General features: G+C 33.2%; 1 protein-coding gene and 2 long non-coding RNA genes across 3 annotated transcripts; 1 reads left to right on the top strand and 2 right to left on the bottom strand.

Moving 5' to 3' along the window:
* Window positions 1-11,016: 11,016 nt before the first annotated feature.
* LOC117680732 (prostaglandin E2 receptor EP4 subtype) lies at window positions 11,017-55,111 on the bottom strand. The gene is made up of 2 exons (XM_034443130.2): window positions 53,978-55,111; window positions 11,017-11,937 (listed from the first exon to the last, which is right to left on the bottom strand). Exons 1-2 carry the CDS (start codon window positions 54,734-54,736, stop codon window positions 11,665-11,667), a joined length of 1,032 nt encoding a protein of 343 aa, XP_034299021.2. The 5' UTR covers window positions 54,737-55,111; the 3' UTR covers window positions 11,017-11,664.
* Window positions 15,302-20,947, bottom strand: LOC117686139 (uncharacterized). Its single transcript, XR_010712277.1, has 3 exons — window positions 19,922-20,947; window positions 16,616-18,209; window positions 15,302-16,552 (listed from the first exon to the last, which is right to left on the bottom strand). It is a non-coding gene; the product is annotated as an uncharacterized lncRNA (long non-coding RNA).
* Window positions 29,461-33,927, top strand: LOC117686140 (uncharacterized). Its single transcript, XR_004599418.2, has 3 exons — window positions 29,461-29,884; window positions 29,981-30,153; window positions 33,686-33,927. It is a non-coding gene; the product is annotated as an uncharacterized lncRNA (long non-coding RNA).
* Window positions 55,112-67,969: the final 12,858 nt, after the last annotated feature.

Genomic DNA, 67,969 nt, shown 5'->3' with positions numbered 1-67,969 from the left:
ATTTTCGTCCAAGTTAACGTGTTCGGAAGTATGAAATACTTGAATGCAGGAAAGCATGAATTGTGCTATCGGCCTTATATAGGGGATGTCGGCCTTATATAGGGGATGTGTAGCGATGAGCAGAACAATAGAAATCGACAACTAATGTGGCGGTAGTCGGAGATAAAAGGGAAATAATGCATACATATGAATTCATGTCGGCTTCAATTTTAAGAAATATACGCTTATACCTTTACAAAACCTAGATCGATTCATTCAAATCGAAATGGTTTCTCAGATGGTTGTTTACTATTCAATTATTGCATCATTTGACAATTTAAGTCAATTCTTCGTTGTTTTAAAGTGCCTGTAAGAAATAAACATGATTTTTAAAATCTCTTTTAACTAAATATAAATACTGTTGTCGACCAAATTTTTTCTTATATAAGCATATCTGCAAACACACACTTTTCAATAATTGTGCCTCACTTTGAGCATGACTGTTACTACAAGTAAAAAGTACTCCAATCAGTTCATTGTAATGAAAAAGAACAGTGGTCATTTGCGTTAAAGGCCATTTATCCAACTAACCAAACTTATATTGTTTATGCAATTTAAACAATAAAGTTAATACGAAAAAACTATTGAATAAAGGACAAATTAATTAGTAACCGATTTAAGCTTAAGAAACAATTTTCTTCATTGGTTACTATCCCGTCCCCCTACCAAAAACTTATACTGATATATCAAAATTACGGAACAAATGTTTTGTGCAGAAAGTGTGTGTGTGGGGGGGGGGGGGGGGGGGCAGGGGTGGTGGTAAAGACGGAGGAGGGGCACTCTCTTCCATTATCTTCGAATTTGAAAGTCTTTTGAAGAGAACGGTGGTAGATTTTTTAAAAAGAATTTCTCCTTTTTCTCATTCTGTCTATCTACATCTATCAACCTGTGCGAGCTCAGGTTGAATCAAGTGTAAAGAAAATTATTCATAATTAGTTATTAGATTAAACTATACATCAGTAAAAGTTTTAATTATACCCCCGCTCCGAAGGAGAAGGGGGTATACTGTTTTACCCTTGTGTGTCTGTCTGTCTGTCCTTCTGTCTGTCTGTCCGTAACAAAAAGGACTGCGAACGATAGTATTGTCTAGCCGCCTAACTCAGTCATTTTTTGAAAATTGTCCAATTAAAGTTATTTTTTTATAATAATGTAAACATTTATGTATATTTTCATTAGATATAGATGAGTTGGTCAATCAAAGAGAGATAACTTTGTGTTTTGGGTCAAAATAGCTCAATTCATAATAGAAAAAAAACGAGAAAAGGACCCCCCAGCCTGTGAAACAAACATTCCTTTTGAGGGATTTTATACATTGTTATTTAGCAAATTTATACCAAAGGTTTTGTTGTTTCACGAGGGGGAACATATGTCTACAGACCGAAATATATTCCAAAAAAGAATTTTGCATTGTTAAATTTTGCAAAATAATTAACAGATATGAATTAAAACGAAATTTTACTGTAATATCTAACGTAAACATGTGATTATTAAGTTTTTATGCACATAACGGCCGCTAAATAATATTTTCCTCACGCGTAGAGACCGATTTCAATGAAATTTTTTTTAGACCCCCGGTAACCAAAACTTTTGTTTAAAAATTAATAATTTGACTACAAATTTTATTTTGACATGAATCAGGTAGGATTTGATCATACTTTTTAGTAGGTAAATTTGTTTTTGAATATCTGACAGAAATTCCGAAATATTCGGGTGTAAAATGTGGGCGAGAAACGGGCGTTAGCGTTCAAAGTTCTCTGTGGCATTTATCTCGACAACTATTTATTGCAGATGCTTTAAATTTTAACACACCATTTGTTTAAGCATGCCCTATCGTGAGATACTAGTATATTTTTGTATTAATCAGACGTCAACATCCTGTTGTCCAAATGACTTTGTTTTTTTTAGCCAAAATTTTCAAAAAAGTTTTCGTCAAAGATTTCTCAGCAACTATTTATCGCATATGCTTGAAATTTTAACACACTACTTGTTTAGGCATGCCATATCGTGGGATATATTTTTGTACCAATTGACCATCAACTTCCTGTTAAATAGGACTTTGTTTATTTTTAGCCAAAATTTTCAAAAAAAATTTCGTCAAAGATTTCTCAGCAACTATTTATCGCAGATGCTTGAAATTTAACACATTATTTGTTTAGACATGCCAGATTGTGGGATATATTTTTGTACTAATAGGTCGCAAACTTTCTGTTAAATGTCGACTTTGCTTATTTTGCATATTCACATCAAAGCAGGGGTATCACTAGTGAGCATTGGCTCACAGATATCTTGTTCAACGTACTTGATTGTTATGATCATACTTGTTGAACCGCATGTACATACGGTGTTTGTAACTAACTTCCCGTTGGCATTTATACTACAGTGAAGTCGCCAATTCCGAGTTACGTCAGACTGTTTCTTTGATATTTTACAAATCTGTTCTATTTAAACTTTATACTATATGTATATTGAAATTACATTTTGTGAGTTATTAAGCAATTATTTTTTTTCAAAATAAATTCACGGAAACAATATTTACAGAGACATTTCCCCACTTTCGAATCATTTTTTTCCATTTTCGGGTCATGTTACTTCAAAGTGTCAGTAATGTCGGGTAATCGTCTCAAAACACAAGTTTTATTAATTTGCAGCATTGAAAAAATAATGCCAATCAGAAAATATATTTACAACTACTGATACTCAAGTAATAGGGACCAATTTCTAAATATAAATGATAGTCGTGATTAAAAATGAAATGATCGTCATTATGTCATCATTGTGACAAAAAGAAAAATAAACTCAAGGAAAAATTACAAACAAGATAAATAAAATGACACCTTATGGATCATTTTATTCAATTGAATCTCTTCGCGGCACCGTTAAGGCTTACTATGAAAATATCAGCGGATTTAAACGTTCATAAAACGATGCATCTGTTATTATATAAATAGTGCCTGTTTGGGAGGGTAACAGTTGAAATTGACACCCCGAGAAAACCATTGTCAACCGACGCGAAGCGGAGGTTGACAATGGTTTTCGAGGGGTGTCAATTTCAACTGTTATCCTCCCAAACAGGCACTATTTATTTTGTTATACTGAATGTCTTTTTTACAATTTTTAAGAAAATTTTACTGCTTTTATATAGGAATAACGTGAATTCTACAGCGAACCGTACGCGCATAATTTTCGCGCATGTAATATTTTTTAATGTTACCCGTTGCCAAGTGCGTTGCTAACGCTGAGGGTAATAGTAAATATTATTAACTGCGTCTTAACCAATCAAATTTCAGTATTTAACATGAAAGTATAACAATACAAAATATTTATGTAAAGTTATTTTCTCATGATATAAAAGTGATATTCAATGAAACAGTACAGTAAGTGCTACTTTGTATGACACTTAGTGTGGTCCCCAGAATTTATAATCACTTGATATGTGTTGAACAAATTTCATTATTACAAGGGCATGCCCTTATTTGAATTAAGATTTTAAATGATAATTAAGTTCTACTTTTCTGGTAGATTCTGTAAAGTGCTGCTGCTTTGAATAGAGTTCATCTTTTATTATAATAAATATCAAAGAAATGAGATCCGGTTGGAATTCATATGACCTTCGCTTAATATTTTACGTATTTATTAATTCATTCTGTAGATTTCATTGAAGCAGCAGCACTTTTTAATAAATTTTACATCGCCTTAATTCATATCCAAAAGATCGAAATGATCTGTTAAGTGTATGCCCTTGTATTTAGGATTTAGATAGGCTTCCCGATGTCAAACACACGCATCGAACTTGTATATGAAACACTCTAGAAAAGAAACAATACACGCTCTAAATAATAATTACATGCTGAATCAAAACAAGCATAGTAGATAAAATTTAATGGTATAATTGTTTTATGATTATGCTCCGATCATTTATAAGATGCATTTTCTCATGTTAAAAAATTGATTGATCCACCTCTCTTTACACATACATGTAATAGAATGGTTGAGATTTAAAACGTGTACGAGTACGCTTACGTGTGTTAAATCTACACGTACACGTACACGTTTTTGTAATTTATCAGTTGAGAAATCTTAACATGTAGGATGTAAACGTGTACGTAAATCGACACAGTTTTGTGACATGAATTTTATTTAGTTAATTCCAAATAACTGGTAAATTTCTTATCAAATTTCATGCAAATAAAGTTTAAAAATCTATATAATGTATCACAAGAATACATTCACTTATCACCAAGATTTTATTTGTTGTAAAAAGCTACACGTTTGTACTTACGTGTAGACGACACTCTACAAGTTTAGAGAACGTGTAGAAACCATGTCGTCACAAAAGCTGATGACAAAATACGCGAAGAATTTAGGTGATTCCCCTACTTCACGTACACGTACCCGTACACGTTTGAAATCTCAACCTGTCTAATATGCGTCAAAATTTACAATATGACGTCATATCAACACTTGCACCGCGATCAGTCTGTTGTTTATATTTATCGTTTTTGGACTTATTTGACTACAAAGTTGCACGTACAGGTAATTTTTAATATAGTTTAATTTTTTCATACCTATAACAATCGGAAATAACTTTATTTATTAGCATTTTTGACGACTTGTCGTTTTGTCTGATTTCATAGTTAATAAACATGTCCCGTACTTTCTTGTCGGCGCGACCACAAAGTACACCTCAACAGTGCTGCGTTTTTTCTCTCTTTCACGTTATAATCGTGAATCCGCAGAAAAATGTTTCGGGTATAGTGACCTGCAATTGGGGAAATTCCTTCAGATTGATGAATTAATTGGTGTAAATTTGTTTGAGTAGTTATAGTTATCATTCTGAATAATTGTTGACATATAACTAAAAGCATGTGCAATATTTTTCATCCATTAAAGCCCCAACAACTTTCACATCAACCCCGCTGCAGCGTAGATAATGAAAATAGCATGTCAAAGATGTGAGAAAATCTCCATCTCGAAAGCCCTTGATCTCGGAGAGTCTGTAAATTTTAATTTTCGAATATCGCTTAATGATCAAAGACAGAACGGCCTTTAGTCCTGATCAATGTAACAAGGTGACATGAAATACACACGAGTGACCCGGAATTGGAGACGACCCGGAATTGGCGACTTCACTGTAATTTTAAATTTAAATTTCGAAGAAATTAGAACTCATCGTACAAAACTTAATGAAATTAACACGCGGTTGGAAATTAATATTTTTAAAACTCAAATCAAAACTAGATGCTGTCATTAGAAAGTAATACCCGCACCAAGTGTTTGCCCCTAAATAACACTGTTTTGTACCAGTTTATGTAAAAATGAAGGATACAAACAAGTTCTGGTAATATATTTAAAAATTATAATTTTCAGAAAGAATGTGATCCCTTACCATATGAAAATACACATGAGCGGCACTTAATGTACAATTTGGGGTTGAACTGTTTGCATGTGAATTTTAAGTTAATCAATAATCTTAACATTTCATGTCATAGAAGGTATAATGATTATTACAAATTATGCCCCCTCCCCTCGGCGGTTGTCAGCTTTAGATTTGCTTCTGTGTGCCTACATGTACATCATCGTGCACACGGATTTAGAGTTGGAGTAAGGGGTTCAGACCCCCCTCTCTCCCTTCCCCCCCCCCCCCCCATCAAAATTCATTTATATCAATAGTAAAATTACCAAAAATACACCTCGTATCCCAATGCCCTAACATACATGTACACGTTTCAACCCATTGCGCTTCACTGCTAGATAACATTATTTTGGGTGAAAATATTGTATTTATACTTTGTTTATTTCAAAGGGAGTATACATCACAAAATGCAGGTGTCCTGTACAACCTTAAAGCTGTAATTTGTGCTTTACATAGTTATTTACCTAATAAAATAGTGCAGGGGGTTTTGAAAAGTAAGTAAAAAAATACATGCATGTTACAAATTATCGGGTACTATAGTTTTTCCCAGCTCTTTGATTAGATGCGTTTCACGTGGTGTACATACCGGTATGTGTTTTCTATATGCAGAAAATAAGGAATAGTTAACATGCATAAACGTTTCATTTGTGATGATCAGCTTAAGGGATTCATATTGTGCTATCATTATGATGTTGACCATTTATATAGGTAAGCATAATACATGTTAATGTATTATGTAATGTAAATGTTGAATATTATTTTTTGCTCATTTTTATATATACTTTGTCCAATTTTTCCTTATGTTATTATTTCAAACCAGTGAATGAGTATTTTGTGTATCTCTCGCTAAATTTGGTTCTCTGGGCCAATTTTCAATATAATTTCTATTAATGTTCCAAATAAGAATTTTAGATAAAAACAATCTGGAGGGGGAAGAGGGGCATCATAATTAAACGTACCCGTTTTATGCATACATCTGTCTTGTTGTAAATTTTGAATTTACTGGGTGGATGTAAATACAAAATTTACAACATGACAATACACCCACCCAGTAAATTCAAAATTTACAACATGACAGATCATTAGATATCCATATAGACGTAAAATACAATAATCTGTTCATTGTTTACAAATAAATGTGTGAGGTTTACAACCAATCTGTCGTGGTATGAAAATGAAATTAAAACACGCTAGGTTATGCATTATTACATGTATCCATTTGCATACATATAATCATTTTAAACCAAAGTTGTCAGATTCAAAGTATCTGCCCGGTGGTTCACTCGCCCTACACTTTCCGCCATGATGTCAATTAATCAACCCGTTTTTTTGCACCCCGCTCTAGAATGTTCCCTCCATTAAAACTAAAGTCGCAATAATTGTTCCATTTTATTAACTTTTTGTATTCATCGATCCAAGGTATCTGCCCGCGATGCATGGTGAACTTGTCCTACACTTTTCGTTAATTAGTCAATCCGCGTTCTTGGTTACACCGTTCTGGAAGGTTCTATCCCATTCTCTCACCAGAGATCATGCTTCGCAAGCGAATGAGTTTCAAAACTAAAATCACCCACTAAAGAAACGAATTGACTCATTTTATTGACTCATTTTATTTATTCAACATTCGTCAAATGTTAACTTCTATGTATTCTCTAAATTTATAGGCTCACAGTAAATATATTCACTCTTTACGTAATCATCCAATATTACTTCATTGTAAGTATTTAGTTTGATCGAGACTTTGATCCGCCAAAGCGTGTCAACCTCCTTACTCATTTTTGCTATTTCTGGTTTGTTTATCAAAAATGAAAGTAGGTTTTTGATTTTGATTAATTTCACAATAATAACTTATCAGATAAAATTCAGTTATACCTTACGGACATCATCACAAATGTGTTGAAATACCAAACGTGTAATCAAGTACTCTGGTACAGGTATTTTGTAGTTTATTTGCAAAATACCTTAATTAATAAGTATAGATATAATAGGTAGAAAGGGGTCTTCCTGTCTTAATTTATTATAATGCATCAAATCCCATAGGCCATGCCCCTATGGGATTGTTCTGGCCCCATGAAACAGGAAAATGCAAAATATCTTCTAATGTCATTATGATGCATCAAATGGTGTAAAGTACATGACCCCCAGCCCCCAGGTGTTGTCTTTAAACCACCTCCCTTTTGAAATAGGAAATGATGATACACTATATTTTTTGATAACTTTTGAGATCCCCATCCCTAAATCCTATTTATTCTTGCTCTTTGAATTGTGTCATTGGGCATCAAATGGTATTATATAAATAGTGCCTGTTTGGGAGGGTAACAGTTGAAATTGACACCCCGAGAAAACCATTGTCAACCTCCGCAATTTCAACTGTTATCCTCCCAAACAGGCACTATTTATTTTGTTATACTGAATGTCTTAATTTTTAAGAACATTTTACTGCTTTTATATAGGAATAACGTGAATTCTACAGCGAACCGTACGCGCATAATTTTCGCGCATGTAACATTTTTTAATGTTACCCGTTGCTAAGTGCGTTGCTAACGCTGAGGGTAATAGAAAATATTATTAACTGCGTCTTAACCAATCAGATTTCAGTATTTAACATGAAAGTATAACAATATAATATACTGTAAAACGAGAAAAACGCAAGTGCCAGTAAATTAGCGCAATTATATTTTAGCGCATGCATCTAGAATACAAAAAATGTTGTTGTTTGATAAACGATCACGCCCAAAATTTAGTTGTGTGTTCACTCAAGCACATGAACACAACGACTTTGATTTCTATCTCGCATGCACGGTAAACTGTCGTTGAGAACAATACACTTATTTTTGTGTAAATCGTCAGTAGAAAACTTCATTTATTGGCGATGATGTTTAACTTTTGTTGGTAAACAAGTTTGAGTTATCGGACTTTGAATTTAACGTGTCGACTTGGATAACACTAGAAGAGTCCCGAAACTAAAAGTGAAATCGAATGCTACATTTGCCATGAGTTTCGATCACCATGAGAGAATCTTTTTCACAGTAATTTTACATTAAAAAAACACAAAAAATAGGTATCGTCTTGTTATCTTTATATCCACTAATCAGAGATCAAAGAAATTATGATCAATCATGTATTGTCAGCGTTAACGATCGCCACGCTTAATCACAGTTTCACCTCAAGGCGCTAAATGGAAGTGGCATGGGGAGAAGCCCAATTTTCAAGGTGCTAATGAGAGATATTAAAAAGCAATTAAAACTGAATTAATTAATCCATGTTTAGGCACTTATACCCGATAACCCATACCGTTTACCTGTGTAATTGTTTAAACAAACAGAACCGACAGCATCTGATATTTAAATGAACACTTCTATATAGCCTTTAAAACGGACTGACGTTATTGTTTTGCAACTTGAAGAAATTTAATACATATGGAAAATTGTTGGCGCACTATTAATTTTAGCGCTCAGAGGCAGTTGCACCAAAGGCGCTAAAATTTGTAGTGCGCCATATTTTATCGCTTTACAGTAGGTTAGGCCCCCTTGGAGACATCCTGAAATTCTAGAACTGGAAATAATAAAGTATTCTATCTAATTCAGAAATGGGGGAATTTTGCGAACAGAAGATGTGTGGTTTTATAAGTGTGAACAAATTGAAGTAGTGAACAGTTTTTGTTATCTAGGACTTTTGTTGAATTACAATGGCAAATTTCATGTTACGCAAAAAACAATTGTCATTACAATGTATGAATGCGCTTTTTGCACTTAAAAGGAAATGTTGTAATATGAGTCTTAATTTTACTACGCTTTTGTCCCTTTTTGACACTTATGTAGGAAGCATTGCTTACTACGGTTGTGAAGTCTGGGGCTTTCATTCTGCCCCAGATATAGAAAAAATTCATCTTAATTATTGTAAAAACATACTTAATGTTAAAAGGGGCACATCTTATGCAGTTATTTATTGTGAATTGGGCAGAATGCCTCTGCAATGTATCAGAAAAATACGTATTTTAAGATACTGGATGAAACTTTTATCATCAAAAAATTTCATTTTGAATTCATGCTATGTTAATATGTATAATGAAACTTTAGGTAAAAACAAATGTAAAAACTGGGCTACAGAGATCAAGAACATGTTAACAAGTATTGGGCTAATGAACTTATGGGAAAACCAATTTTTTGAAAAGCCAGAAATTATTTTAACGATCGCCAAGCAACGTATTTTTGATAATTTTAAACAGTCTCTACTAGCTGACATAAATGCCTCTTCCAAATGTACAATCTATAGATATTTAGTTGATCATTGTACCTTGCAGTCATATCTAACAAAAAGAATTCCTTTACAATATAAGAAACTTATATGTAAATTAAGATTATCATCACATTGTCTTACCATCGAAACTGGCAGATATAACAATGTTCCATTACAAAGACGTTTATGTCCTCTATGTACTTTAGATATAGAAGATGAATATCATTTTATATTGAAATGTCCCTATTACTGTAACTTACGAGAAAAATTCCTTAAGAAGTTTTATTATATTAAATCCTCTGTCTTTAAATTAATTCTATTATTGTCAACACAAAATGTAAAGGATTTGTGCAATTTAGGTAAGTATATTAAAAATGCTTTTGTAATCAGAAAACTTCATGTATAAACTTGCCTTTTTCAAGTGACCAGTATATGTATTATAACATGTGTATATTAATTGTATATGTCTATGAGCTGTACAGCTGTTGACTAATAAACAATACAATACAATTCATATGTGCGACCAGTTCTCGCCAAGTACCATTTCTCGCCAGTGCATTGTTACGTCATTTTATCACCACATAATTATATGCGAAAAAACGCCGTAACAATGCATTGGCCAGAAATGGTACTTGGCGAGAACTGGTCGCACGCCAGTAGTGTTTGACCCAAGTGGGTAATTCCTAGCCTAATTAATGATGACCTTGCTTTGTTTAGGAGACTTCACAATTGCTCCAAAATAGGCGAATACACATGCATATAACATTTTGTTTATCTTAAAAATTAAATTTAGCAATTTCCAAAATGTTAATGTGCATTGGAAGAAAAAGAGCAATCAAGAAATGATTTAAATTTTTCTACTGTACACATATAAGAATGTAAGAAGACTGAATCTTTAGAACCACGTTTGATTCAGGGGGGGGGGGGGTTGATGTGGAGTATAAACGTTTAATTTGAATCAATTATAGTTATTAATTTTAACTTCAATATTAGTTATTGATCCCCAGGTAGAAACATGTTCAGCCTATGCGAAGAAAATGAACGGAAACAGTTGGTGGACCGACCGACCGAAAGGGGGGGGAGGAGGGCATAAAAACTTAGTAAGCCATTAGGTATCGAAAAGCTTTACAAAGCTTTGAAAAATGTTGTCTTTGCAATATTCGTTTTATCTTACTTTCTAACAGTTATAGGATTGCCATATAAAAGGACAAATTAATCATCCTTATTATTTAGACAGTAATCATTAAAAAAATTTGTGACTCATTGTTGTATAAAAATAAATAACAAACTCACGTTTATATGAATTTTATTATTAATTCATGGACATAAAAAAGAATATCGGATGTATGGACGAATAAAAAACATTAAAACGATGTATAATTACTTTTTCATATTTGTAATAAGAAATACAATATCAAACGTGAACATAGCGAATGTGGCTTAATGAACTTAGAATCTAAGTCTGGTTTTAGATATTTTTTCATGATTGAATGAAAATCAATTGAACCCACGAGTTTTCTATTAAAAACGATACAACTTTTCGTTATGCAACCCTTAGTGAGCTCCGTTATGAAAGATTTCCAGCTTAACAATGTCTTTTAGATTGATATATCAAAGATTCTATTTTAAAAGTTCATTTAACAAAACTAATTTTGTCTCACTTTATGGGAAATATTTTGAGATAACCGCAAAGATTTGGTTGGGATTTCTATTCATGTACAAAAGCGGACTAGAGAGTTTGTGCATCAGAATGGCAATGCTAAATTCTTAAAATAATATACACGGTTTTCTAAGTCTTACAACGTTGTTACATGATGCAATATAATAAATACGATGCAGATATGAATCTAAAAAAAGGTTTCTTTTCCACGAAAAAGAGGTCCACATGAACATGATGCGTCATTAATCAATTTCACCGTAAAAACATCATCATGCTAAACAAGATGTAGGTAATTTCTACATATTTAGTAATGTTATAACTGTGTAGAACATGTCGGGGGTGTGGATGGATTCGAAACTCCGCATGCTCTTGTAGCTTTTGATTCTCTGGTGATAAATATAGTTGGTAGGTGGTCACTGTTTCTAACTCTTTGAACCAACTTGGACATTTTCACTAGATTTTCTTTTCTGAGAATGATATATATCCAAGGGTCTACAATAGCGTTGCTTATGGTCATGCGCACTGCTAGGAGTTCATCTGGTCCATTTTTGGGATCACTTGCGCTGGCGTTAATTAGCATACGGACCTTCAAAAGACAAAGCAATTATAAGGAAGTAAAAGAAAGCCTATCTAATATGAAAATGGTCATTTTCTATACCTATTTTACGCTTTTTAAGTGATACCCTTTCATTATGAATTCATTAAAAACAATCTATAATAAAACCATGATTGGTGTCTGATTATTCTGTGGTAAACTTAATAGTACTAGTAAGAGTTTTAAAATATCGCATATTAGCTTGGCTCTGCTCTGGAAAAGTATTTCCAGTTCTTATGTTATCATATTTAAATGGGGAGTGAAATTGTTACAACATTTGAGAGGAGATCCACCATCGATACGAATTTTCAAGCGTGATACTCATAACAGAACGTGCGACAGTGGAAATACAGCATTAGCTCTTGCAGATGTCATGCAATCTGTCACAAACACTACGATTGACAAATCAAAACTTATCGAAAAACTTTCTTAAGAATAGATAAGATTTTCCAGATGGAACACCGTTTGGATCTCGATTGGATCGATCATCACGACACGAGTCTTTGATTCGAGACGCCTGTGTACGTGAAATAAAACACCGATAACAACAAAAGTAGAAAAAAAAATTTAAGTGTCATATTAAGGTTTTACATAACAGGCAAAATCAAAGTACTGAAGTACTGTCGGGAGTTGATTTTATTGATTATTATCAATTTTAAAATCAACGATATCTTATTTTGCCTGGCAAGTAGTTTCTAATCTGTATTTGAATTAAGCACATATTTATAATATAAATTCTCGAACTTTTTTGACAATAAATTTCGAGAATCATGTTGTGTAATATTTAAAGATAGAATTAATTCCATCAAACTGTGTTTCAGTCATCGAAATGTTTCTAAAATTGTACACGTCTGGATCCAAGCAATATTGAACTCTAGTCTCGTTAAATCAGACGCTCGGCTGTCTCCGTTAATCTCCGACTACAAAGAGAGACTCTTTGCTTGTCGGAGATTTACGGATACAGCCGAGCGTCTGGTTGAAGGAGACTATATTGAACTCTGGCGTAGGAATACGTACAATTACAATAAAACAAAACAATTAAATTGTTCGTACTATATAAAATCTGACTATTTTCAAGGTATTTATAAATACGTTTCCTTGAAAAACAATGGTACAGCATACAGTACACCGAATTTATCTATTATTTTCAAGATCTAAGTCTTGTCAGCGGTGATGATTTGTGCTTAGACCCAACACTGTTTTATTTTCGGTTTGCCAGAGTAACTGCATAGGAGAGTTGATTCAAATCAACTCCCAAAAATCATTGAACCTGGACCAAATTCGAACCTGGTCTGTTTTCTAGTAAAATACATGTACCTGTATATGCAAATTAAACTTTATATATCCATCCTATCAAGAGTTCGAGAGCAAAAACTGAAAATTTCTTATATTTGTAATTTCTGATTAAACCTGTAATGCCATTTCAACTTAATATATATACAACCCCTTTATTATATTTGGAAGTCCAAGAATCATGCATGTATATGTAACTAAAATATCATCAAACTTAGACAAATTCGAACTTGACCTGCGTATCTCTACGATGTATCCATAGTAAATTTTAGTTGAATGTGTGCAACTATTGCCAGGTTAATGAATGTAAAGTAAATGGCGGAAAAGGGTACCACTATATGCCCCATCCATTTTCTTTTAAGGGCATAAAAATCTATTAATTTAACCAAACTTACATAAACCTTTAACACGCGAGTTGTTAATTTTCTATATCTTTTTAAAGGGGAAGGAAACTAAAAATATGTTGTACTATAAATCAATTACTTTTCATCTACTATAATTGTAAATCGTATTTATTTTCATTAAAAAAAACCCCCGGAACAATGAATAAATCAAGAAAATAGATCGCTTAATTAAAATTTCCCGCCGCTGTGGGAGCTGCCATTGAACTTTAATCTATGACATCACACCATCTATTCCGGTTCGTTTTTATCAACATAGCATCAGTATATCAACAAATCATGATATTCGCTCTAAATAACAAGTTCTGGGAAATTTGAAAGTCGATTTGAGATATTCTTTTACCTCTGACTTTCCACTTAATTACAAACCAACCTCAAAGGGAGCATGTTCGACCCCATATTGGGGTCATCAGGAAAATAAGGCAATTCAATTTACCTGTCGATTGTCAGTTAGACCTTTTTGATAAAGTAGTAATACCGGTATTATTATACGGATGTGAAGTATGGGGCTTTGAAAACATAAAAATATAGAATGTATTCATTTGAAATTTTTGAAACATATACTGAATTTAAAAAGTTGTACCCCATCATACATGGTTTATGGAGAAATCGGAAGGTTTCCGTTGTCTGTTAATATCTATACTAGAATGGTTTCAAACTGGGCAAAATTGTTCACCGGACCAGAAAATAAAATTGTTTATATACCTTATAAATACTTGTTGATTCAATGTAATAATGAAATTTTTAAGAACCCATGGATTGATTGTATACATTCTATTTTTGATAAGTGTAGGTTTTCAAACATTTGGAATGAACAATGTATTGTAAATGTTAATTGGATTACAAATGCTGTCAAGAAATAGCTTAAAGACCAGTTTGTCCAGAAATTGCAAAATTTTTCAAAAGGTCATATATATAAAACTTTCAAATTAACTTTTGGATATGAAAAATTACCACTAAAACTTCGAAAAATACTTGTTAAATTTCGAATGTCGAATCAACGACTCCCTGTAGAAGCTGCAGGTAGATGGTTAGGCATTCCTCTGTAATGCTCTTTCATGTATTAGACAAAAATACTTGGAACCTAGATTTTGTGAAAGACCAAACACTTTTAAATTTTGTGAATTATCGTCTACTTTAAAACTTAAATTTTTTGAATCAGTCTGTCCTCCTTGAACATTTGGACTTTTTTCTCATATTGTTTCTCTAATTTTTACTGTACATGTACCTCTGACTCTATACCTACATTTGTAAATATTTATATATATGTACCTCATGTACCGTTGACGGTTTGAGGGAAATAAATTGAATTGAATTGAATCGATGAAATCTTAAAAGCGGAGGTTGGTATCGGAGGAATCTCCACGTAGATGCCACGTATCGTAGAAAATGTCTGCCGTCGTTATTTTGACATGGTACTTCCGACTTTAGAGAAATTATTCAACATCTCGATTACAATTATGACATACTTATTTTGTTAGCGAAGAAGTTGATTTGGAATAAAAATTTACACGAGGGTAATTTAAACTTTAATGATAGGAGATTAACAGCTGTCATTGCATACATAACGCGTTCCAAAATAAAAACAGAAAATCTTTTTGTCTGTTTTGAACGTTTTACCACATAAAAGCACAAATATAAGCAAATCAAGACAGTTTAAGCTTTATTTTCCGCATAACACATCATAACACCTAACAAGAAATCAAGAAACTCTTCAGAATAGAAATTTACCCCCAAAAACTAACCAAGCTTCTCTGTATATATAATATGAAATTAAGAATTTTTAAGGGGGATATTAGGAGAATAAACAGTCAAAGACAAATGCAAAAACAGTTACTGATGAAAGTGAAGCTTTGACATATCCTAAAAATTATACAGAATATATTTAAATTCTATTTACAATAAATTGTTATTTTCAAGAAAAAAATCTAATCGTTTTTTACAAAGTAAATTTACCCCCAAATACAATGCAGTTTATGCAAGCGATTAATCTGAGTAAAGTTCGACAATGGATTATATGTTACACTGTTCGGGCAAATTTACCCCCAAGATGAAACATCGTCTTTACAAATTTTCAACCTTAAAATCTATACAGGCATGCATATCTGTTGCAATTCTTTGGGGGTAAATTTCTCCCAGAACAAGACGACATCAATACAAAGTCGACGCGATATAGATATACAGAAAGTGACTGTGTTGCAATATCTTTGGGGTAAATTTCCCACAACACGACATCTATACGATCTCAAAGCCTTAAGTTTACAAATAAACAGAAAATAACTGTGTTGAAATTCATTGGGGTAAATTTCCTCCAACACAAGACATCAACCCTACAAATTTGAAGACTTAATGATAAACAAAAAAATGACTGTGTTACAATTCCTTGGAGTAAATATCCTCCAACACAAGACGCATCTTTACAAAGACAATGCCTTACAAAAAAAGTTCTGTGTTACAATTCTTTGGAGTAAATTTCCTCCAACACAAGACGCATCTTTACAAAGTCAAAGCCGTAAATTAAAATCCTAAAAAATGACCGTGTTTCAATTCTTTGGAGTAAATTTCCTCCAACACAAGACCGCATCTTTACAAAGTCAGAGCCTTAAAAAAATGTCCGTGTTACAATTCTTTGGAGTAAATTTCCTCCAATACAAGACCGCATCTTTACAAAGTCAAAGCCTTAAAAAAAATTCTGTGTTAAATTTCTTTGGAGAAAATTCCTCCAACACAAGACCGCATCTTTACAAAGATCTTTACATCTGTGTTTAAATTCTTTGGAGTAAATTTCCTCCAACACAAGACGCATCTTTACAAAGTCAAAGCCGTAAATTAAAATCCTAAAAATGACTGTGTTTCAATTCTTTGGCGTAAATTTCCTCCAACACAAAACCGCATCTTTACAAAGTCAGAGCCTTAAAAAAATGTCCGTGTTACAATTCTTTCCAGCACAAGACGCATCTTTACAAAGTCAGAGCCTTAAAAAATGTCCGTGTTACAATTCTTTGGAGTAAATTTCCTCCAACACAAGACCGCATCTTTACAAAGTCAAAGCCTTAAAAAGTTTCTGTGTTACAATTCTTTAGAGTAAATTTCCTCCAACACAAGACGCATCTTTACAAAGTTAAAGCCTTACAATTCTTTGGAGTAAATTTCCTCCAACACAAGACCGCATCTTTACAAAGTCAGAGCCTTAAAAAATGTCCGTGTTATAATTCTTTGGAGTAAATTTCCTCCAACACAAGACCGCATCTTTACAAAGTCAGAGCCTTAAAAAATGTCCGTGTTACAATTCTTTGGAGTAAATTTCCTCCAACACAAGACGCATCTTTACAAAGTTAAAGCCTTACAATTCTTTGGAGTAAATTTCCTCCAACACAAGACCGCATCTTTACAAAGTCAGAGCCTTAAAAAATGTCCGTGTTATAATTCTTTGGAGTAAATTTCCTCCAACACAAGACCGCATCTTTACAAAGTCAGAGCCTTAAAAAATGTCCGTGTTACAATTCTTTGGAGTAAATTTCCTCCAACACAAGACGACATCTTTACAAAGTCAAAGCCTTAAAAAAGTTTCTGTCTTACAAATCTTTGGAGTAAATTTCCTCCAACACAAGACGACATCTTTAGAAAGTCGAAGCGATAAAAACAAACAGAGAATGATTGTGTTGTAATTGCTTTGGGGGTAAATTTCCCCCAATATAAGACGACATCTTTACAAATTTTAGGACAATAATAAACAAAAAAATGTGTGTGTTGCAATTCTTCGGGGGTAAATTTCCCCCAACACAAGACGACATCTTTACAAAGTCGAAGCATTAAAAATAAACAAAAAATGACTTTGCTGCAATTCTTTCATGCAGTCTCATGACAATGCGGACAGTCAACTTATTTACACTGGTCGTCTTATCAAAGACTGTTTTGGAATGCTTTAACTATACTTTGAATAAGTGTAGTATTTATTTATTTTCTTTAATCGCTAAAAAGCTACGTATTCTGTTTAACGATAATTTGGAGGGATGATCGCATTATTAATCAAAATTTAGCTAGGAAGCCTTTATGTAATTTCTGGCATTTCGGGTACATTGGTTCCTGTGAGGATTTAAAGACCTACACGCCAAGCTTTCACAATCGTACTTTTTTGCGACACTCGGGAAAATATATAGCGTATAGAATAAGATCTCTCGAGAGTAACGTTAGATGCCTATATAAACTTATATTGTCTTCCTATTCAAATTCCTCGAAAAATATCCACCCTGACGCGCTGATATGTTTTCACGAAAGTTGTTGCCAATAAATCCTTCCAACACATCCAGTCAGTATCTCATGAATATTCCGTGTCTGATATACATGTAGGTGTTCAACATATTAGTCCTGATACACAACGGTTGGGTCTCATTTTATCCGAAGTAACAGTCAGTATCTCATGAATATTCCGCGTCTGATAAACATGTAGGTGTTCAACATATAGTCTTTATAACTGGTCCTGATACACAAAGGCTGGGTCGCATTTTATCCGAAGTAACATGTGTTCCCCACTTCAAACCAATCCATTGTTTATTCAGCTACATGTACCTGATGAATAATTAAGATAAAAATTGACTATAATAGTGGATAGTTTGTATTTGTATCTGAGGAAAAGAAATCTTTTAGAACACAATCAGAATATAAGATTTAATAATTTCACATGACTTGATTTTTTAATTGCTTATTAACTTTTTTTCTGTTGAAAACACTTATTTTCAAAGATTTGTGGCAAATCGATATTGGGGGGGGGGGGGGGGTTGGATGGGGCTCTATACAAGTTGACAAACATACGAAGAATCATTTGATTAAAACTATTCGAAATTCTAAGCATAATTATTTATTTGAAACTGCAACAAATTAATGTGCGTTGTGTATGATGGATCGATGTATCAAATTGTATTTAAATGTATGATGATTTGAATTTCCGCGGCCGGTTGTTTATTATCTTACTTTAAAATTATTCAAAATTATTCATATCATCGTGGACTTGTATTTTTTTCGTTTATTATATAAGGGTATACACACTATCTCCAGCTTTTTCCTCATATCTCAAATAATAGATATATTAACAGGTTTTTTTCTAGAATAATATCCTTCATTCTTTGTGTATTGAAAGCTGAAGAAAATAGCTGCCATATCGAAGTATTTTTACAGCTTTGAAAACTAAACGGCTGCATAGGCGCTCCCCAGCTAATTTTGTAAATGAAGAGTGATATCTATTTATGTATCTTTACCCTCTATACTATAAAATCAATAGTACAGAGGGTAGACATATATAAATAGATACCGTTCGTCATTTACAAAATAAGTGGGGGAGCGGTTACATTTTTGCAGCCGTTTAGATCTTATAAAGCGTTATTCCGAAAGCGTAAACAACGCTTAGAAATATTTATTTGTTTATGATGTAAGATTTATTATATTTTCTAACGAGCGCTTTAAAATAATTTACCTGCAAGCTTTTAATCAAACTGACAACGGTTTTGTTCTAGTTCGAGTTTCAATTTAAAGTTCCTTCGAATTTAACATCCGCTGTTTTAACAAGTGCGCACATACATGTACATGTATAGTAATAACCTTAAAGCGGGAACAAGGGTGAGAAGTATTTTAGATAATATTCAGTTACGCTTTTTGTACACAAATATCAAGCTACATCGGTGTTTTTGTTTCAATAAGGCACTGTGGGGGAGGGGGATGGGCACCCAGCAGACATTTTAAAAAAAAAAATTAACATATAAAAAACGAAACTGAAAGTAAAAGGAATACTACGCACCCCCCTCCCCCTCCCCACGGTGCTTATCAATACATCTACAACTTTCACGTTGAATGTGTGCAAGTGGGTGTCTAGAATTAATTGAAAACCCATTTTCGCTTATCCTCAAAATTCTTATCCGAGGTGATTGGGTGCTTTTGGTGGGATAACCACGGTGCATATATAAATTTAAAAGTAGATTTTGAATGTCACTGTTTAGATTAACAAGGACTGGTATATCTAAAAAATTATAAGTATATTTTAAATAAATTTAATTTATAATAATTTATTAATAAAAACACGGATTTGAATTCTCAAACTTTGAATAATGGGCCATGTTTTTGTTGAAACAAAATCAAGCCCTCGAGTTCATGTACATTGCATAATGACAGTTTAATATAAAATAAAAATATACATGTATGAATGGGGTGGATTCCCTTATTTCAAGTTTTAAATGTTTTCTATTATGCGAGGTATTCTGAAAGAACAACATAAAGTTTTAAACAGATACCTTTATCGCTGTTCCACTTCACTGTATACTTCCTCCAAAACAATTTGGCCGACTTTTCTGTAAGCTTGCAGATCGCATTTTATCACTATTCTCATGAGAGATAATTCCCACAGCGGTGGGTCTGAATTATATGCTTCACGGCATTGATAAAATACAGATTAACTTTTCCTAAAATTTGCAACGACGTACACTGATTTTGGGATTCATTCACGGTCATTGTCTTCGCACTTCTGATGTATCGCTATGCAATGTATAAAACATCAGGATATGAAATGACCCTACAATCATCATCAGCAATATATATCAACTTTATTCAAAATTTAAAAACGATATATCAAGTACAGTAATAGCTAATTTGTGATTTGATTAATGTAACCGGCCTCCTATATACTCCCTGTAGAAAAATAATAGGAGCTAATTCGTTGAGAATATCATTTTTTTTCGGGAGGGGGGTCCTACATGTTTTTTGCTATACTAGTATGTAAATTAAGTACTGAAAGTGGTTGTGACAACCTCTATCAATATCTATTCTAAAGATAGAAATATTTTGTGATACAGTTTGTTTTTCGAGCTACATAATCTTTCTATGATACATGTACCAACAACCTATCATATAAACCATATTATAAACATATTTTGCAACTAAATCTGGTATCTGATACCAAACATGGCTGTTATTTTACATGTTTTGCAACCAAGTTGTGAAAACCCCAATTAACTATATACTTTTGGGTGTTTAACTGCATGCCATTGTGTACATGTGGATATTACATATTTGGAATGGATGCATTTGTATTCGTCAAAGGTGTTTCATCTTAAATTATATTCAAAAGAGACATACCTATAAAAAGAAGCATGCACAGGGTAAAAAGTTTTGAATGAAACTGAAATTTACTGTTACACACCATGACTGACCATGGGTTTTGACCTATTAGAACTTTGTGACTTGAAAGAAATTAAAATATCATGACAGTTTTTAAACTTGTAAGCGCATAATTAAGATGTGCCGTTTACCGCATGTCAGGTATAATCACGTTAACTCGAAATCTTAAAGGCAAATACAATGTATAACATTACAACATTCTAAATCTGTCTTTCTTCATTGGTCGCTAATCACGCATTTAAAGAATTATAAACGTGTATTTTTGCAAAGATTCCTACGATGCTTTGAATAAATTGTTGCCTTTACGAAAACCATTCTTAGGCCCTGTCACATTGTCCCGATTTACACTACAATTTCTTACAAATTACAATTACAAAATTTTAAAGTCGAAATTTTCGCCAGGCCAACTTGCGATAAATCTGAGACACTGGTTTTTTTTTTCAAATCTTGAAAGAAAGATCTATATTTATAACAGGAGAAGTCGTGGCGATTTACGTTCTACGCACAGATATCTTGCTATATATGAGTAGGTAGATAAAAGACAATTTTATTTGCTAACGATCAGAAAAACACTGGAACTAACACAGAATATACAAGATATACACACATGAGTTTAATGCATGCCATGAGCAGGTGCCCGAGGCAATATTGAAAATATATTAGAGTTCTGAAATTGTCACGAATTGCTTCAACTGAAAACGTTCGTTAAAAATAAAAATAAAAATATATTGTTTGTTACTTTTTACAATAAATTTTTACTTATTGATTTATCACAAGAGAGAGAGAGAGAGAGAGAGAGAGAGAGAGAGAGAGAGAGAGCTTTTTTTCGAAATAAGAAATATATAAATAAAATTTTTAACACAACATGTTGTTACATGTAGTGAGACAGGTACCCGAAGCAATGTTTGAAGTATTTTACAATTTTGAAATAAGATGTTTATTACGGGGCGCTCTTTCCCGTACATGACTAATTCTGGGCCAACCTTGAGCTTATTCTCTTGTTGTTGGAACCAGCCTCATGAAACAACTATCACCGTGCAAAATTCACTGTTTAATTATAACTTTATTTTGGACTTTACTTTAAAAATTCAACATCTGTTTCGTAATATTTTCTCACAATTTATTTCTTACTAAGTTACAAGTTTATTTTGTGATTGACACTTTTCGGACTCTATATGTGATTTCAAAGAGACAGAGTGCCACGTCTCAAGGACTGTTAATCTCTTAAAACAACAATGTGCAATTATCAGCTTTACATGTCTTGGACATCAAAGACTCATTGAGTTTATTTAATTATTTTATATCTGTGAACCTTTCACTCAGCTTACTTATGTCATCACCTGTCAATTTATACTTATTGTTCAGATTCTTATAAATAATTATGTACAATTGTCAATCGGCAGTCTGGAATACGGCGGCCAGCCTCGGCCACGTCCGACTCACCCAGAGTCTTGAGTCCGGAGGCCACTACTGGCCATATCCGACTTGTTTGTAAAATGTCCGTCTGTTAAAATGTTTTAATGTTGCCATCGCTGAATCTCGGCCAATAAATACGGAATCCTTCATCACTTGGTTTACTTCTCTGGAACTGTATACTGGTGGACCTTTGGGAATACGGCAAACCTACCCTTCGTTATTACCCTACGGCCCACAGCGCGCCTACACCTTATACCCTTTACGCCAACATTCCCTCACCCGGTTCGTACTGCACACGACCGATGCAGATCCAGAAGAATTCTCTAGCACCGTAAAATCTACGCGGTCACACCTCCAACAAGCCAACACGCTTTAGTTTTCAGACTTTTATATAGACTTTACATGAAATATACTTTTATGTGAGTTTGGTATGCATCAGCACTGAAGGTCTGGTTCCAACTGCCTTTAATTTACAATTCAGAATTATTATAATCAAATGAACAATGTAATAACACTTTGAAGGATTAACATAATATGTACAGAAGTAAGAAAATCAATTAAAGAACAGCTATTGAGTGATTCGTGACATTTTAGCAGCATGTACATAAAAGGATAATAAGATGAAAGAAGTTTTGATAAACATAAACAGAAGTCAATTAAAAGATTAGCTGTCCCTCACTGAGTGTGCCTCAGGTTGGATTAATGCTGCGCTGAATTTATAACGTCTTTAAAACAGTTGTCGAAATAGATGAACAGTTTTAGTAGCAATTAACACAAAGTCCGAAAAATTAATTTACAAAATAATTGAAAATACTCCAAAAGATTGAATTTCACAACGTGACATGTTGATAAAAAAAAATTCATGCATTTAGTTACATGCAATAAAAACATTTAACGAAGTAAATTCGCTACAATGTTTTGTTAGATTACGATTATCTAGCTTCAAAAAGTAGATTAGCGATTAGGTGACTTTGTATTGGATATTTTTTTATATTAGTATCTCTGTTTTGAAATTAAGATGTGGAATGTCAATAGGAGAGTTCTTTTAATTGACAGAGGTATACCAATTGAAAAAAACAAAACAAAATTATAGATCAATGGTTTTAAGATACCCTCCTTTGGTTTGACAAGTAACTAAAGAACAAGCCTTGTGTATATCACAATACAGGAAACCAAACTGAATATTACAGACGAAATAACTACCTACTGTAGCATTGTGTATGTGTCAATTTCAGTCTAAGAAAGACGTTTAAATTTTGTGCACTGCAATGTAAGAGACAATCTATTGAAAGGAAAATTCAAAAACACTGCTTAATACTAGCAACTAAAGTTTTCGACTTGTTCTTTCAATCTGAATCATTAACAAAGACTACATGTACACATTTATATTATTCTTTCATTTACATGTACAGACTAAAACATGCACATCATAGGCACATAGCAGCATCAGCCGGAGGGGGGGGGGGGGTGGGGCTGACACCCCCCCCCTTACACACAAGCACTATATTCTCGCTGAAAACATTTTTTCCAAAATTTACATATTTAAAAGGGGGTTTCTAATATGGAGTCCCCTACCCCCTTTTCCGAGCATGTTAGAGATTCTTACTCTCCAATGTACAAATACTTTATGCGCGTTGAGAACTACGAGCATGCAGTAATATGGCCAGTGTTGAAAATTATTATATATTTCTTATTTCGAAAAAAAGCTCTCTCTCTCTCTCTCTCTCTCTCTCTCTCTCTCTCTCTCTGTCTCTGTCTCTGTCTCTCTCTCTCTCTCTCTCTCTTACATGTACAAATAGTTAATGATGCGCGTTTACAACTAGGAGTATGCGGTAATATTGGAAGTGTTTTAAATGTCTCTCTCTCTCTCTCTAAAACTGTCTGCCTCTCTCTCTCTCTCTCTCTCTGTCTCTGTCTCTCTCTCTCTCTCTCTCTCTTACATGTACAAATAGTTAATGATGCGTGCGCGTTTACAACTAGGAGTATGCGGTAATATTGCAAGTGTTTTAAATCTCTCTCTCTCTCTCTCTCTCTCTCTCTCTCTCTCTCTCTCTCTCTCTCTAACTAATATAATTTTTGTACGAAAAGTACACATTATTCAAACAGGGCAACGATTATATTAATACATGTAGTATGACAGTTGATTTAGTGGTAATTGCAAATTTGTACTTATAATTACTGACCCGGAAATAGCAAATTTAACGACACCAGATAAAATATGATCGGTATAATATTTATAAAATAATCGAAAAAAAGATATTAATATAAATTTAAAGACGTTTTAAGGGATGCAAATAATTTGCAGATTTGATTTGTGGATTAAGGTGTCCTGTGTTATCCATGAATAACAACTGGCCCTCCTCAAACCGTAATCATAATCATTTTCCCCCCAAAAATGTTACTCAGGGGATTTTGACTTATAGTGCTCTAATAATTTAACTGCCGCGTGGTACTCTTTTGTTCTCATAACGAGCAGGCAGATCAGAATAATGTGTTTTATTGTTGTTTTGTTTTGACAGTCATGAAACAAGCATTATCATTATACCCCCGTGTGATATTTCTATATAATGCGTCATCTGGGTAACTTAAAAAGTCATCCGACAGGTGACCAACAGAACGTCGTATATCCCGCGGAATAAATACTAGTAACATGTTTCACCGCTTTGAAAACCTCTGGACATTCCATTCCAAAGTTTAAAAAAGAACAATTCTCCTTGAGAAATCTCATTTCTTTCCATCGATGCCCTTTGGGAAATACAATTTTTTCTTGGAGGGGGGTCCTATTGTTATAATATATAAATAGTGCCTGTTTGGGAGGGTAACAGTTGAAATTGACACCCCGAGAAAACCATTGTCAACCGACGCGAAGCGGAGGTTGACAATGGTTTTCGAGGGGTGTCAATTTCAACTGTTATCCTCCCAAACAGGCACTATTTATTTTGTTATACTGAATGTCTTTTTTAAAAATTTTAAGAAAATTTTACTGCTTTTATATAGGAATAACGTGAATTCTACAGCGAACCGTACGCGCATAATTTTCGCGCATGTAACATTTTTTAATGTTACCCGTTGCCAAGTGCGTTGCTAACGCTGAGGGTAATAGTAAATATTATTAACTGCGTCTTAACCAATCAGATTTCAGTATTTAACATGAAAGTATAACAATCTTTATTGTTGAATAATATAATTATCACCATCATGAAATAAATGTAACTGTAATATTTAATTCAATTAATGAAAAAAGATAATTAATAAAGAATACATTTCAGAACACAGGGAAGTAAAAATACTATGTGTGTGTATGATATTAGAAGATTTGCAATGACTACCAGTTGTACATTAAATTCAATAGAAAAAAAACCGCAGCAAATCACTTGCCATCCGATTCTTTTTTTCCACCAACAAAAAACCTTGTATTTATCAATTACTCGGTCACACCATCGTAATCGAATCAAATCTCGCTTCATCTCTATGTATTACAGATACCCAATGAACACTCTTAGCAACTTGTAGGATACTCGGTCTAATATATGTAAACTCTAGTACTACGAAGTCTTGCGATGTCAATTAGATAGTAGTAGATACGACTCAATCTACGATGAACTCAGAATAAGTTCTACTTTTGAAGTCGTGCGTTATTGTAGCGCAAAACTGTATCAGCGTGATGTGTATCAACAGCGAATTAGAGAAAACACATGAATATCAGTAAGTCACAATATGATTGGACATTACTGCGACGAAGAGAGCTCATGCAGAAATCAGATTTAGAACGATGGAATACAATATTATATATATTATATATATATGTAGTACACTGATTGAAATATCATAATCAGTTTGAATAACTGTAACAGAGATTTGTTATGAATCTTATTGCTCCAATTAATATAATGTCATTAGAGGCAATCCTCGTTTGTAAACTTTGCACAAGCAACATAATTTTGTACGAGTATTTCTACCAAAAATAGCCAGCGTTACAGGTGCAATTTACGATACATGTACATGTTTATTTGCTTAGCGTCAACTGAGATATGATTTCATAGCAGCTGCAATTAAATGTCGGTCCGTCTGGCTTCGGCCTGTCTGTCTCTCTCCATTTTGTCCATCATCTGTTCCACTACAGATGCCCCCCCCTAAATAATGTAATATAATAAACCAGCATTCTGAGAGCATTGCAGAGGCAATACACGTCCCGTACCGGTTTGTAATTATTCTATGAAAGCTTCGAACTTCGAAGCATACATCTTTTTTCAAAACTATTATAAACGAGATGTTATGCTTTAATCAGAGATAAAAGAACAAGGGACATTCAAACTACATAGTTGATATGGAAATTAAATAAAAAATTGGTAAAATAATACAGTATACTCTTTATTCATCTCATGTAATTTCGCCAAGTCCTTTAAGAATTTGCTGGTAGATTTTTGTGAAAACAATGCACTGTTATGCAGAATATCATTTCTTACCGTCTTCTGTACCCCGAATCAACAGAACAACCCGATAACGAACCCGATCGTAATAATACAAAAAACCCTGTCGATTAAATTTATAACAAAATGCTTGACACTATTTAACAGAAGTCATTTGTTTGTTAGAAACAATAAAAGGAATTGTACAAGTAATGCATGCACGGTATTATTACTGACTTCATACTTTCCTCGTTTATTCAATACACACCTAACCTGATAACGAACCCGAACATTAAAAAATTGGAATATAAAAAATTAATTTTCTCGAAAATATGTCAACCAGACGCTACAAAAGTGTAAACTGTAGTTTGACATTTGAAGGTGTTCAGCAAATTTCATATTATTCCTCAAACGCATAAAGAAAAAAAATGTGGAAAACTGAAGTGGGATAGACGAACGGACCGACAGACAGACAGACAGACGGACTGACGGACGCTAGACGAAAGCTATAGTCCCCTCCGGTGAAACCGGTAGGAGACTAATAATATATTACATCTCCGCCGTAATTTATTTGCAATGCAGATAATGGTTTTTCATCCAGGCTCTTCTTATAAATGACAATTGAAGACTTCAAAGTCTGATGGGCACATCAAATAACATTGACTTCACACAAATCTGTTTTCAAATGTTTTTAAAACTTAATGCATCAACGTTTATTCACATATACACCAAAAACTAAAAAAATTATATTCCACGAATGTGTAAAAGAGCAATCGTTGCACAGTACGAATACTCGAGCTATGTTAACGAATCAAATCTAGATAGGTGACACACTGTCAGTATTAAAGCTAATGCGAGACTGGCTGTTATTTTTGATGGTGCAATAACATTTATGTGCAGATTATCCTTTTAACATGTTTATGAATAAACGCTTGCAATATGACAAAATGTAGTTACTATGCATAAATCAAGATATGTCAGGGGGACAATATGAGAAACATATACCCTGATAGAAAGTGTTGTTGATTTTGTGTAATTTTAGCCTGCATGTGCAGTGTGTACAGAGTATTACGACAATGAATATACATGTATCAGCCTGAAACAAAATATGTCATAAGATCTCATGATAGCGTTTTCATAAAACTAATAAATCTAAGATAAACATATGGTTGTAAGAAATTTGAGAATAAGAGAATACTGAACGTTCCGGTGCCATATCATACATTGGAAATAAACTCGGTAATTAGTCCGAAAGAAACATAAACTTTGTGAATAGAACTATGAATATGAATATGATTTTGGACATCACCAAAAAGTTTTTCTAGAGATATATGCATCCCATATTCTACTGGAATGTGACAGCAATTTTTTTTCCCTCGGTATGAATGAAATTCTGGCAATACTGTCAATTTTCTTGAATATCCCGAGACTATATTAACTATTGACGTAAAAGAGTTGTACTATGAATGATATACTTTAAAACATTATTTACTTTTGAAATGCAAGTGTGCCAGAAAATTTTAAAGTTCCCAAGGAAAATCTCCAACATGATACAGATCTGTAAACTTCTCTCTCTCTCTCTCTCTCTCTCTCTCTCTCTCTCTCTCTCTCTCTCTCTCTCTCTCTCTCTCTCTCTCTCACACACACACACACACAAAATTCAGAGAGGTATATTAAAAATCAGTTATCCCTGTGTATATGCGTCTAAATATTTACATAACACTTCATGCCTGTGACAGTATCCGTGTTTTGACCACGTCTTATCGAATATGTTGAGCCACCTTTTTTTTTGGGGGGGGGGGGGTTGGGGGGGGTTGGGGGGTTTAATGTTTCTGAGAATCGAAAGCTATGTGACATAATACCGTTAACAGGGTTTACATGTAAACCATAGTAAAAAGGTAAACCTTTTTCAAAATTTATCCGAATAGGATCGCATCTGTTCTAGTGGCGGATGATGTAGCGCACACATTCAACAAGTCACATCAAGTTCAATGGGACGACGATTGCTTGTTCCATCTTTTAAGCAGATACACTTTTACCACTTTTTGTCATATCTAACTATTGAGACCTTTATTTAACAAACAATCGATAGAATATCAAAATTTTAAACTACTTCGAATCGAAATAGTTTTTAAACGAGACAAAAAATAGCAAAACATTCCATTATTATAATATAGCTTCTCGCATTTAGTCTGAGTTATTTCTTGTTTCTTATGTGACCTTTTCTATTAAGCATAGACGCACGTTCTATGTTGTTACTGCTGGAGACTGTTTTTATTTAGGCTAGAACAGACAAGTTACGATTAAATCATATCTGTAAATCGATATTATCTACCGGTTACAACTGATTTAAATAATAACTAATAATTATAATTGTCAACGTTGCAGTCTACTTTTTTCTATTTTGCAATAATATCAAAATGAACTTCATATTTTAGAAGTTTATTAAAACATGCAGCTATCACCTTGATTGCTATGTCAAATTTTAAAATACACCTAGGACATATCAAACGATATCTATGAACAACTGTGTTGGATGAATGAAAAAACCCGTATATATGCAACCGTCTTCCTATTTCACATATTTCTGTTTAATTCATTTACTGCTCAAGTACAAGTTTAGGGAATGCTATTGACAATTGTGTCAGACATTATTAAACATGTTTTTTCGTGCATGTATTATAAACATTTATTAAATTAATAATCGAGATTGTATAATAACTGCTATGTTTCACGTATCCATCATGTTCTGGCTTATTGAGATAGAGATATATGTTTATAACAAATTAGTCATATCATCAGACTATAAGCGTGTTTGAACTTCGATTCTCTGAGCAAAGTCCGATACTTCAGGTGTTACTTGCTGATCGAGCGCGGCTTTCATCTGTGGAATTCTTCTTTTCAAATTGAACAGCACGTTTGAAAACACGATTAACGGAAAAACCACAGACAGGCATTCATCTGACCGATAAATTGCTATGACACCCAAGGGATCTCTGAACATAGCGGTCAGTGCCAGCACCGACATTGCTGGCCATAAATTGTGTTTAATTCCTACACGTCACTTTGAAATTCCCGACAATGAGACAAAGAGATAAAACGCGACGGCAAATTTATGAAGACTCCTTTTGCATTGTTTTGTCAGCTTTATTTCTGGCGGAATTGATATCGGTCCCCCATGATCAAGAGCATCAACTGTAATGTCGATTCATCTTTTTATCAATATACAATTGCGCCATATCCAGAATAGTACAAGTAAGTCTACCATGATACTAATCAACAACAGTCATACTGTATGCCATTTTACATAATACCATTATGTATTTGATAAAATCTTTATTTTTATTCAAGAATGACGAACTTTGCTGGAATATTCGGGGTATACGCTCGGACTTTCTTTGGTTCAACTTTAGGAAACCCTAGCTGCACAAATGTGGTATATCTTAATGCCTCAAAATGCGGTCAGCCGATTCGCATGGGATAATCTTTATAACAAGATCATGGCATGTTTGTACACATAAATGGTAAGTATATGATAAATAGTTCATTTTGTGCATTGTTCTTCAATGAACTCATAATCGAAAAGACATTGTATACTCTTCACGTACTCTAAAATGGTGAATATAAAGGCGGATATTGAAAACGCTTAATTAAGGAGTATAATCTTAAATATTTGTATTACTCTACCATAAATAACGCACTTATAAATAACCAATTCTTTGTGAAGGTAAATGACGGGGGGGGGGGGGGGGGGTCATGTTAAAAAGTTAAATTCTTTTTTCAGTGCTGGTCCCGGAACGGGTGGAGGGGGTGGGGCTTCCAGATCCGCGCAAGAGATGCACTGTACCTAAAATTTAATCAAAATATGAAAAAGACTAATTGTTCTACTCATTCTTCAGACAGGATTCTACAAAAATTAAATAGGTGCTAAAATTTGCTTGCGAAAATGACAAAATTATAGCCCCGTCTTCTCAAACTCCTGAACATACCACGGTTAAGAACTGTGCGTCCTGTGAACGTGCTAATGGCACAAGCTCATTTTGATTATAGACGAATGTCGAACTTGAGAAATGTTTTCGCGGATTTTATTGTTTCTCAAGACTTATTCTATATCTATGCATGTTTTCGGAACACCTCGTTGATCATATAGGCCTATGTAGTGGATAACGAGGACGTTTTGGTATATTGTGTCAGTCATGCCGTACGGGCAAATAAGGCGATAACAAAGATAAGTCATTTGAACATTATTGAAATCCAACCTACATGTTGATTTTTCTAAAAACCGTAGATGAAATAGATAAAACAAAACAATAGAAAAAAAATTTGTCAAACACATAACTTTAATCGAAGGCCTCTGTAAGTAAATCCCTAGATTGTATACTTTTTCAACATATACAACATACTTTTTTTTTTAGTATTGAAAAATCGGGGAATCTTATACATGTAGTACACACACTCAGAAACACATATGAGTTTATTAATTGTTGTAATATCTGTCATCGGTAACAAAATTATTACAGATGTACGCTGTCCGATAACTAATATTAAACCCTCGCGGTTCGTGCATCACCAGATGATATATATGAGAATGTGTACGTTTCTAGGAAAACTAAAGAATAGGATGTATTTGGATTCGTACTAGTGCATTCTTTTTATTGAGGGATTTGAAAGCTAAGTTAAAATCCTTTAGATGTGATGCACCTATCGGGATGATGTTCATACTCAAATTAACCCTTCATAAATCAATATAAAAATACACGAGCAAGTTTAAAGCAGTCATGGCGGGTCGCGCATGATTTATTAGAATTGCACTTTCTATTGACAGGAGTATTGGAAATTCAAATCCACAAATCCGTGCCTTTATACATATATTTTGAAATAACGATATTCTTATAGGCAGTACACGATTTATATTTACAGTGACCCCCCCCCCCCAACCCGCAAAAAAAAGAGGTCATTTGTCATTTGACGGGAATATTTTACATGTACATGTATGTCATTGCAGCTTACATGTATGTACGGAAGCGTATCGGGGCCAACACTTGTTGTGTTATAACTTATATACATTGTCATACTTTTTATCGTCTTATCAACATATAAACTATTATGTCGTTTTAATTATGCAAATATTTTCCATTGTATTGAGATGAGCTATCATAATTTAAATCATCTTATTGTAATTGATCTGTATTATGGCTATATCGATTTAACAAAATAAGGAGTTAAAAATAATGAGTTTTAGATATATCGAGAAAGAAATGTTGACATAAAACAATGTAAATGTATGTGTATTATATTAAGCATATTAACATAAATGTGTTTTCATTTCTTGTAAACATATGGTAAAAAATGATGTTATCGAATAAAATTTCGCGGGGGCGGGAGTGCTGATGGTGCGTCACCTCTGAATCTAGCTGTAGACTGACATTTGTGGAATCATTGGAATTCGTGTATGCTCAATTTTCATGGATTTCGTTAATGCTAATTTTCGTCAACCATGAATTTAAATCCACAACCATTTATGAATAATAGTATTATTATATTCATAATTTATAATAAAATTAATTCCACGAAATGTTACCATTAACCTATTTTTAAAAAATAGCAAATTACAAATATTGGCTCCATGAAATTCAATCCACAATGAAGGAATTTAAAGGGGCATGGTCACGATTTTGGTCAAATTTTATTTTTTCTGTTTTTATTATTTACAATGCTTTTAAGACGTATTTCTTCTTATCAAATTAAATTTGGGTGCCAGTCGATGAGTTTTAAGCAAGATACAGAGCAAACAATTCTTCGTCATGTAAACAAGGCTCGTGTCCTTTTTTTGTTTACATAGGTTAAATATACCAGTAAAAAATCTTTTTTAAGCTGAGGGGCATTTTTTAAGCTTATTCATCTTAAGCATATATAAACAGTTCCTAGCGATTAACACTTTCAGTTGAGGTCTAAAACTGGAATTTTCACTTCAACATTCAAAATGTAAACAAACGCTTTGTTTACATAGCGAAGAATTATAAACTCTGTAACTCGCTTATAACTCAACAAATGACGCTCAAATTTTGGTTGCCTATTACAAATGCCTTGCTGAAGCATTGTAAACGTTAAAGTCGAAAAAAAAAAATTTGACCAAAATCGTGACTATGCCCCTTTAAATTCTAAAATTAAGACATTTCTTTTAATGTCAAACATCCAAATATCTGCATTTGTAATCGTAGTTAGGGGTGGTAGACATGAACAGTCCTACCCCCAAATTATGACCATGATTGAATAATCAAGTTGTTACAACCGTTTCCCATCGATGAGGTGGTTAATATAATACGTGTAAGTAAAGAGGCCCATGTAGTTTTAATGTTCAATCACAGGTATCTGTCTCAAAACTCATATCACGTGTTTATTGCAGAATAACCCAAACATGCATAGAAGATCATAAAGAACTGCTTAAATAAAGTTTATGCAGCGGTCCTCTAACTACGATTACAAATACTTATACTAATTTCAATCATTATAAAGTAATTTCTGCACTTTGTTTCTGATTTATATCAAAGTGTCAATGTCATTCTACATGTGTCGTTACAGCTATATTCAGAATTCAGTGACGTCACTTTCAGAACTCCTGCGCCTGCAAAGTTCATTCGATAATATTTTCGCAATGCGTTCCCTAAAAATGAAAGCATATTGATATCAACATGGCTATAAAGCATTTATTTTATTGTTCTTTGTCAAATTTTCTATCTTAATGTCTTTTAAAGTTGAAAAAGCAGGGAGCAATAAAACTGGTAAAATTCAATAAGGTGATTTAAATTATATAGAAATCACATGATACAATTCAATTCATTTGCATTTATAAATAGGAGGTCACAATACTTTATGTGTTGACAATACAATAAAAAGAAAGACAATTTATAAGTTGAAAAACAACAAGTGTAGGCCCCGATACGCCTCCCTACTAATGAACGTTACACAATTTGAAACGATTATATGACATTACCCCACTTAGTTGTCAAAAGCATCTTAAGGTGATTAATTTCATGTTTGTCTTTCCTTTTCTAGAAACTGAAGACTAAAGTCCAAAACCTAATACACTGAGAAAGCGGAAAGAAAATGATACTCAAGTTCATGATAAGCATAACTACTTCAATTAATAATAAAACATATATGTTTATCATTCTAGAATGATTTCTTTATTAAAATAGTTTTATTGAATTGTTTTAGTTTTTCAGTGGATTTTTTTTAATCAGGTCTCATTTGTTTGCAACTTTATCTTCATTTACTAAATAATATTTTGATCTTGATTGTGAATTGTTACATAACATCGTCAACGTACATGTAGTTTAACTGATGTTATGAATATCATTTTATTTAGTCAATAATACATTTCTTGTATTGTTTAAACTATGTGTCGAGAGTTAAGAGTGAATATACCCAAAAATTCTAAAGATGTACATGGATGCGTATTGTATACATTAAAGTTAAAAATTACGATGTCTTGTGTTGGGGTAAATTTACCACATAAAACTGCAAAACAATCATGATCTGTATATAGTTTATAAGGTTTTAACTTTGTAAAAATGACGTCTTGTGTTGGGGGGTAAATTAATCCCCCAACAATGCAACACAGTTATTTTTTATTTATTTCTAAGACTTCGATTTGTAAAAACGTCGTCTTGTGTTGGGGGGATTTTTAAACCCCCCCCCCCCCCCCCCCCACACACACACACAAAAAGAAAAAAGAATTGCAACACAGTCATTTTCTGTATTTTTTTTTTTGGGGGGGGGGGGGGGGGCTTCGACTCTGTAAAGATGGCATCTTGTATTGGGGGAAAATTTACCCCCCAATGAATTGCAGCAGAGTAATTTTTTTCTTTATTTCTATGGCTTTGACTTTGTAAAGATGTCATTTTGTGTTTGGAGGAAATTTACCCCCAAAGAATTGAAACACAGACATTTTTTGTTTCTTATTAGGTCTTTGACTTTGTAAAGATGTCATTTTGTTTTGGAGGAAATTTACCCCCAAATATTGCAACACACGCAGTCATATTATGTTTAATTATATGGCTTTGACTCTGTAAAGATGTCATCTTGCGTTGGAGGAAATTTACCCTAAAGAATAGCAGCACAGCTTATCTCTGTATATTTTTATGGCTTTGACTCTGTAAAGATGTCATCTTGCGTTGGAGGAAATTTACCCCAAAGAATAGCAACACAGCTTTTTCTGAATAGTTTTGTATATTTTTATGGTTTCGACTTTGTATAGATGTCATCTTGAGTTGGAGGAAATGTACCCCCGAAAATTGCAACAACGTCATTTTTTGTTTATTTGTATGGCTTTGAGATTGTTTAGATATTTTCTTCTGTTGGGGGGAAATTTACTCCCAAAGAATTGTAACAGAGTCATTTTTTGGGGTAAGGCTTCGAGAGTGTCAAAATGTTGTCTTGTGTTGGGGGAAATTTACCCTCAAAGAATTGTAACACAGTCTTTTTCTGTTTATTTGTTAGGGTTCGACTTTTTTTGTTTCTTATTAGGTCTTTGACTTTGTAAAGATGTCATTTTGTTTTGGAGGAAATTTACCCCCAAATATTGCAACACACGCAGTCATATTATGTTTAATTATATGGCTTTGACTCTGTAAAGATGTCATCTTGCGTTGGAGGAAATTTACCCCAAAGAATAGCAACACAGCTTTTTCTGTATAGTTTTGTATATTTTTATGGCTTCGACTTTGTATAGATGTCATCTTGTGTTGGAGGAAATTAACCCCCAAAGAATTGTAACACAGTCATTTTCTGTTTATTTGTTAGGGTTGGACTTTCTAAAAATGTCATTTAGTATTTTGGTTAATATACCCCCAAATACTTGCAACAGTTATACCTGTATAGATTTTAAGACTGCAAGTTTGTAAAGACGATGTTTAACTTGGGGATAAATTTACCCGAACAGAGTAGCAGATATTCCATTGTCGAATTTTACTAAGACTTACATGTACAAAAACTGCATTGTTTTTGGGGGTAAATTTACTCTGTAGAAAAATAACAATTTTATTGCATCTAGCATTTAAAAAATATACTGTATATTTTTAGGATATGCCACACAGCTTTATTTTCTCCAATAATTGCTACAGAAATTGTCTTTTACTTGTATATTCTACTAACACCCTGTTTAAATTTTAAATCCAAAGTAGAGAGATGCTTGGTTAGTTTTTGGGGGTAAATTTCTCTAAAGAGTTTCTTGTTACGTTTGTCCTCTAAGTGTTATGCGGAAAATAAAGCTTAAATTGTCTTGATTGGCTTATATTTGTGCTTTTATGAGGTAAAACGTTCAAAACAGACAAAAAGATTTTCTGTTTTGATTTTGGAACGCGTTACATGTATTTATTCTTTAGATTGACGTGTGAACCTAAACATTATCAATTTCGTTCTGTCAATAACTTGAGTAACAGAAAGGCACAAATTAGCGTTTTATTCACAGCACTGTGTACATTGTATTATGTAAACCAAACCAGAATAGATGGTGTCACGTCAAAATAATGATTTTTTTTTCTTTTTAATACAAAAGACTTCTACATCAAGTCAGTCTTGAGTAAATACGATTTCTCTAACTTCAAACGTGCATTAAGCTTAATTATGTAGTTTATTTTCAAACGGCAATACTATACATGTGATAATTTAAACAACTTTATTAATATAAATAAATTATAATTTTGACCCCCCCCCCCTTTTTAAATAAATTCTTGCATTAAAAAACTATATTTTAACACACGGCCTTACCATCAATGGAACCCAACATATTGAAAACACTGTCACTATGGAGAAGAGAAACACAATAATAAAGATGTCATTTCTTTTTTTCCTTTTGTCTGATGTTAAAAACTTTGGTTTTCTATTTACGGAGTAGACAACAGCTATGTTTAGGAAAACTGTGGTTGATAAGATGAGGAATCCCGTAATAGAATATATGTACGTATTAATTCTCTCCAGTTTTCCTTTGTTTGCAAAGTCTAGAAAACACCAAGAGCCAGGATAAAAGTTTTTTACAGAGCCAATGCCTACGAGGTTAAGCGATGATATACAGGTTGAAAAAATCCAAATGACAATCAGAATTACATTAGTCCTCTTAACCTGAGATTCTCTGTATAAGATGGGACATGTGACCGCCAGGAATCGGTCAAACGACATAGCACTGACGATTAAAGCAGAAGACAAGAAAGAAAAGGAGAAACAAAACGAAACAAATCCACATAGTTCTTTGGGAAAATCAAACGTAAATCCAGAAATATATCGAATCATTACTGCGGGATATACCAAAGCTATTCCACAGAAGTCGGTTATAGCTAAACCTCCGACTAGTCTATAAAACGGCTTCCATTTGTGTTGGCCAGACGACCGAAAGAGGAGGATGATAGCGATCAAGTTGCCAAAGACCCCAAACCCATACTGAAGACTCGGAGGGACAATACTTTCAAACACAACTGGTTCATCAGTAAAGTTTGAATTGTTGAACATGTTGCTTTCTCCAATCTTCCATTCAGTATCCATGTCCAAGAAACTCAAAATAGTGAAGGCACATTCCAGTTTTCCAGGTTTTAATTAGAAATAGAGTTAATATCTCACAACAGACTTAAATTGTTGCTTGTTTTAATTAAACAAAGTCTATTTGATGGCTCGTCATTTTCATTTGATTAAATATAAGCGGGTTTTAGTTTATAAAAAATCATAAAAATACAACGTTAATTTACTATCCGCCTGCTGCGTAGGTCATTAAATGATAAAAAGGAGTGATCTGCACGACGAACAAACCATGATGGTTTTGATTTCTTTTGAGAGCTATTGAAAAGTCTTTATATAGTCAGGAAATGGATTATTCCATTCCGCTTGGGATAATAAGACACGCCTCTCTATTGTACAGCCATTAGAATTTTTTTCATCAAGATGTAGTTTGGTAAAGCACATCACTGATTTATACTTATCATGCAGTAAATCAAAGAAATTACACTTTAATGGATGTTTGAATGAAAAACGCGATTATTGTGCCAAAAATTAAATGTTTAAAACGATAGAAAGTAAGAAAGTTAAATTATTTAAACTATACACGACAAGCTTAAAACAAGGATGCGTGGCTTTCAACAGTTTACATCATTTTTTTTTTATCAAAATAAAGTTTGAATGACAAAGTAAAATATTGAAAATGACTGCTTTCAGATCACAAGAATCCATACTTTTCTGTACTGCATGCACCGTTTTGTTTACTTTAACAATTAAAAAAACCACTGTCCTTTCTTTATTTCACAATAATTAACAAACTATATTGATACATCTAAATGGCACGGATGTTAGCCCAAGAGGAAGTTAGAGTGCCCGGAGAAAACCCACCTGTCCAACAAAGAGATTATTCTGTCCCATACCCTGATGTATAAATGCCTAAACTTTTAATACGCACACCTCCTACACTAAAGTTACTATTATATAACTACTCTTCAGTTGTAACTCAGGAAATATTAATAATAATATCTCTTTATTAATATAAAAATGTGGTTAAAAAGACCCCCCCCCAAAAAAAAAAAATAATAATAATCCACAAAAAACGATTGATGGATAAAGTGTTAACGTTTGGAAATTTTATCCGATTGAAGAATATTAATTCAAGTAATCAAATGATCAAAAGAAAGTTCAAACTACTTATAAATGACTGGAGCGTTTTCATTTGTATCTTCTTATGATTTCGTTGTCATTTTATACTTTGCAAGTAATCATATCAAATTTAAATCATATATCTATAGATTTCATTAAGAACATGTCTACGAGAAAACCATGCAAATATGGAAAAAAGCTGTGGCAGCAAGTCTCAAGAATGATACATAGATATTTTAAGGATACCCATCTAGAGTCAGATATATGTTTGTTTTTGTACTGGATGTTTCTATTCATAGTAACGGCCAGTATTGCATCTGGTTAATTAGCCTCTAAAATCCAGGAAAGTTGTCAAATTCAGTAATTAATTACAAAATGTATAAACAATGTTTGAAAAAAATAAGACTATATTCTTAAAGAGGAAGTTCAAACCTTTAATCGTTGCATATTTTTTTTTCATATTTCTATTTACACCATGAAGTCCCAAGGGTGATATTGTTGGCAGGATCGATGCCAAGAAATGATAATTATACATTTTTGTCAATTTTTCAGATAGAATTTCTCAGAAAGTGGCGCATTATTTTTTGAAATTTTGAGTTAATAAGAAACTGTCTGACGCATTGTTACGAATATTTAAAATCCATCTTTGGACTCTCAAGGACTAAAAAGTAATAAATTAACAAAAACAGCCCATTTTCAAATAAATGAAAACTTGTTGGTTTTTAAAATTTTATTTTACAAGCGATTTTAACCACTGAAGTCAATATTCTGTTAGAATTGTCTCCCCTGTTGCGCTCTTCTGTAGAGAAGGTAAACTAGTCAGAATATTGACAAAGCTATACAAGTTCAAGTTCAGGCAAAGTATTGAGAAATGCTGTGAGTGTTGTTAATATATATTATGATATTGAATGATTTTAATTGCACAATAATTACCCCATCTTGTTAGTGTTATTCACTATATCACATATTTAAGTTTGATGGAGACTTGTAACTAGTCTATAAACTGCTATTTTCTGTCCCAATATATTTAAGCAGCACATTTGGACGATTTTTAATCAAAATATACAAACCTGTGATAGAAGTGCAATTAAAATAGATGAAGGGGAAATTTTCTAAGATAATCTCATTCACAGATTATCATATTTTACTCGAAAAATCCACAAAAATGAGAACTGATTTCTTACAAAGATTTAATTTATAATGGGGTATGTTGAAATTAGATAGAATGATATATCGTTAAAATGACAGATGTCTTACGGACCAGGTTTGACCTGAGTATAGCCTGGTCACGGTAAGATTATTCTGTCTATGTTGAAATCATTCAGAATTCACTAGGAATGCCTCGTGCAATTTTTAATCGTTATCATCGGAGGCTGTTGCATTAGACATCACATTTCTGTACGTGTATATTTCACTGGCCATCTATAAACCACCCTGATGTTAAGGTTAGACTCCTAAAGCATTACTTTTGAATGTTTGAATTTCTTAAGCAAACAAATAATTGTAAAAGTGAGTAATTGCACACCTTTTTAATGTTATTCGCATTTAAATTTTAAAAAACATAATTAAATCAATTTTATAAAATATAATTATACCTATACGCAGTATCATTGCAAGTTTTGATCCGCCCGATGGAAGAATTTATAATGTAAGCTATAGTTCATTTCTTCGATCCTTCTTTTTACATATTTTTTTTTATGAATCAGACTATTTTCTAAGTTATTATATTCGTGGAATCATGAAATAACGGAGAGGGGGCCAGGGTTTTTTTTTTAAGTTCTTGAGAATGTAACACAGTAAGTACATTTAAAATAAATAAAGAGCTCTAGTCCCTACCTCTCTATTAGCAGTTTATCTCCTCTTGGAAAAAATTAAAGTTTGTACCTTTTCTTAAAATTAAAATATAGTCGTAAAGAAAAAAAGGAGGTGTTAGTTTACCCTTTCTCCCGGGGATCTCAACCTGCGAAAACCGCATATAAATATAAACAAAAACTATTAAAAAGTTGTCCCAAATATTAATAAAGATATCACAACTTGTTTTTGTGGGATTGTTACTTGGGATGTTATTTAATCATAACCCATCATAAGAAGACCTGGTCCCAGAATTATGAAGCAGTCACAATTTTTACAATCTCTTATTGTCTTGTGATTAAAAAAGTTGAAAACATGAAATGCTAATAAAATGTGTCTCTATATTATATTACGCTGATATAATGCTGATATTAACAAATTTTAAGCGTAATTTATGATGTATTATATTTTTATTAACAATTTTTAGGCTTGATATTGGGTCCCTCCACCCCTCAAACAATGAAAGTTCAATCCTTTATACTGCCGGACAAAAATAATTACCAAATCTACCTTATTCTATGATCATTTAATGTAATGGACATTCATTGGCAATGGGTTCCACACCACTTCCACATTTTAAAAAATCGTCTGTTAAATTCAACAAATATATGTTTAATCATTTATTTCCCATGGAGGTGATCTTTTTGGTTTGTTTTGTTCTGTTTTTGTTTGTTTGCTTATTTTGGGGGGTTTTATTTTGCTTTTTTTTTGGTTTGGGTTTGTTTTTGTTTTTTTTTATTGGGGGGGGGGGGCTTTGAAATTTGGTCCTTCTTCCTGATTTAAAAGATCACTTGTTCAGGTATAAAAAAAATGAAAAGATCAATGCATATATCACTATGTTTATCGAATTAGCACAGAGAGAGAGAGAGGAGAGAGAGAGAGAGAGAGAGAGAGAGAGAGAGAGAGATTGTCAATCTGTAATTAACAATGTGTAAAATTACACACCAAAACAGCCCGGCTTTAAGTACTTCAGTACTTTGAATTTTATAGTTTTGCCCCTGTAATTATTCATTCGTGTGTCTAATGGGTACTCTGCCTGTCTTAATGTGTAGCACTGGCAAATAATGAGGTGGGGTGGGGGGATATGTAAGATTGCTTACTTTTTCTTTCATTAATAGTGAGATATATAAGATTTTTAAAAAATAGTTAAGTCCACTTCAGCTTACCTGTACATGTATATTCAAATTCCCATTTTCCCGTGATTTCTCGTGTTTTAATAGGATTGATTAAAAAACACCCTGATATGTGTTGAAGCAACCTTCAGTTCAGTAAAATATTGTTTGGCTCGCGAATATGTCGGGTTTTCCCCCATATTATACATGTGACAATGTAAAGCTAACGCTAAACTACAAATTCTGTAGCATTTTAAAAGTAGAAAAATGTCCAACTTAAAGACAATATATTTGCAATGTTATTGAGAGTCCAAAGGCAGATTTTTGATATATTGTAAAGATAAATGTCCTTTTATAACTAGAAACAAATTTAGGGAATTTAAAGTGCCACTTTCTGACTTTTAAGCATTTAAAAAATGTATATTTTTACAATTTTACAAAAAGTTGGAAACATGTCAGATTCGTGACCTATCTGCACTTAACAAAAAGAATATTTGGGAATTCTCACAAAATGATTTGCACAAGTGTATCTTGTTAGTGTTAAATCTAAACGACTTTTTGAATTTATATTTAAACTAAACTCAGAATTCTTAACAATAATTTGGTGAATTATGCAAAATTTTATTCTTAAAAGGGTCCAAATGCTAGTTTTAGTAACAGTGCTGCAGAACCAAGTTTAGACTGACCACATCCAAAAAATTTTTGTGGCAAATTATTTCATTTAGATGCACACTGTTACACACAAAATATGAAGTTGATCAGAGAACCTTGCTCCCACCACCTTTTGCATGGTTTTCTCGTAGACATGCTCTTAAAATGACCATTACAGAAGACATAAGGAAATCTTTAAAGATAACTGAAATGTATTTTCTCTCATAAAAGGTCGCCGACCCTTCTTAGAAAAAAACATTAAAGAAAATCTAAAGTTTCAAAACAGTTCGGTCCGTCCAGATGAAAAAACTCTTAATGCCCTTATACATAAAAAAGAATCCGATAACGTCAATTGACGTAAACCTACTCTTCTAAAGTATCGGGTCCCCATTAGGTTTTAGCGACGTTTACCTCGTAGCCAAGTGTTCACTAATTAATTGAAGACGTCTAGAAGACTGCCGTGAGACATTTTATCAGACGTATCGTGCATCTTCAAAAAAAATCTTTTTATTTTTTAAAGCATCAGCTAACTGATGTTAATGATCTTATCAGATTAAAGGAAATTTTGTAATCCACCTACAAAAAATACGACGTTGTCAATATCTAAATATAATCTTTATATCATGTATATACGTTTTAAAAATACGTATGGTTTTAAAGTCGTGTATTTATATGTAATGAAAAATGAAATTTTTGTTTACAAAGTTTTTATAAGAAATTTTAGTGCATTTTTTTTTAAAACCCCAAAAGCATTATTAACACATATTCACTGATATAATGAAAGTTGAAAGAATTATATGAGATATATAGCAGTCGTAAAATGCATACCTTATCATTGGAAATCTAAAAAAATATTTTGTAAAAACCATTCTGATTGCACACACAAGTACTCTAAAGTTGACATTAAAAAGATTCTTGTGTTTCTGATAGACAACATCTATGTAGTTTTTGGAAATCAAGTCTTCAAACAATCTGTTGGAATTCCCATGGGTACCAATTGTGCCCCATTGTTAGCTGACCTATTTTTGTATTCTTCTGAAGCAGAATTTATTCAAAAACTTGTACGTGGAAAAAATAAAATCACTCGCTGTGGCCTTCAACTCAACATTCAAGTATATTGACGAAGTATGATCAATTAACAATTGTTATTTCCATACTAACGTCGACTCGATATATCCCAGAGAACTTGAAATAGAAGATACCACTGAGTCTGCGTCATCTGTTTCATATTTGGATATTTTACTGGAAATGGACATTGATGGTAATTTAAAAACAAACTTTATGATAATCACGATGACCACAATTTTGCCAAAGTCAACTTTTCTTACTTATGTAGCAATATACCTTCATCACCTGCATATGGTGGGGCTTTTTTTTTGTCTCTCAGTTCATTCGATACGCAAGGGCGTGCTCTTCGTATGAGCAGTTTTTAAGGCGAGGCAAGCTACTGACAAACAAGTTGATAAAACAGGACTATCAACATTCTCGTTTGAAGTCATCTTTTCGTAAGTTCTGCAGTCGATACAACGACCTTGTCAGCAAGTACAATCTTCCAATGGGTCGCATGCTGACTGACGTTTTTCTTACTAATTGTTAGGCCATAATAAATCACCTAATTTTCTACGGACTTTTCCAGTTTTTCCCTGATTACGACAAAGAGCACAAGGCGGGTGTGACCGGTCAGCAGAGGATGCTCACTCCTCCATGGCACCTGATCCTACCTCTATCTTTTAAGAAGTCCGTGTTGCTCTTTGAATTTGTATTTCGTTTTATGGATTTTTGAGATGGTTGACAGTTTGTTATCGTCATTTTTACATGACAAAGTTCTCATTCTCTTTGTTTTCACATAATTTGACAGTGCTGCGTCTTATAAGATTAATGCAAGGTGTGCATCCAAGTCAACAAATAATTAAACGAAATCGGCATTGCATCTAGAAAATCGATATTAAATGAAAATATGCATTGAAACAATTGTTTTCTACAAACAAAGAGGCCCACAGGCCTTGACGTTTACCATAGTCCTTTGGAACCTGTCAGCGTGTTGCCTGCTTGTATTTTGAGCGTTAATTTTTAATACTTAACCCTAATCCGATACTTCTCTGACAAGTTACCCCCGCTTTAGTTCTTGTTTGACTTTTGCAAAATCCAGTTCATAAATTGGGGTAGAGGCGGCAAGAGTCAGAAAAGCTTCGGATTATATATACGCTAGCTCAACGGGCAAAAACTTGTAAATTTTTTGTAAAAAGAGGCATGAAGGCCTTTATTGGTCAATCTTTTGTATATTCAGTTTGTATCATTCAAAATTCATAAAAGAATACAATTCACAGGACATTTAAGTAGATTTCTTATAATAGAAAACATACGACAATTTACCTCTTAGTTTTGAAATTACAAATGCAAGATTTTTACAGACCATTTAAGACCAATTGCATTAGGTTACCAAAGTGTCTTACCGGAGTGTCTCAAGTTCACTTAAAACAATGTTCACTAAAAAGCTGTTTTTCAACCCTCCCCCTTCCCCATTAAAACCCTTAAAACCCCCTAGCCCCATGCGCAAAAATTTCAATATTTAACAAGAAGATAGTTATGGATATAATTATGCATACAATTTATCTCCAACGACAGTGAAAGTGCGGCTAAAATGATTTAAACTTTTTAATTGGCGCATCAACATATTTGCTTATTAACATTAAAGTTTAGAAAAAATCAATGCTGTCTTGAGAAGACTTGCGTTAACAAACTGTCTAGTAATAAAAGTGGGGCAAGTTCAAAAGGGACAACGTTTAAAGAAAGTTTAATAAATTAAAAAGTAAAATACATTTCACAATTCATTGTAGCATTGTAGATCTTTAGAATAGATATTTATTATGTAGAACTTTTCACCCATCCTCGTTATTTGGTGATATGTCTTAGTTAAAACAATCATATTCATAAAGCTTTAAGGTTGAATTTTGTTTTGATTTTAGTCGAGATTTTAGGGACCTGTCTTGTCTTTATTTATTATCAAAAGACCAGAATTTGGGTAACCATGCCAAAATAAAGTAGCGAAAAGAATAGATCGGTCCATTTAAAAAAATCTGGATTTTTCCTCTGGTGAAACTCTAAAGGAAAGAAATAATTAGGAGGTAGTCTAGGATTTATTAATCTTAATGAATGTTTTTGGAAGACTAATACTTGCCAATCATTAAACAATGATAGCAAAATAAGTTATGATGTCATATATGTATTACAGTAAAAAATTAAGGGAATATCGATAAAAAATATGAATAAATATTATTTGGATATTTTTGAAGAAAAAAAACGGAATACATAATAATTTTATAATAATCACAAATTACCAGGTCATTTGAGATTCTTTTCAAATAAAGTCTGAAATAATCTAACATTCTCCTTTCAAGATAAATCCTTCTAACAATTACAATTTGAACAAAGGTGTTTATCACCGAGTTTTGTGGCTTTAGTAAGATGAAGACCGTTTGAAGAAAGACGTAGTTCATTATTATGTAAGGCACATCTAAAAAGGATTGGAGAGAGACAAACAAAGATGACTGCGTGCTGCGTTGATATGGTTTATGGTCTCCTGTTTCAGTGGGTGGAAGGTCTAATATAGGCAAAAGCTCCGACTGGGTTTTTTAATTAAAAAGAATTAATGATTTTTCAATGAATTGAAACAGTCGTGTTTCGCAGTATTGCGGTTAAATTGCGAGGTGATCAGCTGTAAATATTCTGTTTTTGACTTGACTTAAACAACATCCTTGTAGAGAAGTCGTTCTTTCTCTCTCTCTCTCTCTCGTATTCTGGGACCTTTACAGGTATCAGTAAGACAAACTGTTGACAAAGTACTTCTTAAAGCTGACATGAATTCATAAGTACGTATTATTTTCCTTTTATCTCCAACTTCCGCCATATTAAATGTCAATTTCTATTGTTCTGCACATCGCCACACACCCAAGGCCGATAGCAAAATTCATGCTACACTGCATTAAAGGGGCATGGTCACGATTTTGGTCAAAATTATTTTTTCGATTTTAATGTTTACGGTGCTTTAGTAAGGCATCTTTAATAGGCAACCAAAATTTAAGTGTCAAGCGAGTTACAGAGCTTACAATTCTTTGCTATGTAAACAAAGCTTTTGTTTACATTTTGAATGTTGAAGTGAAAACTCCAGTTTTAGACCAAAAAGGAATGTGGTAAACGTTAAGATCTTTTTACTTTGTTAAAAATGAATAAGAAGATGGAAAAATCAGCTTGAGAAAGAACTTTTACCGGTATATTGAACTAATGTAAACAAAAACAAGGCACGAGCCTTGTATTGTGAGCCCTGCATCTTGCTTATAACTTCACTACTGACTCTCCAATTTCATTTCGTCATTGGAAATGCATTCCTAAAGCATTGTAAATAATAAAAACAGAAAAAAGAATTTGACCAAAAACGTGGCCACGCCCCTTTAACGTTTTTTATACACCCGGACACGTTACATTGAACGAAAAGACGTGTTGAAACGTGCTTTAAAGTAAAATAATATGACAACCACTGCACTGACAAGGAGTATCCAAAGAACGACGAAACAAGACAGACTGATAATTCAAAAATCCTCGATAATTGTAGACCGTTTTCTGAGTATGTTACATCGCACATGCGCAAACCACACGCGGTGGCAAATCGAGCAATGTCAATGATCGCTCGGATTTTAGAAACGGAGCGTTTTTGTAGAAACCGATGAAAACGATGTTACGTTATTACTTTCTTAGAATTACTTTCAATTATTTACTCTGTTGGATGTAGTGCCGCCGGGGTTTTCAAAAAAAGATGCAGACGAACTGCATTTTGCATCAACGACACACGTGTTCGATGTGCATGCGAAGTAAGGCAGTACTATCTGTGAAAAATAGTACGGATACCTTGAAATTCTTTAAAAGAATAAATGTATTTTATGTTTTATTGATTCAAGTTTCCTTTATTCTTTATTACAAACATTTTTCATGCATTAAGAAGTTCGTGTAACCTGAATACTTCGAGGTCTTATTGCTGGAAAAAGAACTATATTGACAAACACTTTGCTGTAATTGTTACATTACATTTATATTACTGCCTTTTAGATAGATAGATAGATCGATAGATAGAAACTTTCTTTCATATTTAAAAAAAATGACATGAAACAGAAAGCGAGACATCAATACAGAACAAAAATAACTAAACACGCCAGGACAGCATGCGCTGAAACTCAAAGCCATTTTGATTAAATTGTGTCTTTTTGTAAATAGTCGAGTTGATAAATATCTGCTTTCTGTTTTAGATTTTATTGCTTGCATCGGATAATGAAAGGAACAAATCATAATAATACGTAAGGAAATTAAAGATGATTTTTATCTCATAATGACGCTTTATTACATCCGGTTATTCTGATTTTCAATGAGTTAAAAGAGAGGTTTATCAGTTTTCAACATAGAGTGAACTAGACTGCGAGCTCAGTTTTAAAATCTCAAATGTCAACTGAATGATGCTACCGTTAGGTGGAGTACGACTTTTCTGTGAATTAAAATCATTTTCGCTTTCCGAGTCAAGTATTTAATACCATTCGCTCCTTCGAATAAATGGAACATAACAGTATTTTACAATCGTTTTTATCTCGTATTTCTGTAAACTATATTAATAAAAAATATTGATCGTCGATTGAAAAAGTGTACACCGTTAACGTTATGCATTATCATTGGACAGATAAGGGAATTTACGGGGGAAAAAATTAATGCTGAAACACTATCATTAAATATATCTAGAGCCCGAAAACTACTATTGATAATCATCAATTGATCAATGAGAATATCAATCTTTCGCAATTAAAGATACATGTTTGTTTAAAAATAAGGTGTAAAGAAATTAAATTAAAAAAAATGGATATATTAAATGTATCGTTTGTGGACGTTTAACCCAAATCTAAATTAGTTTTTCGATTTATTGACGAATGTATTTAGGATCAAACAGAGATATCATGGAAACATCGGAATTTGTCGTGCACGAAGCAGCGCATTAATTCTCTCCCATTATTATTGATTTGTTAAACAGTTTAATCGAATTTTATTGCGGAAAATTACACTGCATGATGAACAAGCATTGCACATACGCTGTCTGTGTTCTGGGCATATTAAGAAATACACCTAAGTCTAATATGTTTAACCAAAAACAGAATCTGCGCATAAATTGTCGAATAGTTTAATTGTTTTGTGTGAACCAATTTTATAAGTTACCTTAATATATTCACCCTCTAAAAATTAAACTCTGGGATTGGCTGAGAATAGTTGTACTTAAATACATGTATGAACGCACAGGCACGTGTATGTAGCATCCGGGGGGGGGGGGGGGGGGGGGGTGATGAATTCTGATTGATACTCTTCTATAAGTCTTTCAACCCAGTAAATAACTGTATTAAATTTTAAATGTTATGCTGAGGAGCAATTTTACATATCTAATAAATACATAAATAATATGCCATTTATCAAATATATTTTTTTACCAACCTTAGTTAAAATTCTTGTAAAAAGGAAAAAATGGATTTATGCCGATTAATAAATGATTATCAATAGTCATTATCTGCGCTATCTACCATGTTAGACGTAAGTCTAATATATCTACTTTGTGAGAATTCGTCACCAATTCAGGAATTCCGTTTAAACCAAGAAGTTTTTTTGAAAACTTAGTTCGCATTTATATTACCAACTAATAAATTGAAAGGGGGTTTTTATAATTCATTATTTAGATGTCTATGGAGATTGATTTTACTAATAGCTACTCGATGTTGAAAAAAAGGTAAATATGCTTAAAAGAAAGGAATATAAGGATATAACTTTGCAAGGTCTAATGATGTGTTTTAGACGCCGTAACAGTGTGCAAAATTGTTTGAAAAGTTATAGTTCTGATTGAGCATGTCCATTTATATCTACCTTTACAAATTTACCGCTTTCCTTGATCATCCGCACAAAAAGCAACCATGTAACAACGATTTTACATCTCGTAAGTTTCGCCACATGGGACGTAGTCACCAAGCCTTAAGAGACAGGTATTTCTTTTTTACGATATGAGCTGAACAAATATTAAGATATTTAAAGTCAATCACTCAATGTGTAAGGTAAAATATGACGCACATGCAAAAGTTTCGTATTGTTATCGTTATGATTAAGCAACTTACGATGGTGTTGGCGAATTTGAGACTGATTTAGACACTTAAATAATGTAATTATAATTTAAGTTTTATCTTAACTTGGCTTCAAGTGATCTCGAATAAACAAAATTCATATGGTAACGAGAACTTTTTTTGTCTTCAACAAAAAGTAAGGGCTTTGCGATTTTCCCTTTCCCTTTTTTGATTGTAAATGTCAGGTAAAATCGTATCTATTTTTTATTTAAAAATTCTTCACCGCCTTGGTATAATCAGTTGCCTATTAGAAATATAACCCTATAAATAATGCAATGTCAAAAAAGATAACTTCAGAACTTTAAATGTAAATATACTTTTATTTCTAAAAGAATATTTCCAAAAAATCATAAAAAAGTAAGTATTCCTTTCTCAAATAGAAAACGTGGTATGCCTAGAGTATTAATGTTCTACGTTCATTGAGCAAAGCGAGATGACTCTTTCTAAGTCACTTTTTCAACTTTTAAAAAGTTGCAATATTCACGCCCTTAAAACTCCTATAAGAAGTTAAAAAATGGCCCTACGGACCATAATTTTTAAATTGTACTCTTTACTCAAAACTTAAATCCGAAAAGATTTTAAAAATCGGATGAAAAATAAAAAAGATACAGCTAAAGGGTTATTTTTAGCTTTGACCCCTATAGATCCCTTATCTTTAAAATTTTATATCCCAAAACATTTTCCGGTCTGCAAATTAGGTCCCTTAATATAAATATCAAATATGAAAATATTTACTTGAAAACTGTTTGAGAAAATGTGGCACGCGGTAATTCAGTTTAACATTAAATTACCCATAGACGATTTTTTATCAATTTATAAAACCGGAAGGTCTCAATTGTTTCAAACGAAACTTTAAATATATGATAATTATGACAGTTTTAACAATTTCCATTCCTCATTTAAAAAAATTTGGTGGTTATTTCAATTTTTAGTTTTTTCATCCCCCCTTTTTTCATAGTTTGAAGTCTAATATCTCAAAAACAGCAAGAGATAGAAAAAAGTTGTGGCTTACAATTTTTTTATATCATACTATGAAGTATCTAAATCCAAAATTTCTTAGTTTATAATCAAAAAATAAAATAGATACAAAGGTCCTTTTAAAATTTTGTTTTTTGCATGTGTAAACCGGAAGTATATAGACCGGAAGTCCAAAAAGGGACATACGGGAGAACTAAACAAATTCTAAAAGAATCTAACATTAAATTTTTATTATTCTGTTTCGTTTTCAAAAAATCCCTGACGAAACTTTGTCGAGAAGAATAATAATAACTAGAACTTTTTTTGTCTTCAACAAAAAGTAAGGGCTTTTCGACAGCCCCATTATCCCTTTTTAATTAAATGTTCAAAAAATTTATTCTCTAATTTATTTCCAAGTGTTCTAAACGCCTTGGTATCCCCAGTTGCTTAGATGGGAACTTATGAGTAGTGCAATGTGAAAAGAAAGATAACTCCAGAACTTTACAGGTAGCTACACTTCTTATTGCCAGAGGAATAATTTCAAAAAATCATATTGAAGTAAGTATTCCTTCCTGGGACACAAAACTTGGTATGCCTATATTATATATGCTCTACATTCTTACAACAAAGCGAGATAACTCTTACCTAAAAAAAATTTTTAATTTAAACAAGTGATGATCTTTGGGCTTTCCAAACCCCTATAAGGAGTCAAAAAGTGGCCCCTCGGACCATAACTTTAAGATTGTACTCTTTATTCTGAACAATAAACTGAAAAGATTTTTAAAATCAAAAGAGAAATAAAAAAGTTACAGCTAAAGGGCTGTTTTGAACGTTGGCCCCTGCAGATCCCTTATTCTTTCGAATTGTGTACCCAAAAACTTTTCCGGTCTGCGCATTTGTTGTGTCATTATCCCAAAGAAATATTGTAATAATTACCCATAAACTTTTTGAGAAAACGAATCACGCGTGATTTTAGTTTGACATTGAAACTCCCATAGACATTTTTTCATAAGCTCATAAAACCGGAAGTACTCAATATTTTGTATTCAAACTTGGAATATATGTTAAATAGTGCTATCTGAACAATGCTTAGGCGTCTTATAAAATTTCTATGGTTTAAAAAAAAAAATTCTTTTTCACCCCCCTTTTCTCAAGTTCGAGCTTTAATATCTCAAAAATGGTAAGAGATAGAGGAATGACTACGCTTACGATTTTGTACAACTGGACAAGATGCATCTAAATCTTAAATTTGAATGCTCTAACTTAAAACATGATAAAGATATTACGTTTCAATGAATTCTTAGTATTTTCCTTGTCAAAACCGGAAGTGTCGCAACCGGAAGTCCAAAACCTTACATACGCGTGTCATCAAGAATTGCTATAAGACTATTGAATTATTGTTTAAATATTCCTTTCCGTTTTCAAAAAATAGCTGACGGAAATTCTGTCGAGAATATAGAATAATAACTAGAACTTTTTTTTGTCTTCAACAAAAAGTAAGGGCTTTTCGACAGCCCCATTATCCCCTTTTAATTAAATGTTAAAAAAAATATTCTCTAGTTTATTTCCAAGTGTTCTAAACGCCTTGGTATCCCAAGTTGCTTAAATAGCAAATAGCAACTTATGAGTAGTGCAATGTGAAAAGAAAGATAACTCCAGAACTTTACAGGTAGCTATATTTCTAATTTTCCAGAAAAATATTTTCAAAAAATCATATTGAAGTAAGTATTCATTCCCCGGACACCAAATTTGGTATGCCTACAGTATTAATGCTCCTTATTCTTACAACAAAGCAAGACAACTCTTACTAAAAACATTTTGAAATTTGAACAAGTTCTGATCTTTAGGTCCTTCAAACCCCTATAAGGACTCAAAAAGTGGCCCCTCGGACCATAATTTTTAAATTGTACTCTTTATTCTAAACAATAAACTGAAAAAAAATCTAAAATCAGATGAAAGGTAAAAAAGTTACAGCTAAAAGGCTGTTTTGCACGTTGGCCCCTGCAGATCCCTAATTTTTTCGAGTTGTCTACCCAAAACTTTTTCAGGTCTGCGGATTGTGTGTGTCATTATAAAGATGAAATATTGTAGCAATTACTTGAAAACCTTTTGAGAAAACGAACCACGCGTGATTTTTGTTTAACATTGCAACTCCCATAGGCGATTTCATTGACCTATAAAACCGGAAGTAGTCACAATATTTTATTGAAACTTAGAATATATGTTTATTACATCTATGTTAGTAATATTTAGGCGTTAAATAATTTTTTAGAGGTCATTTGAATTTTTTTGTTTTCTCATCCCCCCTATTTCAAAGTTTAGGACTCTATATCTCAAAAACGGTAAGATATAGAAAGTTGTGTACGCTTACAATTTTGTAGAGCAAGACAAGATGCATCTAATTCTAAAAGTTGAACATTCTAATATAAACACTAAACAAAGCATCGCGTTTTAATCAATTTTTACATTTTTCCTTGTAAAAACCGGAAGTACAAGAACCGGAAATCAAAAACCTTACATTCCATGGAATAAGAGATTTGCTGTAAGACCGTTCCAAAATTGTATCAATATTGCTTCCAGTTTTCAAAAAATCGTTGACAAAAATCTGTCGAGAAAAATAATAATAATAATAATAAAAAAAGACAAAAACAATAGGTCTTTTCGACCGAAAGTCGAAAAGCCCTAATAATAAAACATCAGAATAACAATAGGTCTTTTCGACCGAAAGTCGAAAAGCCCTAATAAAACAGAACGAAAACAATAGGTCTTTTCGACCGAAAGTCAAAAAGCCCTAATAATCCAGATTTTTCAAAGCAAACATAGCATGGTTTTTTTTTTAACATTAGGTAGTAAGATACACCTTATATGCCATTTTATATTTTAGGTAACTTAAGTCATTTAAGTGACCTAAATTGCTGTTTGTTTTCGTCTGTAATCATTATTTCTGCATTACCCTGTATTAACTGAATTGTTTGACTCTAAAGAAACCACATGACCGAATTTGATGTTTAACATCAATATTTAGAAGGGAAATACAATTTGTAAACTGATAGCAACCCTAGTTCATAAAGTGTCATACATAGTACTAGTATTCGAACACCCCTGGTACTCGGTTATCGCTACTATATAGTATTTACCAACCATCGACATCATTTTTTAAATTCGGATACAACATGTGTTGTAGTTAGAAATCAATAAGTTGGATATTTGATTTATCAGGGATGTGAGTTAATTCAGTTGTGTTTTAGACTGATGCAGTTCTGAGTCATTGATTGTTGAAAATAAAATTTCAATAATAAATAACAACCCTTTATGACGTATTTTGATCATAAAACATGCAAAGCATTTACTAGCTATGAGATGAACGAAGACCAACTATATCGCTCAGCCGAAGTCCTCAATTATTCGAATGAGCAATCTTTGTAAAATAAACATCCATAGTTTAGATCTTGTTTTAGAAAGTTATTAGTCTCCTTATATCAATGTTATACTACACTACAGGTGTAACATGTATTCAAAGGCACGCAGAAGTTATATGAACTATTCCTTTTTTCGATTAATAAAATCAAACAGTCTTAAAACAAAAGTTAAACATGCCTTAACGGTTACCCGAGTACCATAGTCTTACCAACCACCCCTATTCTCCTGGGCCAAACAAAAACCTTTTCCTTGGGCATTTTCAAATAAATGATAACCTGTCTTACTTTCTGTCGTCCGATCTTTATCCAATGCCAGAATATTTTATTGACAGAATTAAGCCCTGAGGCTGGTTCATAAATGCCTCTCTCTCTCTCTCCTTTAATTATTTGTGCACAAATACATGTATAGCGAGTATTATTCAGATTCTTGTGTACATAATGTACGAAGAATTCTTGTGGACAAATATATAATTAAAATCTCGTGATCTTTAGATTCTAAAGGATTTGTGTACATGTTAAGCTATATGGTATACCTACCACTAATGGTATCCAACAAACGCTGAATAAAATAACTATGGTCATCATCAATGTTACTATGTATGTTTCCTCGATCTTTCTCTTTTTTCTGTCGATTTCACTTGAAAGGATAAGATCACTTTTGTCTAGATTGCAGATTGAATAAATAACTGCAACATTTGTAACTACGGTGACCAACAGAACTAACAAACACAAACAAGAGTAAAAATAAGTGTTTATTCGATCCAAGCGGCGCCGGCTTGCAAAATTGATAAAACACCAAGTTCTAGGATAGTACAACTCGACAGATCCGAACCCTAGCAACGGGAATGAGGCGACCACAGCGGAAAAGATCCAAATAGCTGTCAGCAATCGTTTCGTTTTGTGACTTGCCGATCTGTATATAAGTGGATATTTCACCGCGAAAAATCTATCACATGACATAGCACAAACTATCATGGCAGATGATAGAAACGAAAAGGAAAACAAAAATGTATCAAAATAGCAAAATTCCATTGGAAACTCGAATTTAAAGTTTGATGCATACCTAGTGATTGCTACTGGGTAATGAAAGAGCAATCCGATGAAATCTGTTATAGCCAACGCACATATAAATCTATAAAACGGACCCCATCTGTGAATTTTTGAGTGATAAAAAAGTAAGAAAAGAGCAAAGAGATTTCCAAATATTCCAAAGGATCCTTGAAGAATTGGTGGTATAATACTTTCCGAAAATGTTTCATTAGACTGGCTAGACTCGCTTATGTTAAACTTTTCCATTTTGCATTTGTCCGTACTTGAAATACGATGGTTGGTGATCAATACATAGTCATCGGACCAACATCACTGAAATTCCTCATTAACAACACTGTCAAGTACCTGTAAACCAAAATCATTAAATAAAGTAATTACACACCACGCGGAAGCGACTTCATGAAACGTTTATGAAGTTTTTTGTTCGATACATTCGCTAAGCTAATACGAACCGTTGACATGTTTGGGTGGAATAGAAAAATATTCGTGTATGAAATTCTGGGTAACAAAAAGGTTTCTAGAAATGTGTCAAATAACTCTTATGGGATCCCAGAAAGCATTGAACTCCGCTGTTATCGGATAATAGTTTCACCATGCGATGTTAGGGTGGGATAAGCATAATTAATGTAGGATGTCTGAATATGTGCACTCGAAATCCTACACCGCAAAATATTTTAAAACATATTTAGCTGATCTAGGAAATGGTTCAGATTATAAATTCGATCCAGCATTCGATGAATTGTAAATAACGAGGAATCAAATTTCAAAATGTAGTGCTTTGTATTTCAGTAAAACGCTTTTTTTTAGGATTCGACAATCTGCTATCATTAACCATTTCTAGACAATGGAATAATTCTAAAATAAAACATGTAGAGTTCTCTGCTCAAAACACGAGTGTAGTACATGTTTTTGCCAAGGGACCCTATATACGATGCATATACAATGTTCATCTATGCTCTCGACTCCCCGAAATAAAATCCTTTACAACAACTTTATGTAGAATGTTATATAGACTATTTTTTTAAATTGCTAATAATATTTTAAACACCCAGTGGTTTTCTTTGTACCAGGTATGTGTCAGATTAGCAATGGAAAATACTGTTTTTCGCTCATTTATTAGTAACATTTCAAAATTTTCAAAAATTACTTTAAATTAAACCCTTCCTGAATTATACAATGAGCAATCTTAAATACTCACCTCACCCACAGAACTTGAAAATGATAACATAATAAATGGAAATGTATGCATTTTAAAATATAACAAATGGTTTAAAAAAAAAAGGTGAATGCTTGAAGGACGACTGATTTTGTCCCTAGATATTCCTCTCTGTGAGTGTGTACATATTTGCGGTTTTTTTCCCGTTCACTGCAAAAAATAAAATTCAAATATTCTTTAAATTCTGTCATTGAAATTCAATAATGTTTCCCTTACCAATTGTTCAAGTATAATTACATTTATCATTTGCCAAACTTTGAAGAAACCGAATACTTTGCTGGTAATATAAATCAGTGTGTCCTCTTTAAATTAAGAGTGACGTCATTGAGTTTCCCCCACATTTTATGATGTGTTAAGTGTGTAAGTACTGGATTTTATATTGGCTACAATGTAATTTTCACATGAGCACAGTAACCTTCCAAAAATTGGTTACGCCAAAAAATAATAAAAAGTGGTGTGAGGCACCGTCATATTATGACGTAATTTTGATCAAAATAAACAAATCAAGTTCAATTCCATAATGTTTTGTCTCCCGAAAATGTTATCTAACTGCTTAGCGCAAGTGTCAAGCGTTAACTTAGGATCTTTAAGTCACGAATTCGAATCCCGATGGGGCTTTTATAATTTTTACCTTTACAAAAAATTTAGAGCATATTTTTGGTCAAATATTGTAAAAATTAAATTCTAATCCGATTAGAATATTTTAATTACTGTAAACGTATTACATTTAGCTGTGTATTCTATTTAGCGGCTTTGGCGGAAAGCAGCGACCGCTAAATCAAATACAGCGCCAAATGTCGTACTATTTTAACTGTGTGTAGAAATTACTAGTACCTGATTTTCGTTAAATATTAGGCCATTCTATTCATTATTTATTTATTTATTTATTCTTTATTCAAACACCATTACATTAAATTCACATATAAAACGACAATAAAATGTATTTCCGTATGAAATCAATGTACAGTTTTCATGAAATTATTTTGTTATCAACGCACAAGTCACAAACTATCCTGGAAAAACGATGTCATACATCCCTGATTTTTAAAACATCGGTCGAAATGTTTTGAAAGGAAGATACAAGCCACCCTGCGTGTAATGTACTTTTATCCACATTATCACATGAACTTTATTTATCCAAGCAAAATTGTGACTTATTACAATTGGTCTTCGTCCGTCGTCGTGCGTTAACAATTTAACATTTTTTACTTCTACTTGAAAACTACAAGGCCAATTGTAACCATTTTTGGTGTGAAGCATTTCTTTGGCTAGAGGAATCTAAATAAATTATGAAAATCATGCAAAAAGCAACATTTTCAAAAATCTTCTTCTCTACTCTCAATTGTGAGGAAAAAACTGAATGCTCAGGCTATAGGGTGTGGCCACTTTGGCCATATAGTGAAAATGTATTAAATCTTCTACTCTTCTCCCATATATATTTGATAAACTGAGTGAATGGTTATGATGTCAACAAACTCCTCTACATAAATTGTGAAATTCATTACCCCTGGACCAGGGGTTTAGGTCTTAGAGCGGGGCCAACTTAGCCGTATTAAATCGAAGAAAGTCTTCTTCTTTATTTCTACACATGTGGAGAAAAAACTGAATGCATGGTTGTGATGACCACAAACTCCTCTACCTAAAATGTGAAATTCATGGCCCCTGGGTCAGGGGTTCAGGTTGTAGGGGTGGGGTGGGGTGGGGTGGGGGGGGGGGACAATATGGCCATATAGTGTTCATGCACATAATATTTAAAAATCGTCTTCCTAAGGGGGTGTATGTATTTGTCTTATTTTATTTTGCTCAGGAATTTCAATGAAAGAAATCACTTAATTTACATGTTAAGAAAAGAAAAATAATGAAGCTGTCCATCAAAGTCATCGATATGATATTGTGAAAGCATTTGAAAGGAGTTCAGGGAAGATGATTATAACAGATAATGGAGTTATCTTCCCTTGCTTCTCCAAAATGGAGTTATCTTCCATCGCTTGTTCATATTTAGTATTTAGTCATTAAATATAATGTAATTAAGAAGTTGTCTGATCAAAATAGTTAAACAAGTATTTTTATCATTTGAAACAAAAAAAAATTAATTTCTTAAAATATACCAGTAGACTTGTTAATTGTAAAGTAATAAGTAGTCTCTTTAAAGACCATTTGGCCAGAAAAGCTTTAACTTGTGTAGAGGCATCCTCGGGTATTGTAAATTCAAAATCAGAGTCCCTAGTGGTAGGGCGTGGCCGTGGTGGCGGTTTGAATTTTTACATATATAGAGAAAATCTTTAAAAATATTCTGGGAAAGTTTTTCGGTCCAAAACTCAGTACTTAGTGTGAAAGCACAGGTTATGCAGATATAAGTTTGATGAAACCATGATACCCTAGAGAAAAGTGGGGCAACAAAATGGGGGGGGGGGGGGGGTATATAGGAAAAGAGAAAAATCATCTTACAGGTACAACAACAAAAGGGACTTGGTATTTACCAAAAGAAAGACGTGGATAAAAATTGGCAGATTTTCAATTTTTTTAGCAAGATCTACTGTACTTAGTTGTCAAGATATTTTGATACTGTAATGCTAATTTGATCAGAATTAAGGCAATTGTTGCTCAGGTGAGCGATGTGGCCCCTGGGCCTCTTGTTTTTTCTCCGTTAAGGTTTGCTAATTAATAATCAACGAAAATATCTCAAAAAAATCCGGAAATCATCTGAATTTTTGGGATTTTACAATCTTCCGCTTGCGCAATACATTCACGCTAACGGGATCTTTAGTTTTTGTTACCACAATATTAAACTCAGTAATGATAATACAAATACGGGTAAATTTTCATTGGACATTTGATTTCATTTCATTTCTTCAAGTATTAAATAACAAATATACACTTCAACTAAGTACTTCCTTTTGTCTTCGTGATGACAAAAAATATTTAATTGATTGCATGCAAAAAAAATTACAAAAATATTTCTTAGGAGATTGAAGATAGAATATGTTTCATCGTAAAAATGAATAGTGTCCTACGGACCCAGTTTTACGATAGAATGCGTTCCGTGTATTGTCTCTGTAGCAAAGAAAATACGTGTACGTTGGTGAAGAGGTGTTGAATTCTTCCATTATATGGATTCAAATTTTTAGATGAAAGGTATTAAAAGTCTCAAAAAGGTTTGTTGTGATGAATTTGACTGTTATTTTCAGGGCAACCTCATTAATTTTATCCAAAATCGTTCCGGAGCGATTCTGCAATTTTCTGCTACATTACGGGTATAAGGGAGGTATTCTTACTGTGGCGAGGGCCTTTCCCGAGACACAGGTAGATTATCCAAACTAAGGAAAGTGTAGTGAAATTAATAGCATTATTGTAGCTTATAGCTTTGTTATGTAAATGTCAATAATAAGGTGTGTCGATGTACCTACTTCGCAAATGTCCGATATGCAATGTCAACCCGTGCACGCACGGGTCAAAGTTTAGTATTAATAATATAGCAATACTGACAGTGTACTGCTATTTATTTGGCATAGCTTTACAATGCTGTATAACACTGTTAGCTAAGTGTACCAATGTAATGTTGCGAGGATATATATAATTATATAAGTATAATGATTACATGATTTAAGTTTTATGATAATAAAGTAAGTAACATAATTATGTATAATAATAATTGAGGTTATAAATGATGTGTTGTCAAAATAATGGAACTTTTGTGTGTAACAAAATACTGCACCCCACGTGGTGCAATTCTATCACACAAAGAAAAGTGCAACGTTACCAAATTATCGACGAAATAATTGTCGAAATACGGCCATATGAGTTGAATTGTATGAAAGCCAGTACTTACCGTGATAGGATATATACTTAACCCCTATGTTATGTGAAGATGTTTGTCGATGACGCCAGATTCCCTGGATTCTCAAAGTTGAATTTTTCAGGGATGCTATGTGATGGATGGGTAGAAAAGAAAAGGATGTTGAACCCGATATTAATCAGGTCAATCTAACCCGATTGATTTGTTAAAGCTAACTCCGTCAAAATATTTTAGTGTTAATATAATTAGTTGTTGTTACTTGTATTAATGAATTTATCTGCAGGGATAAATTCCATTATAAAATAAGCTCCTGGCCACTCCTGGAATCAAATTTCGTTTCCTCCTATGGCATGTCAACTTTGCAATATTTGATTTTTTTCCATTTTTGTTGTAAACATTTTAAATTCAATTGTATAAAGTTTTATTTGTATCGAATAATTTTCAACAGTCAACAGTCTTATCAATAAATGAGAAAGAAAGTCTAATTAAGTTAAAACCTAGCCATGAGCTTCGCTTACGAAGTGAGCAAAGCGAACATGAATACAACGCCTTTTCCACAAATCAGCAATTGCACCAGTATTTGCTTTGACCTGGCGATCAAATTAATAACAATCGATAAAACTAGCGTCGAACAATTTAATTCTGTCCTAACTTTTGGAAAAATTCAATCCATATAACTCTACAGCGATAAATAATTCAGATGTCTGTCAACATTCGATCTATGATGTAGTGACTTCACATTCACAGGTTTAAAAAAAATACTGAAGCATTAAAATCGTCATAAAAAACCGAGTACAGTTTAACTAGTAAAAACAAGGGCAATGTTGGCTGTGTTTTGGTTTCACCGAAGGGGACTATATATATAGCTTTCCTCTGTGTCCGTCTGTCTGCCCTACTTTAGTTTTCCACATGGTTTTCCGAAGGAAAAATCCGGTTATTGGAATGTGGAAAATGGCGGTCGGGGGCGGCTGCCAAAAGGGAACCTTATTGTACGGATCAATCCTCCTACAGTTTTCAAGATAGGAAGTTGTTGTTTTGCAGTTCAGTTGTACATATATCAGAGCTATACATATTACTTGGATTTTGATTTTTGGTAAATTTTGGGGGGAAAAAATCAGTTGTTGAACTCTTTTTCTCGCAGAATATTACACATAGGGTACCCCTATAGTACGGATAATATATCCTCCTACAGTTTTCAAGATAGGAAGTTGTTCTGCAGATCAATTGTACAAATATAAAAGTTATGCATATAACTTGGATTTTGATTTTTAGAAATTTTTGAAAAAATATACCGGCTGTTGAATTTAGTCATTTTCACGCAGATTACTGCATATAATGTATCCCATTTCTCTGGATGGGTTGTGTTCCTTTGACCTTTTCCACGACCCTTTCCTTTCTTTATGCAAGTAGCTATATAGTACAGAACCAGGTAGAATTTTCTCACAGACTTCACAGAATTTCTTTGCTGAAGCAATGTGCCTCTCACCCAGTGCTTGGACTTTAGTTCTCAAAGCTTTGTTTCCCGTGAAGCTGTTCTTTTGAAATTCCTTAAGGCTCTGTAACATCTTAATAAAGTTCCATAATGAGAGCCAAAACTATCTCATATATTCTCAGCTCATTTTTATCCACGCTTCCTATCAAGGAAATTCATTTCTCTGCCAGGGAATCGTCCGTATCTATGGCATTTCTGCATGTTTTATGATGTTCATGATGTAAATGAAAATGTTCTGGGGTCAAGTTTTTTTTGTACAGCAGAATTAAACAGCGCAAAAACCATATACAGGGTAACAGACAATTGCAATCCTTCTGTATCGACCTTGCTTGAATTCAATCTCTTCCATACTGTCCTGGTTAACATCAAAATCTCGTTCACTTACTTGTACGTATTATTTTACATTTTTACTTTGAAGTTTTCCCCACTTTTCAACGTACTGTATCGCGAATTTTTTTTCTTCAAATCTCTGGATACAAGCTCCTGCAATGTAGCAAAGTTTTTTTCTCCACAGCTGATAAATCTGAATAAATTTCATTTTTTTCAGTTTCTTCCGTCAAAGACACGTAAGAAACATTGAATTTTGTGATGAAAACAGATAATCCAGAAAAATTTGCTTTTCTATTAAAATCCCAGTTAGAAAACTGCAGAAAAAGTTTGGATATTCATCAGAAAAGATGGGATCCAAAAATTACAAGTTTGTGTTTGACTTTGTATGTCCGCTTACGTCAAGCTTATGTTGACATAAAGAAATGCATCTTTGTACAACTCCCCTCTAAATGTCTCCTGCAGTGCAACAAAACCTCAGCAAAACAATTTCCGGGATTTATCGAAGCCAACTTAATATGGATGAAAAAGGAAATGGACAGGCAGAAAGTATGACATAGATGAAATGACAATTCATTATGATTCATTATAACCAAATCTGGTGATACTTGGAACTTGGTTGGTTTCATTGATATGGACAAGACAAACAATTGGCTTTAGTTGAGTACGAAACGGAAAAAATAAAACCTACACAAATTGTGAACCATTAAAAGAGTAAATTAGTTACAACTTTTTACTTATTTATCTAATATGGCATTGCTGGCATAACAGTGTAACGCAGTTAGTGAAAACATTTCATGTGTTTTATGAAAATGTTTATATCTGCAATGATGTATATACATGCGTACCTCAACATTGAGTTATCGGTATGATCTTGAATCATAAAGACGATACCGGTATGATCTTAAATCATAAAGACGATACAGTATCATTTAGATAAAAAAACACCATACGACTGACGACATTCATGATCATCTTTACTAAGTCTTGCTGCATCATCTATCTGCAAATATGTCCCACTATTGTAAATATCATTTACCCCCCTCCCCCCCCCCCCACAAAAAAATAGCTTCATTTAATTAAACGAATAATCTTGTGAATTTCATGTTACGTTATATTTTTTCTCTAAAATTGGGATTCGTTTTCTACAACTTCTACTGTTTTAAAATATTCGGTACTTCATGAAACTAGTATTTTTAATTAATGCAATTTTGTATACGTCAGCATTACTTGGCAATTCATTCCTGCAGCTATAAACATATGATCTTAATAAAGAGCCCTAGACGTTGCTTGGTTTGATTTTCCGATTATAAATTGGGACTATAGTCTGTAGACCCAAAAATATTAATGCAACACATTTTGACGATTTTAAAAAAATACACATACATATAAAAGATTCAATTAAAATAAATGAAACTGGAAATATGTTCAATGCATATACTGTTAATTTTGAGAAAATAATTATTCTTTGATAAATAATCTCATACTGATAATCTTTATATTTTATTTTTAAAATTACATAAAGTATTTCGTTTTAAGCATGCCTAACAAATCTATCAAGTAAACAACATTAGAGAAGACTTTCCGTTTCCCGTTCCGCGTTTTGGCAACACTCCGACAATACCAATTTGGTGTTGAAGGATATTTACTTCCAACGACATAGTATGTACTTCATCCAAGATAGTATACATGTCTTTAAGAAGATTCGAAACAACTTTGAATCCAGCAAACTGAAAAACTGAACAGGCCTTGGTAGACAGTTTCTCCTGTATTAGAAGATTTAAAATGGGAATACTGGGGAAAATGTTTCAAAAATCAATTTCCATAAAGGATTTTCAGTACAAAACAAACTTTCTGAGGAACACATAAAGTCAATCCCCTCAAGTAAAATGAGGAATGCGCTTGCAATTCAAATCATAAATAAGGATATGCTTTTTTAATGAGCATGCCAAGTAACTCTACAAAATCAACAAAACTGGCATCCAGCAGTGAACTTTTGAATAACCTCAAAATTATTTGAAATGTTATATACAATAAACCAACCGATTATATCTCTAAAGACCCAAAATTTGAAATATTGATTAATATTTAAATGAATTCTTCACATCTTGTGTAAATGCTGTGTATATCACGCACATTTCGTCAAAAAATCTTATGATTTCTGAGACACACACTGACAAATTCTTCAATTGTGGGTTTAATTTGTATCCTTGTGTAAATTATTCTTGACAAGACAGAACAGCTTCAATCCTGGTTTCCTAAACTCAGACATCATTGAGAATCTGTTTGGACAACAAATGGGCCCAAGAAGCGGAATGAACACAAATACAACTCTAGCCCATTTTGGCCCTGCAAATGCTGCTATCATACTAGGCAATATACCGTTTCTAAAAATGCAACTCTTCAAACAAAGCAAGTTTTTTCAGTGCAACATGACAACTCAACACCATCAGACACAAGTCACAAAAAGCAATAAATTAAGAAAGATTCGTACATAAAACGAACACACATTACAATTGGCAATGTACCACGGGGGCTTATTGACTGGAACCTCCCTCCCCCGGACCTAATAAAACATACTAGCCCATTAGATTTACTCCCATATTGCTAAAATAATCTATAAACGAATTTGCCTTAACAGTCACCTGAGTAACATATAACTCATACACAAACTTGTCAAGGAGTCTCATATATATGCATTTAATTAATTAGGTTTCATACTGGAGTAGAAAAATTATAAATTTTTAATGACGACCACCTCCCTGCCTTAAATCTTTCAAAATAAACTATAATTTTGGCGAAAAACCTAAAGATCTGGTCTACAAAATCATGAATTAAGTTTTCCTTTCAGGTGTGTGGGAGTAAAGAAGATAATTTTTTAATATTATATGCATTAACACCTAAACATCCATTTTGGCGCTGCCCTAGAGTCAAAACCCATACTCCAGGGGACATGAAAATTAAAATGTCAGTAGAGGACTTCCTGGTAAACATAATTATAAGTCAGTTTTTTATACAGATGTGTGAGAATAGTAAAGAAAATTATTAAACATCCTATGCATTAACACTATGTTGCCCCCCCCCCCTCATGTCCTGATCCCCTGGACCAGGGGGGGCCATGAATTTCACAATTTAGGTAGAGGAGCTTCATGGACATCATAGAGAAGAAGATTTTTAAGATTTAATACATTTTCACTATATGGCCATACTGGCCCCACCCTAGAGCCTGAACCCCTGACCCAGGGGCCATGAATTTCACAACAATTTTGGTAGAGGGCTTCGTGGACATTATAACTATGCAACAAGTTTTTTCCTCACATGTGGGAGAAGAGAAGAAGATTTTTGAAAATTTGGTGTTTTTTTTAAATATTTGGCCCGACATGTGGCGCCCCGGGGGTGGTAGAGCCATGAATTTCACAATTTAGATTCCTCTTATCATAGAGATGCCTCGCATCAAAAATGGTAACAATCCGCCTTGTACTTTTTAAAAGAAGTTAAAAATGTAAAATTGTTAACGCACGACGACGGACGAAAACTGATAGCAATAGGTCACCTGAGTAAACTCATGTAAAAAAAAAACTACCAAAAACATTTCTTTTAAAAAACACCCCCTTCCCCCTCTGCACATAAAAAAGAAAGGTATGCCACTCCGCACTATTTACATCAACACCCCTTGGTCACTTTCCATCCCAAATAAATATATCGCACCCATTTGTGTAACAATTAACGATTAATATTAACGACGTAGATGTGTCACTTTCTTGTCTTATTTTGAAACGAGCAATGTTCTGCGGTTAACCATTTCAACTGAGGTCGCGATCGGTTTTTCAACGACATTTCAGGTAACTGTGACGGACATAAACAAATCAGCGACATATGAGACAAGTATTCCTTTTAAAGGAATGATCGGCAATAATGATATATAGATAGCTAGAAGCAATCAACATGATCAGTTTGATGTAAAATAATTAAAAAATACTGTATTTTTACAAAATATAGAATATTTGAATCTGTACACTATAATTTCATCATTAAAAACCGTCAACAAATTTAATATTGAAATAAATTTGGGGAAAGCCGTTCGTAAACTCCTTGTCTAGTTTTAAATTTTTAACGTAATTATTAAATGTTAATGTATCTTCTTCTTAACACGTATTCAAAGAAAGAGTTTATTAAAATAATTTTATGCGACTGAAAAACATTGAATGCCATCAAAACTTGCTATTGAGGTCGCATTATAACGTAACCTTGTTTATAAATCAAGCCGTCTTCCTAGCCACTATTATTCAACATCAATAGATCGAGGTCAGTTCATGGAGCATCTTCTTATGATCGAGGTCAGTTCATCGAGTTCAACTGCATTACTGAATGAATCTTTCGATGAAATTCTTACGCGTGAGACAAAATGTGCATTCTTGAATTAACAGGTCGAACTGTAACTAGAGGTACTGTGAGCAAGCTCACAATTGATACCTCCCGCTGAGAAAAAAATCATAACGCGTGTATTTTTGCTATTATAGAAAATATTGTATTAATCTATTTCACTGTCCATTTTCTATAAATAATAACTGCTCTATTTTTTAAAACTGTTAATGCTAATAAGAGTAAACAAACCAATTTCTATCCTTTAATTCCATTTTATTTTAAGTTAACTGTTAATGCATGAGGACATTTGCATCCTTCCGTTAACAACCATGACTCGAATCAAACGAAATCCACATGTCAAGCAGCCATTTAATATTTAAACATTTTGAATTATTGGTATACTGAGCTCGATTTTTTCCGAATTTTTTTTCCACACATTTTTTTTCCCCAAAAAAAGTTCATTGGGGCAGGCCTTTTCAGAGAGACGGGGATGAGAATCTGGAAATAATTTTATGTGGCCTGAGACAAGCAAGCTTTGTGTCAAATTTTAGCTTCTAGTATTTCCATAAATAGAAGACATGACACAGACAGAATTTAGCATTTTTGAAATAATGACCTTGAACTTCCTCAATTTACCTTGTGTCAAGGTCATGACATTCCCTAAGGTCATAAGCAATCATTGTGTGAGGTAAGAACTTCCAATGTTTCTCCATAAGAAAGATATGAACCGGACACGAATTTTGCATTTTTTCCGCCCTTGACCTTGCCCGAATGACCTTGGGTCAAGGTCATGACACACCCTTAGGTCATAAGCAATCTTTGCGTTAAGTAAGAACTTCCAATGTTTCTCCATAAGAAAGATATGGACCGGACACGAATTTTGCATTTTCTCTGCCCTTGACCTTGCCTGAATGACCTTGGGTCAAGGTCATGACACACCCTTAGGTCATAAGCAATCTTTGTGTGAAGTAAGAACTTCCAATGTTTCTCCATAAGAAAGATATGGACCGGACACGATTGCACGGACGGACAGACGGACGGACAAGGTGATTCCTATATACCCCCCCCCCAAAAAAAAAAAAAACTTTGTTTGCGGGAGGTATAATTAATGTTTGTTTGCATCTCTAAGGTAAATGAATGGAAATAAAATGTTATATATTATCAAGTTTTTATAAGAACTACTTATGCAAGCGGAATGTATGCGCACGTGGAAGCATTTGCCGGATGCCTCATATGGATGGATCGATCACAAAAAGAGCAAATCACTCTTGTGGTGACGTAATTGTTCCGAAAGTGCACAGGACTAACTACTGAGAGGCTCGATTTCGTTAAAAAATGGAAGATTTAGTCCAGAGAACGGCTTGAAATTTAGTAGAAATTGGGCGCAACCTTGTAATAACAAGTCAGGCGGAGACGGGGAAACACGTCTTATTAAAGAAATTTTTGGTCTTTTAAAGATTCAAAGGGGAAGAAAATTTCAGATATATGCCCAACCAGCATTGCAGCTACTCAGTACAATTTCCATGCAACTACACAACATAAGTGGGCTGGTATTAAAGATGAACTAATGAGATTGCAAGAACTAACATCATGTAAACTGACGCACTGATTATTGATGAAATCTCAATAAGTTCAAAAATACTGAGCCAAGTAGAATCATTATGCAGAAATATAAGGAATAAAGAATTAATTTTGGTAAATTACAAGTTATTTTGGTTGGAGATTTTTTTTCAGCTTCCACCCATTGCCAGTGAACTGTACGGTGATCCTAGGTTCAATACTTTCTTTGAACACAAACTTAATTTTAGTATAGTACACAGACCAAATTATCCTGATTTCATAGATTGTGTCAATGATCTCGAGATGGATGATATTTCAGATAACAGTGTAGCATTTTTGAACTCGTTGAATCGCCCAATACAGAATGACGAAGACATTATTCAGCTTGCTCGAAATTTAGATGTCGACTTTTTCAACTACAATAAACTACTGATATTTCCAAGTGAGCCAATTTTCTTATTTATGTACTTTACCTTAAAATAAATGTTTTTTCCGTGTTGCCCTGTTAAGTTAAAACTATGCCCCTGTAATGTCCTCGCTTCTGCCTCTGCGCTCGTGTCCATCGTTTCTTAAGTTACAGAAAAAACACTTTTCCGAATTTCCTTCTAGTGTGTTTAATTCGCAGTCTCGGAGTGAATGTGGGGTCACGACATGTCGGTAGATTGAATGTTTACAGAAATCTGGAAATCTGAATATAATGCCGCAAAAGGGGTTGATCGCCAG

The sequence above is a fragment of the Magallana gigas genome, chromosome 3, assembly GCF_963853765.1.
Source record: "Magallana gigas chromosome 3, xbMagGiga1.1, whole genome shotgun sequence".
In the NCBI taxonomy this organism is placed as follows: Eukaryota; Metazoa; Mollusca; class Bivalvia; order Ostreida; family Ostreidae; genus Magallana; species Magallana gigas.
This window is presented reverse-complemented; position numbering and strand designations above follow the sequence as displayed.

Excerpts from the sequence above, each read along its gene's own strand:
- LOC117680732 (XM_034443130.2), bottom strand. The coding sequence starts at position 54,736 with ATGGAAAAGTTTAACATAAGCGAGTCTAGCCAGTCTAATGAAACATTT. Across the intron at positions 11,938-53,977 it reads TTTGTTGGATACCATTAGTG|GTCCGTATGCTAATTAACGC; the intron begins GTAGGTATACCA and ends TGTCTTTTGAAG.